Below are 60,948 nucleotides of genomic sequence, written 5' to 3' on the forward strand. Positions count from 1 at the left end.
TCTTAGAAGTCCATGCAATTGAGTCCCCGTTACGCCATGAGTCCACTCTAAGTCCTTCTAACACCTGAAAATGATAAATAATTAAATCAGCCGATAGCTCAGTAGATAGCAACATGTATAGTATATACAGTTTTGAAAACAATGATCAATTCCAAAAATAATATATATATATATATATATATATATCACAAAAACTAGATTGGCATACAGTTTTGACAAAGATAATCTGTTTCAAAAAGAATGTTCCACAGTTCAATAGTTAAAATACTCATGTCTCTCAAGAACATGATAACTGACATTTTTCACTTAAAATAGATTACAACGTAAACACTAATAATTTTCTGGATACCAAGAATAACAAGTAACATGCCACACAGTTCTTAAGGCAATAAGCCCGTTGGATCCAATACCGAACTAAGAGTCATCCTCAGGGTGGCAACCCGGGCCTTTTCTCTAAGACGATCCAATTGAAGGTCACGTAGCCTAACCCAGGTCTTTTCCTTACAATCATTGAGCACTAGAGTCATCACGGCCCAACCCAGATCTTTTCCCTAGTGGCCAGAGTCACAACACATAGTGGAATAATTTCCCTGGACTAAATATATATATGGTCCCGATAATCAATACAATTCAGTTTCGCAAAATATAGTGCCTGTTTGGCAGAACTTAAAAGCAGCTTATTTCAGCTTTCAGCTTAATTTAAGCTATTTTGATGTGTTTGGTTTAGCTTATAGCTTATAGCTTATAGCTTTTTGGAAGTCAGAAATCAACTTATTCTTTGAGTGGGGCAGGAGATGCTTAATTTATAAGTCGAAAATCAGCTTATGTTCATAGTTCTAAGCTAGAAGCTGTTTAGGAATAAGCTATAAGCACTTTCCCACAGCTCTACCAAACAGGGCCATAATAGTTCACCATTATAAACATGAGACCATAACATATAGTTGACAATATGCTAGGTCTACACATGTTTCAAAAATAATTTAATTCTATTGATACTATAATAATTTATCAAAACAGTTTAATCCTGAAATAACAATTCAATTTTCCAACAATTTAGGGTAGGAGAACATTTATAAAAATATATAGTATGCAACTGCTCACCTGAAAATGGAACAATGTAATCCTCGAATAGAGTATAAAAGTCCAACTAATGCCCTGAACAAAGTATGAAAACTATACGCCACTACTAATTTAAAAATACTAAAGAATAAGAACTAAGTAACCCCAACCTAAAGCGCACTAACACGACTCAACCCAACTCACCATTACTCTTAAATATTACCTAAGATCATGTTCTTCAAGGTCTAAAATTACCCAAGACGTGGGTTCAGAACGAAACTTAATTAATAGTAACTTTAAGATAAAACAGAGTTTTAAACAAGTTTTTCCAATCTATTCGCTAATTTTGAAAATTACAAAACCCACTCCACGCTGTTCAAAAAATTCCAAAACCCTCCAAATATTTAATTTGTACTTTAGGATTCACCATCAAAATATCTGAGATTGTAAAATTTATTATTATTTAATTATTTACTTGATTTGTATATTCGGGCTCTCATAGACCACCCCCCCCCTTTTGGATCCTTTTTGCAGGCACACTTTGTGGACATCAAGACCAATAGGTCCATTAGAAGCATGGATCAATCCGACCCGTCCTCCTTGGGAATAAACGCTTCATAAGTTGGCGTCGTCTCTGGAAAACGTCTCTAGTCAACAGTTGTGTTTATTGTCACCGGAAGGAATCCCATTATCACCCATCTCTTACGTCGGAGTGAATGGTCACGACCAGGTCCATGGCTTTCCAACACAATGCTGGTAACCCCAAAGCCGAGTCCTCTAACATATTTCACAAAACTCACCAACAGCATCAACCGTCTGACCGAATAAATCAAGCCCTGATCAACGTTTTGCTCTAGCGCGACTTACCTAGCCCTCCTCCACCACCACAAATAGTCCCCCCACACTTGGAACAAACCCACAATCATCACCAGTTCCCACCTCAGGTGTCCCACGGAGTATTTCCATCCTTAATCTCGCGGCCTCAACCGTCGAATCTTGACAGTCTGCACCCCCTTCTCCCAAGCTCACAGCTCCGCCAAGAGGGACAACTGCCTTTCCATAACCATCCTCCACCGCACCACACCACTACCCATGAAGGCAAGGCCAGTAGCATTCAACCCCTGATTCATGCTTACAGGGATAACACCACTGTTTGGGATGAAGAACTGCGGGCCATGAAGCTTCAGCTACAAGGGGTCATGCAAAACATGCAACACAAACCTTCCTCTACCGTCAACTCTCCTTTTACCGCTTCAATCAGAGATAAAGCTCTCCCTCCCAAGTTCAAAATGCCATCAATTGACACCTTTGATGGTACCACCGATCCGGTCGACCACATAGAAGCATATCGGACAGTCATGATTCTCCATGCCTTTCTAGACGAAATCCTGTGTCATGCCTTCCCCGTCACGCTGAAGGGGTCGGCACATCTTTGGTTTAGCCATCTTTTCCCAAATTCTATCACTTCCTTCCACCAGCTCAGCGAATCCTTCTTGAGCCATTTCATCGGTGCTCAGCAACAACGACATCTAGCGACTTAGCTGCTAAATATCCGACAGACAGAAGGGGAGTCGCTACGTAGTTTTTTTACCCATTTCAATGCCAAGGCCTTATAGGTAGACAAAAATAATGACAAAGTCATTCTCACAGCCTTCATGGCCGGCTTGCGCCCGTCAAATATCCTCTTCTCCCTCTCCAAGAACCCCCGTCCGCCATGGCCACCTTTCTCGCCAAAGCCCAAAAATATATAAATGCCAAAGACTCTCTAGTAGCCTACTATGACTCCACATCCAAAACTCCACCCTTCAAGGATAAAAGAAAAGAACCCGAGCCCAATCCCTCGCAATATATACACCGACCCCCTCCATATACAGACCGACCTGCATGGTTGGACCAACCAGCTCCTACCCGTCCACCTGGTCGGTTTGAACGATACACCCTTCTAAATTCACCTATGGAGCAGGTTTTGAACCAAATTCAACACTATTATAACCTAAAGTGGCCTCAACCATCAAGATCTCCCTTCAACCAGGGGTCAATCCAAGTATTGTCGTTTCCATTAAGACCACGACCATAACACTGAGAAGTGTGTCAACCTTAAAGATCAAGTCGAGGATCTGATCCGCTAGGGACGTCTCAGCCGATTCATGGCAACCTGTCCCCAGCAAAGGCCTAGGACTAACCCCCCAAGGCACAATCACCGACACACTCCTCCCAAGTAACCTGCACAACCTATATGGGATGATGACTGGGCTCCACAACAACCCCGAGCACCAGATGGCCCTGCCCTCCTGTTAGGCGAAATTAGGGTCATTGCCAAAGGGCTTACGTGCAGCGGACCATCTCGGTCGGCACATCGAGTTGAGCTTAGAAAAATTAGACAAGGCTATGATAAGAAAGTAACGATGATAGACCAGCTCCACAAGCAACCTAAGTAATGGTCTGAGCCGATCACGTTTACAGCAGTGAATTGCACAGGCGTTCGCTACCCTCATGACAACCCCTGGTTATCTCTTCTCTCTTATCAACTACAAAGTCAAGAGAGTTCTTGTCGACAATGGCAATTCCTCAAACATCGTCTTCCTCAGCCTTGGTCTGCCCTTCCACCAGCGAACTTACTGCCACGTTAGAAGGCCCCGCTCCATCTCCTTCCTCCCTAGCTAGACTGGTCGCTACAGCAGCATCCATAGCCATTTGGAATTCTGTCGACTGTTTGTATTGATCCACAGCTACGCTATAGAAGTCAGGGTAGGCAGCTCTCTCTGACCGCAAAGTCTTAGTCAGCTCTATCGTCTTCCCCCTCTCTTCTTCTAAAGCCTCTTTTGTCGTAGCAAGGCCCCTCTCTAATTCTGCGATTTGCACATCTACCTCCTCTTTCTCCTTCAAAGTTTGACCACGCAGTTCTTTGTTATTGGCGAGGGCCTCTTTTAACCTCTCATAAGTGGTGGCGCAGGTTTCTTGAACCTCACCAGTCCTTTTTTGTTCTGTCGCCAAGTTCAACTCCATGGTCGCTACCTCACGACGAGTCGCTTTCAACTTAAACTTAACTTGGCTCAGCTCAACATTTGCGCTCGCTAACACTGCAGCCACCACTGTCTGCCCCACCATGGCTTTTTTCGCCACAAACCCTTGCACCACAGCCAAAACCTCCATGTTTTTAGCCTGCTTCGCGTATATCAGGCCTCTGACATAGGCACTTCGTGCCATCTTTCGCCACCGCCCGCTTTTTGCCTTCACCGCCTCTAACTGCGCCTTGAGGGGCTCCGCGTCCACCCTTACGCTCATCTCTTTCCCTAAAAAAGCGACTGCCAATGTTAGGGATTCCATCTGCGATGGGCAAAAGGCCCTCATTAGCTCAGCCTCCCCAAACTTGGAGATGCCCCTCAAGGCGGCATCTTCTATGGTCCCCAATAGATGATCTGTCACCGCCGCTCGCGCTGTCCGTGTCACCTCGGTCGCCTCCCACCTTCAGCTAGCAACCGACCAACCACTACACTCAAGTGGCGAACGGCGGTTCCCTTGTTTCCCACCGTTGGGCTTACTTCAACGTTCCCCCCTAGCACCAAAGAAAGGTGTCTCTTTTCCACTCCCTACCCTGACAACCCTTCTCCTTCGGTCGTAAGGGCCCCTACCATTGGCTTAGTATCACCCATGCGTTCTCCTTGCTATAAGGAGCAATCAACCGTTTGCCCCACACTCCGAAACTGAAGTCGGGGTTTTTTGCAATAAGGTAAGTAAAGCGCACGATTCCGAATGCTTAGGGTTTACTTGTGTTCTAAGGATCGCAGTTAAACTTCGCTAATTCTAAAACTCACCACGTTCAAATACCCCACCTTTCTCAAATTCCTCCACTTTGTTTTACAGCCCCTTCACTTCCTACTACCACTTCGACACCCCTTATCAACGGTCTAGATTGTCTCACGTGTACAACCATTATCCTTTCTTCCTCTCACTCATTCTCTTTCCTCCCCCCCGGTCTATTCCACTTCACATCCCCACGTGCTTTCCCATACCTCAAGCCTCGTGCACCATGAATGCCCTTGTTGGTCAGTCACTTTCCTCAGCGGTCGGCAACCACCTCGGCCGGTCACCCTACTCGTCGATCAGCCACCACCCCGATTTGTCATCCTCCTCCATTGTCAGCTACCACCCCGGTCGGTCGCCCTACTCGCCATCGGCCACCACCCCAGTCGGTCATCCTTCCTCTACGGTCGGTCGCATCTTGGGGGATTGCTGTTTTCTTTCTTATTCCCTTCGTTGGACTAAAGCTGCACTCAGAAATGGGGGACTACTGATACTGATGGACACCCATGAAGGGCTAGCTCACGGCAGAGTCTAGCTTACAGCCCGGGTGCTAAAAGCCCAATAACTCTGAGAAGCCAGTGCTGGGCTAGAACCATTGGCGTTCAAACACCTGTCAGGCAAGGAATTAGCCACATAAGCAGATAAAGATCCTGTAAAGTTATTGCATCCACATCAGCCATTTAATAAGGCCAACATAGCATTAAATGCGGAGAAGACCCCTCACGCTAGAGAACGCAAAACCACCATAAACGATGTCAACTAGGCTATAGACTTTCGGCAACAAGACAACTGGGAATGGACAAAGAAATGATGAGCAAATGATATAAGGAAGCTCTCGAGATGTGATAAAGGTTAAGTTCTTCATCTCTTATTCTTTTTCTCTCTATAGTCAATCTACTCTACCCTAACTTGATTGTCGAAGTGTCCGCCGGAGGACTATCCCCCCTTTTGGACCCTTTTTGCAAGCACACTTCGTGGACATCAAGACCAACAGATCTGTTAGAAGCGTGGATTAGTCTGACCCGTCCTTCTTGAGAATAAACGCATCATCAATATTGATATTATAACGATGTAATTTTCTTTAGGTAAATAATAGCTATGTACAATAATAATTCAAACTTAACAAGTGTTTTAATTTTTATTAAGTATAATATTTTCTTTTAACAAGTTTTTTTTTTTTTTTATTAGATACAATGTTAACATTGTGGTCAAAGACAATACTGGTTCAATAAATCTCATTGTTCAAGATAAACAGGCAGAGTTGATCTTGCGATATCAACCATCATATTCGAAGAATATGAGATCAAAGGTGCAAAGCTGTATAATTTATTATAAATAACTTATTCCTATATTTTCAAACATAATGTTATAATTCCAAAATTTTACAGGATAATGGAGTTAAAATGATTAAAGATTATATTGCGCCATGCCAAGATCGTACCTATGCATTTATCATACATATACCAACAATGCAAAGTCAACTAGATTGTGCACCGTGCGTAACCTTTGTTTTAAATATAGATTGGTCTAAAGAATGCCTATACCTTTTAGAAGGTTAAAAAAAATGGTAAATTACAAACACCCCTTGAGGTTTTCTTGAATTACAAATTACCCCATGTGATTCTAAAAATTACATTATGCCCCATAAAGTTTTTAATTTCATAAATCATCAAGTTAATTAACAATTTTTAATAATGTTAAATTTTATTTCAATTAATAATTCAGATAATTTTATTATTGTATAGGTGAACAGTTAGAAATTTTACTTTTTCAATTAATTCTATTAAATAAAAAATTTTGACAGTGAAATATTTGTAATTTTTCAAACCACAGGGGACAATTCGTATTTTAAGCAAATCTCAAGGGGTGTATTTTTAATTTACCCCCCAAAAAATATGTAAGTATAACATTTTATAAATACATAATATGTGTTGTTTATCAATTATAATACTAACTATTATGTTGACAATCCAGGAATGCTAATGGAAAACCCACAACAATTTAGATTTTTTATACTTTGTTTTATTTATTTAGTGAATTCTGAACAAATGTAATGAATTCTTATTTTTATTACTTTAATTATGCAATGTCAATATTTTTTTTAAATTACATATATTTTATGCTAACAATTTAAAAATATATTTGACATAATCATAAATAGTTTTTAAATTCAACCACGTGCATAGTACGGGTGATGTGCTAATTTTTAAATATTTATAAGGAATAATTTTAGAAACTTATAAATTTAGAATTTTGACTTTTTAAAGTGGACAAATATTTTGAGAAAACAAGAAATAAAATAATAGACTAATAAAATGAGAGTAGATGAAACGAGTATAAATTAAGGGGAATTGACCCATAAATCCTAAAAGGTGGAATTGTAATCTAATAAGTCTCATATTTAATTTTGTACACCCAAAGGTCCCATTATTTGGGGGTGGACAGTTTTGCCCATGAATGAATTGTTTTTGGTTTAGTGATATTATGTTTGATTGATGTGGGTATATGTAACGTTTGGAAAAAGTTTACTATAGCTTTTTTAGGATTTAGTATTTGTTCACGTTTTTGATGACCCACACTGTGGTGGCCCACATAATTTCTTGAAGCCCACATTTGAAGACAACCCATTATTTTGCAGAAAACACAACTTCGTGGACCACATCATGTAGATCAAATAGAAGTTGATGTCTCACTTCAATTTCACGAACCACATCGGAACCAATCGCAACATTTCAACCTCCCAAAATTGAGGATTTCAACATGCGATATGGTAGCCCACATTCGGAACCAACCCAAACGTTTCAACCTCCCAAAATTGAGGATTTCGATCAAACCACGTTCGGATCCAACCCAATTGTTTGAACCCCCAAAATTTCAGATTCCGAGCACATACCACTAATTTTGTGCGTTTGTCGATTGGGTTTTCATCAGAGCAACGTTTTTGTCGATTGGGTTTTCATCGGAGCAACGTTTTTGTCATACTCATTTGGGGATTTTGTCAAACAGTTTAGCTTCGGCGTGGTTAAAGTTCATCGGAGTAGATTCTGTCAAAAAAACTCATTTTTGTCATTTTCATTGGAGTAGTGGTCTCTATCTTCAGCGTTGTTGAAGTTTGTCCACATTCCACGTTACGGCAAGGCATGTATTCCAATCGACGTGAGCGGCGCCATACGTCCAACCTAGTTATGGCAACCCAGTAGGTGTGGTTAATTTTTATTTGTGTGGCAAGTGTTGTGTGAATGGTTTGTGTAGATGGTTGGGGGTTGTGTGGTGTGGGGGTAATGAGTGTGGGATGGTTAATGTTGTTGATGTGGTTGATGTGGTGTTTCTGTTTTGTTACCAAACACGTTACATACAATACATGGGTAAAAAAATTAATAAAATCCACACGCCAACAATGCACGAGATTTGCTGGTAAATATTACCATACAAATAGGACTAGTGAGAGTATTAAAAAAAAAAAAAAGGGGATCTCTCAATCCAAAAGTCTCCCAAATGAGATTTCGTGATAATTTTCCCATAAATTATTATAATGAGTTATAGAATTATAAACGGTTAAAATTATGGAGATAGAAGAATACAAAGGGAGACAAGCCCATCCATTTTGTTTCCCGCGTGAAGATTGAAGTGTTTCGTGCGTTCAAAAAAATCACAATATTGGAATCAAATGGAGGACGAAGAACACGAACCCTGGGAAGAATCGCTAGACGTAGACGACTCTGATCTTCCCTCTCTCCTCCGCCTCCGCCCTTGCAAACGCCGCCACCAAACCGCCACCACCAACCACCACCGCAATCCCAATACCTCACCACCATCACATCACTCAATTCTCCAACCCAACTTCTCTGAAACCCTACTCACTCCAAATTCTCAACTACACTCACAAGCCCAATTAGACCCTCCGCCACCGCCTAAACCCTCCCGCTCTCCCCGGCTCATTCCGGGCCCCGCCGGTGCCGTTCTCTCCGCCATGGTCCTCCGCAATCGAAACCCTCTCTCCGACGAGTCTCCTATCCCTACTACCCAGGAATATATCAGGAGGGCCGTGGAAGATGGAGAAGAGGACGATGATTTCAAGCGCAACCCTTGGGTTTTTGCACTTCAATTTCTGGATCGCCAAGGTATAGCCAACCAACCCAATTGATGTTTTATTGTTATTTTAATTTAATTACTGCATAGGTTTTTTTGGATTGTCTGTTAATTGATTGTTGAATTTTGGGGATTTTTCAGGAATGGTGGATGGTTGGCCTCCTAGTACACCTTTGAGCTCTATCAAGAAATGCCTAAACATTGACCGTGTTGATCTGGTATTATATTATCAACCATCAATTTCGTGCTATTGTGAATATATATATATATATATATATATATGTATATACATAAATATTGTTCATATTTGTGATTGGTGTGTGATCAGGTTGTTGCAGTCATTAAATCATCCACACCAAATGGTTTTGGTGATCTGATGGTGGCTTTGAAGGTATAAATAAATGTATAGTTCTAAGGATATGACAATGTTAGGAACACATAGACCAAATACATAACCGGATGGACATAGAAAACATATGAATAGATAAGATTGGATAAGATTTTATGAGATTTATTAGTAAGACCCACTTCTCAGAAATCCTATCCATTCATCTAGTTTCTGTGTTCTGGACTTTTTGACAAGGATATGGTATGGTGTAATGTAGATGTTGTTCTAATTGTTATTAATTGGGATTGAGTTTGGCATTAGGACCCTACAGGATCAATTTGTGCTAACATTCATCGCAAAGTTATCGCTGAGGTTGAGTTTGGAAGGGAGATCTCTGTTGGCTCTGTCTTGATACTTCAGAAGGTCTGTCTCCCGAAATGTCTTGTGATGCTTCAGTTTATGACATCATTTTCTTCATTAGGTGATTAACATAAGCATGGTATGGTATTTTAGGTTGCTGTTTTTACCCCTTCGCGATCAGCACATTATCTCAACGTAACACCAAGTAATGTGGTCAAGGTAATTGTTCTTCCTAATTTTAGAATTACACAAATTCCTCAGTATTTCAGCATATTCTAACCATATTGCTTGCATCATTAAGGGAAGTGGCTAACCATGCTAACAAGAATTACCATTTCCTACATTTCTTGTGGGCTTTTTATATTAATAATAATCTTGCACCTATGTTCTTTTTAATAATATTTGATTGATGCAGATCAAAACTAAAAAAAAATAAAAAAGCCTTGTGCGAACCTAGATTATGTAATGCTTTTGAAGAAATTTTATCCACAGCCAGTTTGCTTGTATGTTTGAGATATAAAATGGAAAATACTTGAGATATGCCTCGGTTTTTTCCAGGCTCTTGAACTCTCAATTTGGGTAGACTTTTTGTCACTAAGCAAACATGATTAATTTGTTTGGATTGATAGGAGAGGTAGATTTTCAAATAGACAATTATTTGGTTTTATAAAATTTTAGAGCTTCAACTTCAGCTAAATCTGTTGACATTAGACATGTCTCTCACATGGTGGGAATTGAATTAAAGTCTCAAAAGTTAACTCCTTAATATTTCTTGGATGAAATTGATTCATAATGTTGTTTGACCCCTATTTTTAGAAGAGTTTAGCAAGCTTTGTCCAAGTGTGGTTTGGGAGAACTCAGAGCTCACATGCAAAAAAGTAGAGAGAGTGATGTGATTGGGTGTTTGGTTTTTTGGCTATTTTAGCCAAAAAGCCAACATCCCATTCAATTATTGCTTGGAAATGTTGGAAATGCTTTTAGATGAACTACTTTGTTGAGAAAAACTTTATATACTCTTCATCGAGGAGATTCAGAAACTTATAAAAAAAATTCTATCTATGGTGGAAAAGCAAGCAAAACAAGATCATCATATTCTTTGATGTTGTCTTCAAATATATGGCCAAAAATGTGTGGCAATTGAACAAGTTTACTAGGTGTGAAGTGGTGCCCTTAATTTTTGAGGTTTAGAGGAATGAAAATTTTAGGCCAAATTTGTCAAGTCCATAAAAAGTCAAAAAGTCAAAAAGCCAAAAAGTTACTCAAAAAGTTAAAAAGTTAACACTATTCACCAAAAGTCAACAATTACGATTGCACAACTCCCAATTCTAATTTTCTCCTACACACTAATTTATACAATTTTTTAATACACATTTTTTTATAAAAAGTCAAAAAGTTAACTCAAACATTCATATTTTTGTCCTTAATTTTTTAGTCTAAAAAGACAAAAAGTACACTTATTTAGGACACCCCAAACAACCCCTAAGTCTGTAGAGCCTTTTTTTTGGTATTTTATATTATTCAGTCATTTTCAGAGGTGATTAGGATCCTAATCCATAGTTCTTGTCTTTGAAAAAAGAACATTACTATAGCATAATTCACATTATTAGCCAGCCCACTAGCCAATACATTTCATATCTAATCATATATCTATCTCAGTATCGTCCTTTAGGCGGCCACCTCCACATCACTTGTCTTATCATTCAGTTCACATACTGAGACAGACATGCAAAAATATTCTACAAAATTTAACTTTCTATTGAAACACTCCATGATATTTCAACCCCATATGAAGTTTAGAACCTTAGCCTCAATCAATATTTGTGATTGAATAAAACAGACTTCAAATAAACTTTACAGTGGAATCGAAAAGGTCTTATTCTCCATGAAGGGGTCCAATTTCTGAGCAACCTTCACTTTAGAAATTACAGACAAGCAAAATGTGCAGGTGACTATTGTTGTGATAGCAGTTGTCTAGTTATTTTCTATTTTCAGATATGCCCTCAATAACTCCTTTGTGCCATGTCTGTTACAAATTTATTCTTATTATTACAGATAATTTCTAAGGACAGTGGACCTCTGCTACAGCAAAATTATCCTGTATCTGCAATCAAACCTACTGTTCTTGTTAATGGTTGGTGACGCTCTTTTCATTCTATGCAATCAAACGCATTATTCTGCACTAACATTTACAGCTTCTGATGCAATCGAATGATACGACTCTCCATATATTTTGTTGTTTTTATATTTTGTTTTTGAAGTGAATGTTTTGGATAACTAAACTCTTATCGATACCCTTTCACGTTATCAGAATGCAGTAGGGAACTGGGTAACAAGCAAAAGACCTTGCCTTTGGAGGTTTGTAGCAGCAGCACAAATAGAAGAGACCAAAATGATATGGTAGAGATTGAGCCCTTGGAGAGACAAGATGCAGAAAAAGAAATCATCAACTCAATCGGCATAGAGACAGTTGATGCAGACCAACTGGGTTCGAAGGATGCAAACACATTGCAAAATGGAGGGTTTTCACCGAGCAGACTCGAACACAATAGTATGGAAGCTAAGTTGATTGAGAAACAGAATGATCAAGAAATTAATGGAGGTGAGAAGCAAAGACAGCAACTAATGTCAAGAGCCTCACTTCCAGAATGGACAGATGAACAGCTAAATGAACTTTTTGCTGCTGACTCTCTGGAGGAAGGCTCTCTATTCTGATATGAAGCTTTTTCACAGTTGTCAAAATAAATAAATAAAATGTATAAGTTGGTTATTTTTCACTTTTTGCTAAAAATAGTCCTCCTGAGAGGAACATGTATAGATGCTTAAAAAGCGTTTTTGTAGCCTTCTGTCACCCTTCAAACCTATCATGAAATACAAGACAATTCGTAGAAAGATACGATATTCACTAATTTTCTTGGTTTTTTTCCTCATAATTTAAAAAACTTATTTGGAAGTTGTATAAAATTATGATGCACGTATATTCACTCATTTTTCAAAATTTAAAACCATTGGATGTTTTTATATAGGGGAAAGCATGGATGCCTCCTTGGATTTGACAGATTTTAAATTGATTAAACCGTACTAAACCAAACCATTTCAATTGGTGCAATTTGATAGGCGAAACGGTTTGTATCGGTACTCAAAATAATAGGACCGACAATATCATTTTGGTAAAAACTTTTACTTAAATACTAGCACTATCGAATAGATTACATCCCTACTACATTTGTTTAATTTGAGAGAGAGTATAAACATAAAGTGTGTTTGCTGGGCAATCAGTTTGTAATGTTGTTACTGTTTGTCGTGGATCGTATTATTCTAGGAGATAGACGTCCAAATTCCAATAGCACCACGAGGAGGACGAATCTGTCTTAGAAAAACAGCGTTAAACACTAGACTTGATCTTTTTAGAAAATTTATTTTTGTAAGTATTTTTCCTATTTTCTGATTTGTTTATTAAATCCATATTTCTACTTTTCCAGATTTTATTTTGTTTAGTAATAAAATAGAATCTGCTATTTTAATTTAATTGATAATTATTCTGTTTCGGTGTTTAGTACTCGAACAAAATTTCTTTTCCAAACTTTATTTTTCAAATATAGTGAAGATTCATTGACTTAACGTCAACCAACTCAGTGAACATTTTTTGTCAAAAAACCTAACAAATTTATCAATTAGATTAAATTGATACAAAATCTAAAATTAAGGATCAAAATTGACCCAATTAAACGTGTAGGGATTAAAATAACATAAACAACAAAATATAAGGACTATTGATATAATTTACCATTGATCTTAATATAATATACCTTAATCTAGCCAAGCTACATAAATCAATGAAAAATAAAAATAAAAAATAATTTTACACTTCTAAAGCTGAACCCTTAGTCTATCTGTTGAAAAAATAAATAAATAAAGGGGCAGAGCCCCCCAAAGTACACATGAGTGCCTTAAACACAAATTAGTCTATATGGTGTGGAAAATTATAAATGCCACTTGTCAAAAAATTTATTTGCACGTCTATAATTAAATTAGTACACACCACTTCTCAGTTTATACTACATATAATTTGAAATTTTTGAATTTTTTTTCTTAATGCATACCATTAATTTTTGGGTAAATTGTCAATTGATCTTACTTTTAAGATTTATTACCCATTAAATCTTATTTTCAGTCCAAAAACCTATTATGAAATACAAGACAAATATCGCAAAGGGATAGGGACATGCACTCATTTTTTGGAAATTTTGCCTCATAGATTAAAAAAAAAATTATATGGAAGTTGTTTAAAATTATGAAGTATGGATATTCACTCATTTTTTAAAATTCAAAATCAATGGATTTAACCATATGTTTTTATATGGGGAAATTACATATCAATGTAATTGTAAGAAAAATAATTATAAATTAATAATAAACTTTACATATTTTAATAATTAAAAATATAAGTTTTCTTATGTATTTGTAATTATTTTTTAAAAATTACTTTGAATTATAATTTTTTCCTTTTGAGGGGAAATTACAAATCAATGTAATTATAAAAAAATAAATACAAATTAATGGTAAACTTTATCAAAATTTTCTTATGCCCAATTTGCTCTTGTAAAAGATTGGAGTTTAACAATAAATAAATAAACAAAACAAAACTTTCTATTGAAACTCCCAAAACTCGTGTTAAAAACTCACTCTTGTATAAATACATGCATACGCCTGTTTGTTTTTTGATATCAAGGGCCAGATTGGACTATTAGTTTGTTGGGAGCACCAGTATCATGTTTGTTTGCAAAAGGAAGGTTCGGATTCAGAGTCCGTTCAAACTACGAAAGTCCTTGGAGAAGCAGACTAGCAGTAACCCAAAGGAAATGGTATTTGGAAATAATCCGTTGGGATTAAAGTGGAATTGGTTGACTGAGAGGTTGTTCGGAGGATCATTTAGGCAAATATCGGGGCAGACATAAGTGGTCATCTTGCCAAGTGCAAATTTTTTGCTTTTTATTTTTTGACCATAACATTAATTGAAGTTCAAAACTATGGTTTCTAGTGAAAAAACCATGCTGAGGCCCTAGTGACTAAGTGACATGTAGTCGCGCCTTAGGATGCAGTGAGTGGAAGGTTTGGGGTTCTAATTGATGGATCAACGACGGCCCCCTTTAAGTTGTAATCTAATTTTACTAACATATTAACATTCTATCTTTGACCCCCCCCTCCCCCCCAAAAAAAAAGTGAAAAAGCCATGGGTTGTTTTGAAAAACCTTGGTCTCTCATTATTTCATATTCATTTTATGTAAAATTAATTTAACAATCTCTACACTAATAACTATCATCAAACAAATATAATTTTACTTCATCTCTATACTAACAAATCTCATCTATCATACCTGCACAAGCACGAAATAATGTTCTCGTATAGTCCTGTTGATCAAGTCTGTGCTTCTTCAAACGTCGTCGCTTTATTCCTTGAAAACACAAACGTGAGGTAGCCGACGGGTGTGTGTCGGATACCTCTCCGATGCCTAAGTTAGCCAAATAGACAAATAGGTAAAAGCTCCGTGTATTCGAGAATCAAAGTTGTGATACTTGTACATAGGTTCTGTTATGAGCCTTTATAGGTTCCGCGTGGCACAATCCTAATAGGACTCTTACTCCTCAACGTAGAGTCCTTATAGGAATCACATTTATAAGAGACAATGCCTATCCCTTAACACCCTTATCACTGCTTTAACCAAGTGAAATGGTTTTAGCTCGGTAGTATGACAAAACAACCGGGCTAACATACGCTGACGTGGCAAGTTTCACCGAATTCTCCTTAGCTCGGTTCTACCTTGCTTTCCCTAGCTCGGTATCAACTTGTTTGCATAACACAACTCCTCGTACCCCAGTTTAGAATACTCGAACCGAGCTAACTTCAGTCACCCATGACCGGACTAACAGAGCCCAGTGGCAAAGCCCATTCTACTCAGTCCATAACTCGGCTCGCTTCTTTCCAGTTCTAGCTCGGCCCAAACTTACGCTTTTTACCCTCTCAATTGCCCGTTAATTCCATCTGTGTAGCATGTTTGGGATTATTTGTTACTAGCCGAGCTAAAAGTTTCTTCAATCGAGCTAAATTACTATCGGGCTACCGCCTTATCCGGTCAAAAAACGTCTCTTCAGTCACGCTGTACATCTGAATCGCTTTCTATTTCTATAGACATGTGGCTGGCCCCTATTGGTTGAATACAGCTGTCAACGCCGTCTTCGTATCTCGCGAATTTTGAACAATCCCGCCCAAATCTAGGTTTTATACAAAAACCCTATTTTTTCAAATCAAAACATTTCACTATTCATCTTCTTTCTCTTGCCTTCTAAGCCTCAATTTCTCAATCACAGCACCTGCAATGACTTGTGCTCCTGTCTGGCATCTTCACCGTTTAGAACTTCATTATCTTCTTTTAGACTGTAAGTGACTTAATCCCTCACTTTTTCCGTTTATTTCGTGAATATGTATAATAAAGATGTATATAAACATATATTTTCCAAAACACACTATGTAGTTTTGCTCAAATGGGTAGGAACCACGAAAACTCAAAAACCAGACCCCTAAACCATAACCACCTTGGTTGAATTTTCAATGAATTTGGAATGCGATCCTTCCAATCGAGAATAGCACCATGACCGAACTAGGAGCCAGTTTGTGATAGGCGCACACTCGACCGAACTAGCACACCTTACACAACAACCGAGCTAAGATCCCCAATGCTTGTTTAGCTGGATTAAAAACTCGTGTAATGACCGAGCTAAGCGTTTCAAACCGTTTTAGCCGTTCTAGAGTTTTTTATTTTTCCTTCTTTTTAAGCCTGGTTTAGTTATCTGGGCATAACACTTTTCATCTTCACTTTGTAGACTTTGACTAGGTTGGCCAGGCACACCTTTGCACGCTCAACCGAGATAATCAACATCATCTCAACACTGAACTAGGACTTCGGGCTAAGTTACACACAATTTTAAGCCATAAATGGGTAAATATCGATTTCTAGTAAACTCACCAAGGGCTATTGCCGAATTCCGCAAGGATTACCAAATTCCAGACGACGTCCATCTTTCCTTAGCTGAACCAGATACCACGTCCTGGGGAAATGTAACGCCCCAACCCTTCACATGTCATCGATATTGTCCGCTTTGGGCCACGCCCGCACGGATTTATTTTTCCCAGTGGGTCACCCATCCCAGAACTAATCCAGGTTAAGCACGCTTAACTGGGGAGTTCTAATAGGGATCTCATCACCCGGGAAAGGTCTTGATGCTATATAAGGGTCCAGGTTTTTACTTTTATAACCCAGGAACTCCTCATCCATTCCCGATGTGGGACACCGGGGCCTTACAATCCATCCCCCATAATGCTGCACATCCTCGTATAGTAGCCTGCCAGCTCGCAAGCCTGTCCACATGCACCGAGAGACAGCAGGGGCCCACACTCGGTACTCCGGAGAGTCGGCTCTGATACCATTTGTAACGCCCTAACCCTTCACATGTCATCGATATTGTCCGCTTTGAGCCACGCCCACACGGATTTGTTCTTCCCAGTGGGTCACCTGTAAGGCCCCAGTGTCCCACATCAGGAATAGATGAGGAGTTCCTAGGCTATAAAAGTAAAAACCTGAACCCTTATATAGCATCGAGGCATTTTCCCGGGTGGTGAGATCCCTATTAGAACTCCCCAGTTAAGCGTGCTTAAGTTGGAGTAGTTCTGGGATGGGTGATATGACGCCCCAATTTTTTTTTGGAACATTATAAAAATTAAATAAAAATAACTTGCTAGATAAAATTTTAACTACTTGTAGACGCGCCCTTGGGCCTTACTACAGTTCGGACTCAATTTGTGTCACGGTCCTGTATCTAATCTCGCGGAGTGCAATGCAAGACCGATGAATCATCAAAGAGTCCAAATCCGACAAATCGTTTTTGAAAACAGATTTTTTTGAAAGAAGTGTCAAACATGGACTGCTTTGCCAGATACAGAGTCACCACCTAAATATTTTATTTTGGGAATTTAGGAAACCATGACTCGTTGCCTAAGGCCACGTGTCCGTCATCACCAAAGTTGCCTCGGCTCGGGAACTTGGGTACGATTGGGAAAGGTCACTTCGTAAACACCCCCGCTCGCCCGATCAAAGATCGGCCTCTACTAACTATAATATCAAGTTTTTGAAAATATTATGCATTCTTATTCTGGTTATTAGCCTAGATTTACTATGTGATGCGCACAGCATACAAATATAGACTGGATCGCCTGAATTGGAACAAAACATCTCATGTTTGTTTTGAAAATGGTTTGCTACTCGCCAGTAGGCTTAAAATGCGGATTTACCACCTTCGGGTGGGCTTAAAACTCGCATTTAATGCATTATTCCAATTCAGATAATCCAACCTTCACCCACAGGCATTCAGGCAGGTATATCACATAAGCAGTTAGCCTCATGGTAAACATGCTATCATGGCAGTCACTCACACACATGCAAGGATTCTAAAGCATAAACACTCACCGAGTACTCCAAGCCAAAACAAAAGCTATGTTAGAAATTCATGCATAATCCTAACTATATAGAAATGCCTAATGCAACATATGCAGGAATGCAACTACAATAGGCTCGGCTATTCTAAGATGGCATATGATGATGCTACAGCTAACACGTATTTAATTTGGAATTGAAATACAAATGCAGTTAGTATGATGCGCCGAGCCTGGTGCATGCAAGACAGATGAATGATGCAATCATACAAGCATAAGTATGCTAATTGAAACATGCCCTAAACTAACCATCATAAGCTGGTAAGTAAAAAGGAGAAAGACGTGGGGTTGGAAGACATACATCACACATACGCACACTTATTACAATTGTGCCCTCACTCGGAGGGTCCGAATAAATAATATACAGTCCGAAAGTAACACAGTCTGAATGAATAACGAATTACAATTAATTATTACAAAACCACTAACTAATTAACAAATTAGCTAAGTAAGCAAATAAATTAAATGAATGTGACTGCCTCGGCTCTGTTTTGGATGATAATGGATGCATGCATGCTCGATGCGCTTTGTCGATAAATTCCATTGCGATGCCTCGTCTCGCCTTTGTTTGCAGCTGATTTCAGAAACTTACACAAAGCTCCAGAAGGCTGAAACTCCACCTTGGGAAAGCCACCGACTAGGTATTGGCTTGGAAAACCCTTACCGACCACCCCTTTATGGTGGAAACCAAAAAAGGTGGTCGGCTTACCAGGAAACCTGGTCGACCGACCACTTTCTGCCCCTGGACTCTGGTTTTTCTGCAACAAAGGCAAGAATGAGAGAAAACAAGGTATTTTCAACATATGTGTGCGCGATTACTCTTCCCCATCCTTGCACAAGCTCTAGGGAGTGTGGCCCTCCGTCCTCGGGCCATCAACCACGCATCTCAATGCATGATGGCCGAGGAGTCGAATTGCACGTTTTAATGTGACATGAATGCACAAATACACATTTAAGGCCTAAACTCCATCATGGGAAATCCGGAATGTTGGCGACCGAGAATCGAGGCATGTTTCGTCACGTGGAGTACGAAACATCCCTCGTTTTCCGTGCTTGGACTAAACCCTACTCCAAGCACAATGCAACAAGCAATGCATGGCACGTGCAAATGCAACTAGCATGCAATCCTAACTGTAATGCAACCAAGTGATGCAAGCATGCAAGGGATAAAATGCAAACATGCACCTAGCATAGACAATGCTAACACTACATGGCATGCGCAATGCTCGTGAACTAAGGCATACTCAATGCGACTATCAACCTAGCATACACAATGCGAGAAATGACATATCATGGCATGCACAATGCTCCTAACAACCTAGCATACGCAATGCAAAGGCTAAACATGCAACAACATGAACTGCATGGTATGCTCGATGCAAGATGGACTTATACCAATGTGAGTGGACCTCAGCCACACTCACATCAGTGGCCATGTGATGAAAATGAGAGAATCGAAATGCATGCACACATGCACGAATGCCAAGGACCGAACCTAAGGTATGAAATACCACTCTACCAAAGCATGGCAAGGATGAAAGATGGCATACAAACATGCAATTTACAGCTCTGAAATATGATGCTCAATGGTCCCGAATCATGCAAACATGGCACACAATGCAAGCTAGGGGGCCCGGGTACCGAAACTAGTGAAGTGCGTTGCACTAGAGGTACCCAAAGCAATGCACCAAAGGCAAAACCAACCCCAAACAGACCCTAGGCAGGTCTGAAACAGTGGAAAATTGGCCTAAAATGATGGCTCAACAAGCATGAAAATGAAGCTCATTCAATGGTCGGTAAACAAGGCATTCAAGCCCGACTCTCAAGCACACTTAAAGAGATGAAAACATGGCAATATGGAATTCATATAGGCTCTGAAATGTGATGTAAAATGGCCTCAAAACATGAACACACCTCAGCACATGCATGCAATGGACCTCAAATCTCAAAGTTAAGCATAGGTTTTGAACTACAAGCATGCAAAACAAACATCATTCAATCATGAGACCCAAAAACAGAGCTAGGGAAGTCCAAAATAAACACAATATCAGTTTATGATATGGCCAAAAAGTGCTAAAATTAAGGGCCCACAAAGCATGCAAAGAAAGTTAGTGAACCATGAGTTGTTCTACAACTATATGAAGCATATGAAAGCTCATTAAACCATCCAAAAACAGATGTATGCCATGCCAAAATATGCCCAAATAACCACTGAAACTCAGTCAATGCATGCAAAAATGATGAGCTCCTTTGGAAGGCCATGCAAGGGGTTACTCTACACCTATCTGATGGACACATAAAAGGTCAAAACCACCTCTGGAAATGAGTTATGACAACCTTAAAACTCACCAAAAAGGCCCTGGAATTGGTCTAGAAAGCATGCAATGAAAGGTCCCTTTGAAAGGCCTTGAATAGGATTGCTCTACACATGCATCATAGACATAAAATATGACAAAATGGGCTCCGGACAGAGCTAATGCAGACCATAAAACTCACAAAATAAGTCCTGGAATGTGACTTCACAACATGCAAAATGGAGCTCTTTTGGAAGGCCAACAAAGCTAGTAAAGAGAATGAGGGGTGAGAGGGACACCCCTCTATGATTTTGGGGCTCAAAGACACATCAAAGCCACTGAAAATCCACTGGATTTCAATGGCTAAGAGGCCAAAATAAGGCCAATGCAAATGCTCAAATGCATGGCTCAAAGCATGAGGAAATGAAGCATGCAAGGAAGAAGATGACTCCAAACAGAAAAGTGACCTAATCAAACTTAAAGAGGAGGTCAAAACAAGACTTTCTTCAGTTTAGGTCGAAGTCCAAAAATGCTCACAAATAGGGCTAAGATTTGAAGCAAAATAAGCCTTAAAAGAGAGATGGAGCAAACAAGGGGGTAGATGGCCTTAAACAGAAAAAGTGTCCTTAAACAAAGTTCAAGAAGGGCTCAAAATAAGACACTTTTCAATTCATGCCAAACCTCGAAAATGCTTGCAAATGGAGCTAAAGTATAGAGCAAAATATTGCAAAAAAGGGGTAAATGAAGACTTACCCTGTAGCACAGCAATGCAGCAATTTCTGGACCAAGAATGTGAGCTCTCAACCTCTGCAAATGACCTCCAAGGTGCTGGAATGGATGGAGGAGGTGGTAGGCTATGAGGTGTAGTGTAAAATGGCCAAGAATATTAAGGTTTGGAGGCTTGAAGTATAGAGATAAAGGGAGTTGTATGTATGCTCCAGCCAAAACTTTCTAACCCTGCAAAATGGAGTTGAGAGCTTGTCTTATAAAAGACAAAGGGCCATGGCTTCTCTAGGAAGCCTCAAGTAAAGGGTGCAAGCTTCTAAAGGAAGCTAACCAAAAGGGTCAAGCTTCTTGAGGAAGCTAGACCAAAAGGGTTAAGCTTCCTCAAAAAACTTGGCCAAAGGGTCAAGCTTCTCTTAGAAGCTAAGCAAAGGGACCAAAGCTTGCTTAAGAAGAGAAACAAAGGGCTCAAATCTCGGATAGTGGGTCAATTGCTTCACAGCTGGCACAGCTGGAACACACTCAGAGAGACAAAACAGAGGGTAGCTGGCCGACCAGTTCAAGTGGTCGGCCGACCACTTGCCCTGGTCGGTCGACCAGGGTTCAAAAGGTTCAAGGCCTAAAGTTGGTCAGCCATGAAGCCCTTGAAGTTAGCTTTCCAATGCCACAAACCTTGCATTAAAATTCCTCATGTGCAAAAAGTTATGCCTGTTTTGGTGAAGTCGCGCAGATTCGGTCCAATCGGACTTCAACCAACCATATGTCCCCCACCCAGACTTGGCTTTAGGAGATTTTTGAGTACAAAATGAAGCCCCGAAAGTCTCCTTTCCAATGGCAATGGCCTCACATCTAAATTCCTCCTGTGCAAAGAGTTATGCCCGTTTCGGTGAAGCCGCGCAGTTTTGGTCCTCCCGAATTAATGCCGAACCACTTTTGACCACCTGATTTTTCTGGTCTGCCATCAGATTTTCTGGTCGGCCATGTGGCCACATTGAAGCCCCAGAAGTTAGCTTTCCAATGGAACCAACCTTGCATCAAAATTCCTCATGTGCAAAGAGTTATGCCCGTTTTGGTGGAGTCGCACAGTTTTGGTCCTGCCCGGATTCATGCCGAACTTCTCCCAAACTAGTTTTCCTCTCTCTTCTCCTCTTTTCTTCAACTCCAAACCCCTGGACAAGGTGTTTTGAAAGTTTTTTCAAAGATTTCATCTCTCTTTCATTCATTTCCACTTTGTCCTTGCTCGGTTTACCGAAAAGCGCAACATTTGACAAAATGCGAGCCTCGGAATATCGTAAAAACTTTATTTCAAAAACGTTTTGAAAGAGAGGGTTTTAAGGTCTAAAATCTTTTGATTAAGAGTGTTTTGGTCCAAAAAGGGGTATAAAGTTGAGATTTGACTCTCTCTCCTTGCCGAAGAAACTGAACCTTTTCCCTACACAACTTCCAAAACCATCAGTCGCGTCCAAGTCTTAAAGCCGGTTAAAAATGGGATGTCTACACTACTAATTATGGAATTTTAAACTCTTACATAGTCAAAGTCTAACAACAAAATAAAATTACAAGTTCGCGTATAACGTCACAACATTGTTAAATACTAATACAAGAGATAATAAAATTTTATTTGGATAAAATCTTGACTCTAAGTTAGCCAAGGTTCAATATTAGCAGCAGCTCCAAATTCAGCCTCAGTCCTTTCTTCAACATAATCTGGCATGAAACGCTAGGGCAACAAAATATATGCCATGGGTTTTGCAACACAGTAAGAAAGCAAAACCAACCTACCATTCTTTTTGAAAGAAAATAATGAGATTATAAACACGAGATAATAATATAATTGTAAACATAAATTACAACTATTAAAATAATTCAAATAATTTTAATAAATTAGGTGACCCTTGAAATCTCACCAAAGAGGTTTAACTTACCAACTACTAAGTTATGGCCACGGTTAATTTGGAAACCCCCCCTTGGTCAAATATTCAAGAACTGCCAAAGATGTCCACGCCCGGAGTTATATACCCAAGCTGTGACATCCATGGTCTGTCCCAAGGGAACGGTCTGCCAGGGGTACATAACTTCCCTGCGTGCCACCTGCACATCCACCCTTATTCCAAAACAAAATACCGATAAGGGTTCAAACAAGCCCCGTGCCATCTTAGGGTTTCGCAACACAATTTACTTAAAAATTATTAAAAACCAGAGCTCATCCTGAATACCCGGTATTAACCCTCTATCAGTAACTTTATATACCATTAATCATTTCGGTTAACACAAATTATTCAAATCTCAATCACCAATAATGTTATACCAACTCAAAAAAAAAACTCCCAACATAAAACATTATACATGTCACGCAATAATAATTCAATATACAAAATTTAATAGATAATTAATTTAAACCATGGTATGAACATAATAACATAGATACAAGAAATAAACCATAATCACACACATGCACAAATTTTTTATTTACAAAAATAGACTAGCACAATATTAAATAAATCACAACACACCCATACATGGATTACTAATTTATAATAGTTGATGGATTAGACCAACACAATATTGAAGTGATGATTTTATCCTATCCAGAAAATTCCAGATTGTAACTTAGGTATTAAGAATTATAAACAAATTATTTACACAATTCTAAAATTCGTGAAATTGAATAGAATACTCAATAGGGATGTTTAGGTCATTTTTTAGAAAGAAATTCAAAAAAAGAAGATGTAAATAATCCTGTAAAATTTTCAGCAATTTTTATGACACAGATTTGTCACATTTCCTTACATTAATTCCATGCTTAAATTTATAGATCAAATCCATAATCTAAAAATTTATTATGAAACTAGACTTCTCAAATTTCATCTTTTAGTTAGAAATTACCAGATTTGGCTTAGTATAGAATTTTTAATTAATTTTCAAATACATAGTAAAATCTGCCTCACAGTTTCAGATTTAGTTAAAAATTTGTATAAATTCGTAGAAAGCTCAAAAATTGTTGCCAAAATTCCTGGATGAACTAGACATCATTATCAACAACTTTGTAGAAGAAATCATCTTGAAATTTTGAGTATAAAATTGTCTAAAAATTTGTGCAAACATTCTGGCAGATTCAAGGATAAACAAATTATTTTTCATCTTCTCTTTAAAGGTATAAACTACACATGCAAGCTTATTTTTACAATAATAAGATGATTTTAAGACTATCAATATCTTTAACATTTGATATACACATCACAAAATTCCTACACACACACACACACACACACATATATATATATATATATATATAATTTATATCTATGAGTAGTCATTTTAATCACATGAACATAATCTAAAAACTTCATTAATAAAAAGAAATGAGAGGGTTGAGAGGGTTTTCTTACTTAATAGTAGGATTGAAATAGGTGATGAAATGACAGAAAAATTTTGCTTCCTAAACCTTCTTCTCTTCTTCTCCTTCTGCTGAATTCTTTTTCCTTAGTTTCTCCTCACCCGTCCAAAGGAGCAGACATGCATGTGTATACTAAGCTAAGCCTTCTTTTTGTATATATATAAGATTATGCTCAGCTTTGAAAATATGAACCCTCTGTGTATGAAGACTAAGTATATGGATTATAGAACCTTCTCTGAGGCTCTCTCTCTCTCTTTCTCTCTGTCTCTCTCTCGTAATCATTCTATGTGGTCTAATCGTATCTCTTTATTCCAATGCATATAATCAGGGCCTGCCCTGAGTTATTAAGGGCCTAAGGCGAATTTTTTAAATTGGGCCCTTCATGTATCATTACCTTAAAAAAAAATATTTGGATAAAACAAAAAGGATAAAAATTTATTTTTATTGCATTACAATTTAACAAAATTTAGATAATAAATATACATATATATATATATATATAATAGTTGAATCGAATCTTTATTTTTTAGCTTACCAATGCTATAAGAACTAAAATTAATTGGGGTAAGGATGAGAATTTTCGACACAACTCAAGCAATATATATAAAATTAGTAAGTTAGGGTTGACTATTTTTTTAATATGAATCTAAGTATGACACGACTCAATAATATGAATTATTAGTTATATATTTTAATGCTCACTAAGAGATGCCATGATATTTTTTTAATCTTTTATTTAACTCTATGTAACTGAATAAAAAAGTATGTAAAATAATAATTAAGGTTAATATCTTTTTTTCATTTAAGATATTTATTTTTTTTGTTACCTATTTTAGAGTCAATCTAATAAAAAATATATAGTAATAAGGTACAATTTTTTTTAATTAGAAAAATGCAATTGAATTAAAATCAAATATTCTATGAATAATTTCATTTAGTAGAAATAAATTTTATAAAATTCAACTTTTGGGAAAAATTTTAATCTCTTCATACACTTGCTAAATTATTTTTAACTAAAAGTAAAAGCTTTCACATTAAATATCAATCGGACACGAACGAAAATAACACCACATAACCACATGAAAATAAATGAATTGAACTAACTGGGGGCCCTAAATTTTGTTCAAAATTGGGGGCCCGAGGCGACCGCCTAAATGGCCTCACCTCAGGGCCGGCCCTGTATATAATGAATATATTTGCATGCAATCCAAGTGTTGTTTATTTGCCACCACCAAATCTCTGCCGAAATTTGAATTATTATATATATATTTTTTATTATATATATATATATATATTTTTTTTTTTTTTTTGGTGTGTGTATTTGCATGGGTTTCTCAAAATTGATACACTAAGATTTTTAACAAAGGTATTTAGTAAGAATAATTATCATGTTAATCCTAATTAAAATAATTTATAAATAATAAATATTGAATACCCACAAAATTATTATTCTTAATAAGGTCTTTGTTAGTGATTGAATTGGGTTAATTTATAACTAATTTTTACACTATTATATATTTTAGGCAGATCCTGAATAAAATTAATTAATTAATTTATTTATTTATTTTCTTTTAAGAATAATTAAATATGGGTTTTCACAGAAAAACAAGGTTTCGTTCCATTTATCGTACTATCCATTGTTGAAGTCGGTCTCCGATTCCCAGTCCAGCCACTCCTTTGTGAATTCCTTAGGCAAACAAGACTCTGCCCCACTCAGCTCTCCACAAACTCATATAGAATAATAAATGGCATCGCCGAGCTAAACCACCAGCTTGGCCTCAACCTCGGTTTAGCCGAGCTATTTCATCAATACTCGCTTGGCCAAAATGAAGACAGCTGGGTATATTAGTTAAGAATAAGAAGACGCCGAGAGAAAATAATTAAAAACACACCAGACAAAGACGTGAATGACGACGACTTTTTCTGGATTTCTGGTAATTTTGAAGACCAGGAAGCCCTAATACCAGGATACGGAATAAACTGGAATAAAGGAGTAACCGGTATGAATACCTCGACTCAGATTGTGCGTTCTTTACTTTTACTATTTATAAGTTTTGCACCGTGCTAACTGTTGCCTGTTTCTTTATGCAGATTTGAACCAACTAAAGTCGCAGTACCAATACCCCAATTTAGACGCACTCCGCGCTGCGCTTCGGTACCGCGATCGAGGTTGGGCCGAGCTACTCAATTTTGAACCGACATACAGATATAGCAGTAAGAGGAATACCAGGGTGACAGATTTCCTTTTGGAACCTTCACCAGAACTAGATCCAACTCTTTCCCAAATCAACCTTATTCCCCTAACCGAAGAACAAGAGATGGCAAAGCGTCGAGCTGTGCAAGCCCTAATCACCGAGATAACTTCAATCCTAGACAGCGGGGTTCAGACCGAGACAACTCCAACTGGTCAAACAGTTGATGCAGTGGTGGCTCTCCCAATAGCCTAAGCCTCGTCATCCCGGTCGAGAAAACGCACTCGCACTCCCTCAACCAAGCCACAACACCTTGTGGATGACGACGACACCTTGCTTCCCCAGTTTACGCAACCAAGCCTAGAGCCCGTGGGTTCTGACCGGGCTAGCCTTTCTGAATGGGCACCAAAGATAACATACAAGGACCGACCTGTTTCCAGCACCGATTCAGTGGTAGTAGACAAGGACCACTCGCTCGCTTTCAATCTCGCCAAAAGCGTGTGTCTGTCCGCCGACATGGAGCACCACGATCATCTCACCGAGCTGAAGGCCATTCGTTCGGCTACTAAGTCGATGGTGCTGGTAAGTGTTCCCCTAACTGTCATCCATTAATCAACAACTATTTGCTCGGTTTTTGTTCATAACTGCCACCTCTTTTGTAGGCCATGCAAAAGAACCACATCGCTCACAAGCGAGTTTTGGAGCTTCGTAAGACTGCACGGCTGGCCGTGGCAGATGCCAATGCCCGGATAGCCGAGCTACAAGAAGTGAAGGAAAAAATGACCGGGCTCGAATCTGAACTCGCTCGACTTACTGGGCTGGTCAACTTGGCAAAGGCGAACAAGCAAAAGGCCTTGGCCGAGTGGAAGGACCGCTATCTGTGTGAGCTGGCTAAGCTCGAGAAGAAAAAAGACGCCGAGATAGCCGAGTTGAAGAAGAAGATAGAGGACGCGGAGGACCGCGGTTATAAGGAAGGTGAAGTCACATACGTCTTGCAGTGTGAAGCTGCCAAAGATATTTTCTTCAAGTGTGGGTGGAAGGCAGCCGCTTTAAAGCTCGGTCAAGGGGAAGAAACCGAGGTATTCCAAAATCCTCCTCCTCACTTCATCCCGAGCTATATGGCAGATTATGCCAACATCATCCAACAAAAGTTTCTGCAAGAGGGAGAGGAGGAGGAAGAGTCCTCAGAATCAAACAACGCCCCACCTCCTGCCAGAGATCAAGGTCACCATGCTCAATCAACTCAGGTGGAGCCACTGGTGCCAAGCATGGTTGAAAACGTGCCTATGACCGACCTTCTTTCTGGGACCGGGCTACGGGGTGATGAAACTCGAGTTGACCTGAACGCAGACCTGGATGATCTTTTTGCCTGATTTTGTATTTTTCTTCTTTTGATATCAATTTCTGAAAACTTTTTGTAACCGGGCTATAGCCCCTCCTTTTGTAATGCACTTTGGAATGAAATCTTCAATTTCTTCATCTTTTTGTTCGGTTATGCTTTGTCTTGTAATTTCTCTTCTTTTTGTGGCCGAGATAACCATCTCATATTAAGAGCTTTGTAAACTGTTTGCTGTGTTGGTTATACCTGCCTATTTTCTCCAGCTGAGATCCTTATCTTGGCTGAAGAGAACTAAGTGTTGGTTATTCCAGCCCACCTCTTCAGCCTAGATCTTGATCTCGGCTAAAGAGTACTCAAAGTTGGTTTTTCCAGCCAACCTCTCTTTAGCCCAGGTCCTTATCTCGGCTGAAGAGTACTCAAAGTTGGTTATTTCAGCCAACCACTCTTCAGCCTAGATCCTTATCTCAGTTGAAGAGTACTCAAAGTTGGTTATTCCTGTCAACCTCTCTTCAGCCTAGATCTTTATCCTGGCTGAAGAGTACTCAAAGTTGGTTATTCCTGCCAATCTCTCTTCAGCCTAGATCCTTATCTCGGCTGAACAGTACTCAAAGTTAGTTATTCCAGCCAACCTCTCTTCAGCCTAGATCCTTATCCTGGCTTATCTCGGCTGAAGAGTACTCAAAGTTGGTTATTTCAACCAACCTTTCTTCAGCCTAGATCTTTATCCTGGCTGAAGAGTACTCAAAGTTGGTTATTCCTACCAACCTCTCTTCAGCCTAGATCCTTATCTCGGCTGAAGAGTACTCAAAGTTGGTTATTCCTGCCAACCTCTCTTCAGCCTAGATCCTTATCTTTGCTGAAGAGTACTCAAAATTGGTTATTCCAACCAACCTCTCTTCAGCCTAGATCCTTATCCTGGCTGAAGAATACTCAAAGTTGGTTATTCCAGCCAACCACTCTTCAGCCTAGATTCTTATCTCGGCTGAAGAGTACTCAAAATTGGTTATTCCAGCCAACCTCTCTTCAGCCTAGATCTTTATCCTGGCTGAAGAGTACTCAAAGTTGGTTATTCCAGCCAACCACTTTTCAGCCTAGATCTTTATCTCGGCTGAAGAGTACTTAAAGTTGGTTATTCCAGCCAACCACTCTTCAGCCTAGATCCTTATCTCCGCTGAAGAGTAATCGAAGTTGGTTATTCCAGCCAACCTCTCTTTAGCCTAGATCCTTATCCTGGCTGAAAAGTACTCAAAGTTGGTTATTCCTGACCTCTCTTCAGCCTAGATCCTTATCTCGGCTGAAGAGTACTCAAAGTTGGTTATTCCAGCCAACCTCTCTTCAGCCTAGATCCTTATCCTGACTGAAGAGTACTCAAAATTGGTTATTCCAGCCAACCACTCTTCAGCCTAGATCCTTATCTTGGGTGAAGAGTACTCAAATTTGGTTATTCCAGCCAACCTCCCTTCAGCCTAGATCCTTATCCGGGCTAAAGAGTACTCAAAGTTGGTTATTCCGGCCAACCTCTTTTCTGTTGCCCCTAGCTAATACTGTCTAAGAACAACTTTACAATGAAAAGAGAAACTACTTGTTTTACAATGGGAAGATTTATGCTGAAAGAGAAACTACTTGTTTTATTAGAGAAAGAAAAATTACAAGTATTTAAAGGAAAACTAAAAATAAAATAGTTTGAGATTGACAGTGTTCCATGGCCTGGGTACAGACTTGATGTCTCTATCTTCCAAGAGATATGCCCCTTTTCCTGCTAAACCAACCATTTTGTATGGTCCTTCCCAATTAGGCCCTAACTTGCCATCTCTGGGTACCAGAGTGTTTCCTATTACTTTGCGCAGCACCCAATCTCCAATCTTGAATTGACTCGGATGTACCGTCTTGTTATATTTGCTGGATAACTCTTGCTGGTATGAGGCAATGTGAACCAATGCTCTTTCTCTTCTCTCTTCTGCTAGGTCAAGTTCCAAGGTTATGACTTCTCCATTCAAGTCTGGGTCAAAATTCTCACTTCTAATGGTGGGGAAGCCTACTTCCAGTGGGATTACTGCCTCCATGCTATAGGCCAAAGAAAAAGGCGTTTCACCAGTTGACCGCCGAGGTGTGGTACGGTAAGCCCATAGAACATGAGGAAGCTCTTCAGCCCACTTGCCTTTTGCTCTTTCCAACATTTTCTTCAAACCATCCAAGATGACTTTGTTTGATGCTTCTGCTTGGCCATTTGCTTGAGGGTATGCTGGTGTAGAGTTGTAGAATTCTATCTTGTATTCCTCGCAGAAGCCCTTGAAGATCTTGTCGTCGAACTAAGTGCCATTATCGGATATCAGAGCCTTTGGTATGCCGTATTGGGTTATGATATTCTGCCAGACGAACTTCTTAACATCTTTCTCCTTTATTGATGCGAGTGCTTCAGCCTCTACCCACTTCGTAAAGTAATCCGTTGCTGCGGGAAAGAACTTTATGTTGCCGGGTGCTGTTGGAAGTGGTCCTACAATGTCCAAGCCCCACATCGCAAAGGACCATGGGCTAGTTAATGGTACAAGCTCTCTGGCTGGTTGATCTATTTGGTGTGCGAACTTCTGACATTTCTCGCACTTCTTAACATATTTCTCTGAATCTGCTTGCATGTAAGGCCACCAATAGCCTTGTGAAATTGCTCTGTAGGCCAATAATCTTCCCCCTTAGTGGCTTCCACATACGCCTTCGTGTATCTCGAACAAGAATGCCTCGACCTTGCTAGGATGGACACATTTCAAGTAAGGTCCTGTGAAGGATTTTTTGTATAACACCAATGATTGAGAGAGCCAAAATCGCTACGACTTTGCTCTGATCTTGTTGGCCTCTTTCTTCTCTTCAGGTAAGATGCCGTCTTTTAAGAATACAATAATGGGATCCATCCATGAAGGGCCTAGTTCGGCACAACATACCTATGTTACTTCAGGTTCTTCAATACTTGGTCTGGGTAAGAAGTCAATCGGTAATGGATGTGGGATAGATGTGTCTGCCATGGAGGCAAAACCTGCTAGTTCGTCTGCTTTGTTGTTTTCGTCTCAGCCGATCTGCTCTATTCGCACTACTTCGAACTTCATGATCTCCTTTTTGACTAACTCTTGGTACTTAGCCATCCTCTCATCTTTTGCCTTGTAGTCGCCTGAAATCTGGTTTAATACCAGGTGGGAGTCACTGTAAACCATTAGCTCAGTGGCCTTCATGAACAGTGCTGATTTTAGGCCTGCTAGAAGTGCTTCGTACTCTGCTTCATTGTTTGATACTGGGAAGCCAAGGTTGACTGCTTGTTCCACTATCAGGCCATCTGGTGAGATGAGGATTATGTCAAGTCCTGCACCGTGCCTATTGGATGCTCCATCCATGAAGAGCTTCCACATCTCTCTAATGAATAGCTTCCGGCAAGTGGAGAGGTCGGATGATGTCTTGGGGTCATGAGTGTCGTTGATGTTTTCTTCCAAGTCCATGCCTACTAGTGGGGTTTGCTCTTCACTATCTGACTAAACCAAGTTTTTTCTTGTTGATAAGTCTTTGCCGAGTATAGCACGGTTTGCCTCTTCCTCCCTTTCTTCAATCCGGTATGACTTGGGATGTGGCTGGGCATCTTGTTTGGGGGGCTACGCAGTTCTTGTAGCACTTTCCATCCCCTTTTCGGTTGTATCAATTAAGTCAACTGGGCAGATGTGATGGCTTCCTGGTGTGAACTCAGCCACAAAGTCTGCCAGAGCTTGGGCTTTTATTGCGGTTCTGGGTTGAAACTTGATGTCGAACTGTCCCAACTCCACCGTTCATTTCAAGATTCATCCAGAAAAGTCCGCTCTCTCAAACAAAGCTTTTAAGGGAAAAGCTGTCAGGACGATTATGGTGTGGGCGTGGAAGTAATGTGATAACTTCCTTGAGGCCATCATCAAAGCTAAGGCCAGCTTTTCTAATGGTATGTACCTGGTTTCTACCCCCAGTAAGGTCTTGCTAACATAAAGATAGGCAAGTGTTGGATTCCTTCCGCTCTAACCAACACTGCACTGACTGCATGCTGTGAAACTGCTAAGTACAAAAAGAGTTCTTCTCCAAGTACTGGGTTTACTAGTAATGGAGGAGAAGTCATGTAGTCTTTCAGGCTCTCTAGGGCGCAATCACATTCTTCGTCCCACTCATATTTGGCTTTCAACGCTTGGAAGAATGGTCGACGTCTGTCTGATGATCGACTTATGAACCGGTTAAGGGAAAGCTATCCTTTGGGCATGCCTTGTTGACTGTTTTGTAGTCCACGCAAATGCGCCATTTTCCATTCTTCTTTGGCACTACTACAGTATTGGATATCTACCTGGGATAGTGCACTTCTCTGATGGCTCCTGCCTCCAGCAAGTTTCCCACTTCCTCCGCCACTATCTTCGCGTGGTGGAGTGCTGATCTGCGAGTGCGCTGTGTGATTGGTCTGGCGTTTGGGTGGACATTAAGTTGGCGACAGATGAAGTTAGGGTCTATGCCAGGCATGTCATATGGTGTCCAGGCGAACACTTCGATATTTGAGATTAAGAATTCCATTAACTCAGTTCTCTCAGTGCTGGACAAAGACGAACCTAGCAAAAAGAACATTTCTGGGTTCTTTTCATCTACCCTTACCTCAACCAAGTCCTCCACTACCTTCTGTTCTGCTGCCTTGCCAACATCCGCAAATAGTTCATTGCTCTCTGGCTCTTCTACCATCTGTACATATCCTTTTGCAGCCCGGCTGCCATTTACTGTCACGAAGCACTATTTTGACATGATTTTGTCTCCCAAGACCTCTTCAATTACTCCGGCTTTGTTGGGGAATCGCAGTGCTTGATGGTAGGTTGACGCTACCGATCGCATGGCATGCAGCCATGTTCTTCTCAGGATTATGTTGTAAGTGGAAGGGACCTTTAATACCCAGAATTCCACTTGTTTAGTCATGGTCCCAGCTTTGACTGGGAGGATTATCTTGTCTACTGGCCATTCTGGCATTGAGTTAGGGATGTTGCAGGGGCCAAGTCTTTGTCCTCTAGTTTCAGCTGTTTGAATGTTTCATAATACATTATCTCGCACGAACTTCCTTGGTCAATCAGGATTCGTTTGATATCGAAGTTCTTGGCGTGCAAAGTTACCACCAGTGCGTCATTGTGAGGGCAATGTAGTCTTGCTAGGTTCTTGTCTGAAAAGGATATGACGTTCGTAGCCTCTGTTTTGCCCTTTTTGATGGCGGGTTGTGCACTTAGTACCTCCTTCAGGTGCTCTGCCTTCTTTATCATCTCCCTGAGTTCACATACCCGCTCAGGTTCAATGATCCCATGAATAACATTGATTACGCCTTGGGGTGGTCCGTCCACCGGCATCTCGTTTGGCCCGTCGAGGTCCTGGGGGGCTGGCTGTGTTCCCCCTTCAATATATTGGTCTAGGTGACCAGCAGCTACTAATTCTTCCAGATGTTGCCTCAGGGGTGTGCAGTTTTCAGTTAAGTGCCCTTTCTCATCATGGAAGGTGCAACAGGACCTCTCGTCATAGCCCCTTTGTACTACTTCCAACTTGACTGGCCGCCGAATGAAGGGTTCATTCTTTATCTCGCTGAGAATTCGGTAGATGGGTTTATTGAACACAGTGGTGATGGCAGTGCGAACTCTAACCTCCTTTTTTCTGGGTCCTCCCTGTTGGCTCGCCTGCCTCACCCATTCCTGTTTGGCTGTTCTACTGTGTTGACTTTTACTGTAGTCTTTTTGTCCGGCATTACTGTTGAGCCAGATTTTGCTTTAACTCGGGCGCTATCTTCCTCCACGCGGATATGTTAGTGCACTCTCTCCATTAGGGCCTCCATTGTGAGGGGTGGCATCATAGTAATTGAGTCCCTCAACTTGTTTCCGACTGGTAGACCCCTTTTGTATTGCGTGATGGCGAGATTTGTGGGGCTATCTCCTATCTGGTTGAAAGTTTTCCAATATCGACTGTTGTAGGATCTCAACGTCTCCTTGTTGCCCATGTCAATGATGATCTCCATTGGTGTCTTGGTGTTCGTTCTGAACCTAGTCACGAACGCCTCTGCTAATTGTGCCTAGGAGGCGATGCTGCCTTCTGGTAGCCTTTCGAACCAGGTTAGACCTAGGTCGCCAAGGCTGGATGGGAACAGGATACACATCAGGGCCTCATTCCGCCGGTACACTGCCATAACCTGGCTCAAGTGGCTCAAGTGCATGTAGGGATCTGTCTTCCCCTCATAAGTGGTGAATTTGGGCTGGTGGAAGCCCGAAAGTAGTGGTGCGTTCTCTATTGCCGAAATGAACGGTGAGCTCTGTAACCTTGCTAATACCTTATCCGCTGGTTCGTAAGCAAGGCGAGGCATTGGCATACCTACCTTGACACTCCCATGTGTCCCGGGAGCCAATCGTTGTAGTGCTGAAACTCTACGTGGGCCGCGAGCCCTGTTGTCCTCTTTCCATCAGGCCCTTTCGTCAAGCACTGTTCGCAAGTCAAATGATCTAGGCAACTCCGTGTGCCTAGATGTCGTCTGGTGCGTGTGCGAGGGCCAATAGGTGCTTCCCTCAGTACACGACCTCTCAATTCTCGTTCTCTCAGACCTGGAGTAACGAGTCCTGGTAGTCCTCGATTAAGTGTCGCCTGTTCTAAGGCTCCTGCTTTCTGCTTGTGATGGTGTGGTATGCCTGTCACGATCCTCCGAGTGACGAAGGGTGTCACGACCCGAACCCGCCCCTATAGGTTAAGGCCATAACCGGCCAGTAATCACGAGATTACCTACGGCCTCAAACCAAATAAGACAAAACTCGTCAGAGTAAAGGGGCCGAACGGAAGCAAATTTAAAACCTTGTCCATATAGCCGTGCTTATATGCACATCATAACATTTCACATTTACATATGTTAATAACTCACAACATAAAGTATAGTAGCATAAGGTTCTATACAGACAGGATCATTCAAATTTAAGTCAGCCAAACAAAACTATACATAGACGTATACCAAAGTCCTCGCCAACATGACGAAATACACAGAATGGCAAAAAGGCGAAGACGTGTCTCGTGCGTGAGACGCAAGGGCTGACTCTTTAAAACTTTGGTTGTTTCATACAGACTTCACTGAGGCTGGGTCTGGACCTCTCTAGGCTCACCTACAAACACATGAATGAGCGTGAGCGAAAGCCCAGTGAATAATATCAAACAAAGAATATACATTGGAACAATATACCCCAAACGGCCTTGGGCCCAGTTTATATTTCTAACTAATACACACATACATAGACATATGTAGGTTAAGTAACTGCGGTTCAAAACACATCTTATGGCCTCGGGCCCAATTCATTCATATCATTTAGGTCAAACTGGCCTTTGGCCCATTCATACTTTCATGTCAAACTGTTATTCATGTCAAACTATCATTCATGTCAAACTGTTATTCGTATCAAACTATCCTTTGGCCCATTCATTTATTCATGTCGAAACGGCCTATGGCCCATTCATTCATGTCAAAACGGCCTCTGGCCCATTCATTCATGTCAAACGGCCTCTGGCCCATCCATTCATTATTGTCAAAACGGCCTCTGGCCCATTCCTTCATTCTCGTCAAAACGGCCTCTGGCCCATTCCTTCATTCTTGTCAAAACGGCCTCTGGCCCATTTATTCATTCTTGTCAGAACGGTCTCCGGCCCATTTATTCATTCTTGTCAAAACGGCCTCCGACCCATTCATTCATTCTTGTCAGAACGGCCACCGGCCCATTCATTCATTCTTGTCAGAACGGCCTCCGGCCCATTCATTCATTCTTGTCAAAACGGCCTCCGGCCCATTCATTTGGTATAGCAAATATTGTCCATCAATCAAATCAACGAATCTTATAAAACTTACATAGACGTAAGCAATTGGACAATAACATATTTCAAATATCTTTGTTAAGATATTACTCACAGTGATCGGCTGACTGATTTGCCCTGAAGCTTGACTCTACACATCACATAACACATATGGGTCACAACCGATTCAATTCGTTCTTAATTCACATATTCTTCTTTAGGCTTAATTCTTATTCTTCTAACTCATTTACAATGTTCAATGTATGCCTAAGAGTACTTAGAAGTGAAAGGGAACGGAAAACGGAACACATAATGCATTTTCAAAATTTCAGAAAATAGGGGGGTCCCCGCTCGAGCGTGGACTTTCCCGCTCGAGCGGACCCACGAGGCCTGCAAAAGTACTAGATATGTCAAATTTATGCTCGATCGCGAACTCTGGCGCTCGAGCGGAAGGCCTCTCTACATGCCTCCCCGCTCGAGCGTGAACTTACTCGCTCGAGCGTACACCATGTCTGCAGAAAATACTGGGAACACGATTTTCACGCTCGAGCAGCGGTTTCCCCACTCGAGCGGACATCAAAATTCTGGAAAATCCATAACATGTTCTTGACCTTCAATTTGATATTCAAAGGTTCCAAATGCATGATTTTAGCTCAAACTTCACATATACATATTCTAACATGGTATAAACACCAAATTACAACACAATGAAACTCAATTTCACAAACCATTTACATGCATGTTCCAATTTACCCCAAACTTGCTACCATGACAACAATTCCATGTATTTCAAACTCATTCCTCATAAATTGTACATGCATGTGGGATATCACTCCCATTTCAACTTACATGGTGCAATTGGTGATTACAAACATGAGCTTCAACCAAAATTCTTCATGGATCATGTATTTTAAACTTAAACATGCAAATTCAAGTAATTACATACATGCATGCACATATTGGCTTTCAATACAACAAAAATCAACTCAAATTCCTCATAATCAAACCAATCCATGTCCTTGACCATTATTCAAACTTGAATTCACAAGATGATAACTCAAAATTCATGTATTACTCACCTAGAGGCTTAATTCTTCCAATCTATAGCAAATTCTTGAGTTTAATCCTCTAATTCTTCACAAACTTGAGCCAAACCTTCAATTCCCTACACCATCTCCCTCTAATTCGGCTCTCTCACACTCAAGAGCCCAAAATCAGCCAAAATGAATCCAAAAGAGAGAGATTGAGTGCATATGGCCCTTTATATAGCCCCACTAGTCAAAATTATTAATATTAAATAATTGAGCACTTAATTAATCATTCTGAATCTAATTATTTTGATCCGAATCAATTTTCAATTAAATTTCACCGTAGGCTCTAAAAATTATGCCAATCACGATGGCGCAATCAATTTCAGGTTTTGTGGCCGATAAGGCCTTCAATTTAAATTCCAAAGCAGATAATCAAGCAGATATTCCTACGGTGAACAGATAGAAATTCAAAACCACATATGTTCATATAAATGGCACTCAAAATCATATCAAACACATAATCATATGCATAAAGAGGATCAATTAGCATAATACGGAACAGGGGTATCACAGGGGCGTGTTGCCTTTGCGCCCCTCTCCTGTCGCCACCCATTTCCCTTTTATCTGGCGCTTCATTGACTCCATGTCTGCCGTCATCCTCCTTATTACCTCGTCCTGCTCTCTCACACAATCCTCCAGAACTTGAGAATCCAGCCTTCGCCTTTGTTTATCAGGACTTTGAGAGCGAGGGGGGCTAGTGCCCCGTCTCTCCCTTGCGTCCTTCCGGGAGTTCCGTCGCTGGGGCTCTAAATCTGCCATGGGAGGGATAGAAGGCAAACCTTCGCGCCTCTCACCCCCCTCCGGGGTTTGCCTATCAATAGCCGATTGCGGCAAGTCTTCATTGTGCGCCGTTACTTCCAACTTGGGAGGAAAGCTTGATCAAGAGATTTTGTTCTTTATGGTGTTCCCACAAACGGCGCCAATTGTACGAGCACAAAATAATGTTCTCGTATAGTCTTGTTGATCAAGTCTGCGCTCCTCCAAACGTCGTCGCTTTATTCCCTAAAAACACAAACGTGAGGTAGCCGACAGGTGTGTGTCGGATACCTCTCCGATGCCTAAGTTAGCCAAATAGACAAATAGGTAAAAGCTCCGTGTATTCGATAATCAAAGTTGTGATACTTGTACATAGGTTCTGTTATGAGCTTTTATAGGTTCCGCGTGGCACAATCCTAGTAAGACTCTTACTCCTCAACGTAGAGTCCTTATAGGAATCACATTTATAAGAGACAATGCATATCCCTTAACACCCTTATCACTGCTTTAACCAAGTGAAATAGTTTTAGCTCGGTAGTATGACAAAATAATCGGGCTAACATATGCTGACGTGGCAAGTTTCACCGAACTCTCCTTAGCTCGGTTCTACCTTGCTTTCCCTAGCTCAGTATCAACTTGTTTGCATAACGCAACTCTTTGTACCCCAGTTCAAAATACTCAAACCGAGCTAACTTCAGTCATCCTTGACCGGACTAACAGAGCCCAGTGGCAAAGCCCATTCTACTCAGCCCATAACTCGGCTCGCTTCTTCCCAGTTCTAGCTCGGCCCAGACTTACGCTTTTTACCCTCTCTACACCTCTAAAAACAAACAGAGCCTATAGATAGATATAGACATGGATGACTTTTTTTTTCAACATATATATATATATATATGAAAAAAGTCTATGGTGTACACTCTGTTAGGAGACTCGGCGTCGTGCTGTGACAAGTAACGGTACCGTTAACTTCTTGTTGTTGTTGTTTTATTTTATTTTGTTTTTTGTTTTTGTTTTTGTTTTTTTTTAAAGTTTGTGTAATAGGGTTTCATTTCCCTTTTTCAATTTTCAAAATTCATTTTCAAATCAAGATGGTGAACCCCTCAAAAATTAAGATTTTGTTAATAAAATAAATAAAATAATCATATCTACTCAAAAACTAAATGAATTTGATTAGTTGAAAAAAAATAAAAGTAAAAATTTGTATGAAAATTGAATTCTACAATATTTGTGTGTCTTGAATAAATAAATTATATATATATATTTGTATGTCTCAAAATCACATGGTTTCATCTTCTCTCAAACCCTGATTTCGACATAATTTTTTAAATTTTCGACACTCACAATGATTTCCTCTTCTCTTAAGCCTTCTCCTCATATCATTGTCAGTGTTCTCCCTCTTCAACTCTAGCTTTTGGTTGTATTCGAAATACGACGATGATGGTAGCAAAGTTGAGCAGTGACAACGAAAATAACATCAATGATGAATTTTGATACAAATCTTGCTTAGCTTGATATAGATCTAACTTTTCAAACCACATCTATGAAAAAATTGATAATTTTTTTTGGAACATAATTAATTTCTTTGGTGAATTTGTTATTTTTGTTGTTTGTTTAGCCCTTCTATATGTTGTTTACTTTTTTAATATAACGATTTTTTATATTCTCGAAAAAAATAAAAATAAAAACATCTTCATGGGTGTTTTTTTAAAATGAAAAATACATATTAAATTACATCATTTTATACATAAATTACACATGAATTTTTTTATATCAATATTCAAAGAAAAAATGATATCATGATATTTATTGTCACTAAGGCTACACTCACCATATTTTTACCAGCATTGCTAATAACCCCTACCTTTCTTTTTAAAACCCTCACCTCATTCATTTTTTTTTTAATTCTAATTTTGTCCCAATCTAAAATTCCACTTTTACCCTCATTCCTAATCTTCTAAACCTAATTTTCCAAACTCTAACCTAACCCTAATCACCTCCGGCAACACCACCATCTCCGACCACCTCTCATCGCCGCAACCACCACTATCTCCGACCACCCCTCATCACTGCAACCTCTACCATCTCTGACCACTTCTTACCATCACAACCACCACTCCCTCCATCACAATCAACCATCACCTCTACCGACAAGCACCCACATCCCTTATTGTAGATCTAAATCAAAAAAGAGAGATCAACCCATTCAGCATTGTGTTTCCCAGCATTCAGGATTCGTTTAATACTGTGTTATCGAACATTCAAGATTTGTTCAGCACTATGTTATCGAACCCATTTCGCCATCGTGACCTCCCTATCTACTGCGAGAGAGAACGAGCGAGAGAGAGAGAGATGAAAACCTAAGGTTTTCAAAAGAAGATAAAGAAGAAAATAAAGAAGGAAAAGGAATGCAAGAAATCACTCACCATAGCCAGTGATAGAGGTTTTAATGGTGGCTATTGTTGATGGACTTTTTCTCTTGCTCTAATTCTCACTCCTACTTGATTTGAATGCAAGAAAACAAAAAGAGAATCCAAATTAGAGAGAGAATTGAAAGGGGTTAAGGTTTGAGTTTTATTTTGAGATTTGGGGTATAGTTGGTATTAAGGTGAAAGGGTTTAATTTTGCTTTGTGGGGATTTAAAGAAGTGGGTGGGCCAAAGTAATTAGATAGGAGTAAATATCAACCCTCTATTTTTAAGTGACATCTAATATGTAACATACACAATGATCGTTGTAATAATATCCATATAAGTTTCATTCAATTTATCCAAAAAAAAAAATTTCATTCATATTCATATTCAACCATAATAGTTATGCGTACTAAACAAAAAATGATATAAAAATAAGATAAACATGGAATTAATTATTTTTTTAAAACATTTTTTTTTATCAAAACAAAATTTTTTTGTTGATAAATCTATTTTTTAGAACTATTTTAATGGTGACAATTTATAAAAATCTCTCAAAAATTTTATATAATACTACATAATTCTAAAAACAAAAATTCAAAGTTAAGTGGGTTCAATTGAACCCACTACCTCATGCATAGCTCGACCCACGGACGTGTCCCAAAAGCTTTTTAGGGGTGTGAACCCACTACTTCATGCATAGCTCTGCCCATGGACACATCCCAAAAGCGTTTTAGGGGTGTGAAGCCTCCACAGCTCGCTTCCATGCTTCGATCGCTTACAAAAACAACTTCTTTAACCTGTCAGCAGAAAGAGTTGCTCTTTTGTTGGTTGGCTCGAGAACAAGTGCATAACTGAAATCTGCATGGCGAATAATGGGCCAATGTGAGACCAAATTACAAAGAAAAAAAAAAAGAAAAGGGACATAGAGAGAAGGGGTTCGTTCTCACCTTCAATCGCCTCTTTATAATAGCCTAGCATCTCCCGAGCTGTGCCTCTTCTCAAATAGGCCTTTACATTCTGAAGAAATATAAAGCCAGAATTAAAGCCAGAATCAATGCTATGGGCACAGCAAACAAGGTTCCAGATAGAGTTTATAATTTTACGTGAGATGACCTAAATAAGTGTACCTTTTGTCTTTTTATGAAAAGATGTGCAGAAAAGTAAAGGTGATGTGATGAAAAAAAGAGAAAAAGATGGATTATTTCTGAGTTGCCAAACTTGGCCTGCATCTATATAATTGACATGATCTTAATAATTATGAAGTATGAGAAGATTGAAAAAAGGACCACAGCATATCACCAAAGTACTTGGAAAACACATGTTACGCATTTACATGATCAATCCCAATAAAATAATTATTTGAAAGTAACTAGAGAATCTTGGTAGTTTGACAATGTTATGTTCTATTAATAACTAATTGCTTTAAAGGAAATCACTCTTATATCTAAGAAATACTTAAAGCATTCAAACTATGTGGTATATATGATCATTGCCGGAGTGTACCCTATACAAAATACCCTCCCCAATGAAAATTGAAATTGTACCGTAAATCAACTTTATGACTATACAGTAGCATCCTACCCTGACTATACGAGACCCTAGAAAAATTAGGTCTGTAGATAATACCATGCTTACATGATTAATTAACTGCTCAATGCTGTTTAACCCCAGGTTTTACAACACATCCAATTTTGGTAATTAAGCAGGATCAAATTTCACCATACACGCATGTAACAAAACAGGTCATTGAGATAAACTTGCATAAAGAAGTCAGGCCTGAAGACATCACTGCAGAAATAATTCATAAATTGCTTATATTTCAACATTCTACATCTTGGAAAGAAAGCAATCAAAGTTATCTCTAACCCAGCAAAAATAGTGTCACACCACAAGAACAGTAGTATAATGCTTATCCCAAGAAAATCAGTAAGATAGAAGAGGATCTTCATGGGGCCTAACATAAGCACAAAAAATAGCAAGATATTATATAGGAAGTTGATCACTGAAAATAGCACTCACCTTTTTATCAAGATTGATAGCTGCAGAACAATCTGCTTCAGCTTGGAGGAAGCTAGATGAACAAAAACTAACCTTATCACACACATATAATACATTAGCCAAGGCGGTAAACAATCAAGAAAGTAACAGTACCTTCCCAATTCCAGATAAGCTGCAGCCCTATTACTATAATATGTTGCATTATTGCCGTAGAGTTTGATAGCTTCTGTATAAAAGCTGATTGCCTTCTGCCATTGTTTATCTTTGAATGCTTGGTTGCCCTGGAAAAAAAGAATATGTAAAAAAACGGTTACTGATGAAGGGTTAACAGAGAAGAAAATGGAATACATTTAGAAATAAAGCATGAAATGCTGATATCTCACTTGGTGCAATAAAAAGTCCATTTTGCAACTTTGGCAGATAATTTTCTCCCAGCCCAGTCACAGCTCCCTTTCTGCTCCCCCACCCCGTTGCAACTCATCTCACCTGCCAAATCTCCTGTCACCGCAATCCCTTTCCCCACCCCCTTTCCCCACCCCTAGAGCCACAACCCCTCCCCCACAGTGAGATTCATTCTTGTTGAGACTCACAATTCTGTTTTCACATTTGCATTTGAATTGGGTCACAATATGGTGTAATAGGGGGTGTTTTTTAAGGTGGGTTGCTGTAGCAGGTTGAGATGGAGGTGATTTGCATTGCAGCGAGGAAGGTATGGAAGTGAGCAAAAAGGGAAAAAGTACACCCAGTTTAGTCCTTACTAGATGAGAGAGAGAGAGAGAGAGAGAGAGAGATCTAAATCTCTTTACCAAAATGCACTTAAAGCATTCAATAGTTCTATCAAATCCTATCACAGGTATGGTCCAAATAAGCTCTTAAATAATAAAAACTTGGGCAAATTACATATACACCCCTCCAGGTTTGACAAAATTACAGATACCCCCCTGAGGTTTGAGAAATTACGAATTCCCCCCTGAATGCTATATTTGCATAAGAAATTAGGGGGTAATTTGTTATGAAATATAAACCTCAGGGGGTAAATTGTTATGAAAATACAAACCTCAGGGGGCGGGATGTAATTTCTGAAACCTCAGGGGGGTATCTGTAATTTAACCAAACCTGGAGGGGTGTATATGTAATTTGCCCTAAAAAGTTGTAGGCTTAAATGCTTAATGTCTTCAAAAAAAAAAAATAATGATAAAGATATAGTCCACCTTTTCTTTAGCAATCTCAGCAGATGTTTCCCGACTGACAACATTAGCAGTTAATTTGGACTCCGCAGCTTTATCACCCTGCTCCTGCAAAGAAGCATACATTGTCTGCACAGTATCTAGCAAAAACCGATCACCTCCATGCCTAGCTACGAAGGACACGGAAACCGGACATTTGCCATGGAAACCAAGTGGTACAGTAACCTACAAAGAAGATGACAAAAGAACATGACAGAATGAAGTAGCATGAGCAAACATAGAATAATGGAGCATGAGAGCATAGTTACACGAGTGTAAAAAACTAAGCCCCGGACTTAAATTACAACAATCTCAAGAAACTATTACACCACGGAGTTTGTTTTTTTATTAAATGAAGTTTTATTGGATTCGCTGAATAGATAGACAGATAGAAAAAGAGAGGAAACGGCAGAGAATATAGAGAGGATTTCACCTGGCAGCAACCTGACACGCTAGCTAAACTCAACAGACTATATGCACGACTCAAGTAGTCCTCTGACAAAATCTCCTTCCCACCAAGTTTTGGCGGAGGGTCAGCAATTGTAGGGATCACCAGTATTCCATCATCCTGTCCAAATCATACAGAATATCAAGAACCATAGCAGCTATGGATTAACAAATTGAAAAGACACAAATAGAGGTGACAGTCTGGATCTACAGATACTAAAAGCACTGTCACATCAAGACTTAGGCATGAAGTTTGAGACACAACCCCAAATCCAGAGAAAATGATGCCATGTGTTTAAATGTAATTTACCACATTAAAGAAGCCTGTTTGTGTGTGTATGCATGTATTGAAAGAATCATTGAGAGTAAACCAGTCAATAAAACATTGGCAGTGTGGGAAACCTGGCTAAAAAATGACAGTGCAACCCTTATCTGCATTTCTATAGTATAGAGGTGGACATGTTTTTAACTTCCCAAATCAGGTGTGAGAAAAATCCCTACAAGGGCAATTGTAATTTCAAAGAAATGTTCTACATCCTTGACGGTATATTTCGGGCTGTTATCTGAAATAACCTCAACAGATAAAAAAAGCTCAAATCTTGGAAAAGGTAAAATGAAAGCAGTAGAAGTGCATGTTACAAATATGATGTTAGTTTCAAGAAACATGCCATCATAAAGTGGAAGTACAAAATATAAATATGATTTTGCAAGAAACATTTCATTGTAAAATTAACAAACGGATTAAGGTTTAAAAAATAAGCAAAAGTGAAAATGGAACATAAAGCAAGCAACTTAATCAAAAGGTGGCAAGCAAGGACTAGGACTGGCATGATGGTCCTATGAGTATCAATAAACATGTTAAACAAACAATAGTGCAAACTCAGGAGTTAAGACTTAGATGCATAACCAAAGAATACTGACATTAGCAAGCAAAAGTAGAATGACAGGGCACATTAGTGCTGGCATGGCGCAGCAGAACGGGAGAAGTGGTTGCAAGAGTTGAATTTCTAATTACCTTTAGAAGGGAGTTCAAAGCTACACGCATTTCATTCCTAATTGAATTGCAGTTCTCCATCTCCTTATCTGACATCTCCAAAGTTTTAAGTATCTGTGCTGCAATAACAGGATTTAAAGTAGACTTCACTGAGCTGATCCACTCTTCATGAATATGTTTGAACTCATGCCTGTGTTAAAGGTGATTAAAACAAACATCAGACATCATTAAAAATTTATCAAGATCATGAAATAATGTTCAGTGTTTTCCACATTTAAAAAGGATCATGCACTACAAAATGCAAAGATGATAGAATAAACCAACTTCTACACAAGATCAAACACCAAATCCAAACAACATATATTAGGGATTCAGGCCACAATCTTTGAAGAACTTTTATGATTAGGAACAAGAAGAAAATTTTGGTTAGTTGATTCTCATGTCAACAAATTTTTCATTAAAAAATAAGCAAATAAGAACCCTGACAGCAATATAGTTAAATAACGTCCTTTGAATTCAAACAAATTTCATCAAGCCTGGTCCTTTAAAAGCGAAGAACAGAAATTCAGCCAACAACCAATTAGCTAGAGCACTTGCTTCACATTCTGCCACTGCTTTGAAAATGGTGTGACAAAGGTGGCCCCAACAAATGAAAACAATAAAATGGATTTCCTACCAACAAAAGAACTAGTCCAAAGCAGGATTTGCACTAGATTCTCACCATTTTCACCATGATTATTAATCCCAGATTTTTCTCTCTCTCTCCGGATGTTGCATATAATTAGATTGAGTTGTTTGGCCTTCCAAAGCAGTGATTACAGCTATTAAGTTGCTCGAAAATTTTAAAAAGGATCACATCACGCTGTTTGTCAGACAATCTCCCTCTAAAAGGTCTTCCTAAAAGTGTCAACATGTTTGAAACCTCATTCTGATACCAAAACTGATGCAGGACGGTACTTTAAAGGGCTTTAAAGCTGGAATTTGTAGGTTTATGTCGGGTTTTAAAGCTGAATTCCATTTATTTTCTTCTCTTTTTTTTTCTGTCAGGTCACTTTGATATTTTTTCGTATTCTATTTATATGCCAATGCCCTTAATGAAATATATAATCCATTGTAGCCTTATCTTCAGATTATATAGGATTATTAATTGCATGTCATTTGAAGCACCCCAATAAGAATTATAATATTTTGGTCCTTTCAATTTCCATGATAAAACACTCACATGTGTGATAACTGTGTAATCAATTATGGCCTTGTATGGGAAGTTGGCTATTTTAGTTTTTGGCTATTTTAATAGACTAAAATTTTTGTGTTTGGGAAGATGGTTGGAATTTTTGTAGTTAGATGCAATGTTTGTGAGAAAAAATGTGAAATGATTACGAGTTTGATGTGACATTTTGTCTTATTGACTATTTTAGCCTATTTTGTCTTTTTGCGATTTTTAGCCAAAAAATCCTCCAAACCCAACTTGCCAAACACCGCCTATATTTCTTCTTTCTTTCTTCCAATTTTCTTCCAGATTTGCAGTTACTTATAAAAGCTTCTGACTTCTTGTGTTTGCTTCTGCTTTGCTTAGAAGCTCACCACAAACTTCCCATCACCACATCCCCCTTTTCCAGAAAGCAAGTATAGTGTTAGAATGAAAACAATCCCAGCAACATGCCAACCCAAGGGGAAAAAATCACTAAAAAAAGGAGAAACTCTCAATTAAACAAAACAATCCACAAATCAAAGAAAAACTAATAAAATATAAAAGACTGCATTAAAATGACACTCAAGCAGCAGAGCCTCAAAAGTAATCAAAGATCAGTGGTGATTAAAGAGAAATGCATTAATGAATTTAAGGATCCAGAAGTTGCAATGATTTCCCAATATTATCAATTAACAGTCTCACCTTTTAACTAATTGCATGACATTTGTTAGTGATCGTATTGAGGACGATTTTACTTCCCCATTTAACTTCTTGCTTTGGAATGCTTTCAAGCTTGGAACTTTAGAATCCAAATAGTCTCCAAGATTCTCATGCTTCAAAGCTTGTCCTGAAAAAGTCCTATTAAAAATTTATGCAGCGGGACTCCTTGATGGAAAAGTTAAAAATTCTGATGAAAATCCATTGTAACTTGTAGCAAATAGAAACAAATAAAAAGAACATACTTCCAAATATCTTTTCGGTGGATTTAATCACCACCTGAGCAACCCTATCAACAGGAATCTTTAGTAATTGAAAACAGTCATCAGCTATTATAATATTCCTGGGGTTGCGTTGAAGTGAAAATGGGACTTGCAGCAGCACATGCCCAACACGACGTAGTATATTGGGATCCTTTGCAAACCATCCTGCAAGAGTCATGTTAAAGATCATATGTAGAAAGAGAAATAAATGGAACAAGGTGCAAAGAACAAACAGAAGAAGCGCACATACACAAATGTAACAGGGAAACAAATGTACAATAGAAAGATATAATGTAAGCTCACAGCATTTTTTTTGTTAAAAAAAAAAAAAAATCATATGTTAAACATAATGTTTTTTGATTTGATCCATTTTCTCACCTAGTAAACATGTTTTATTTTTCCTTTTTTTGTTTTTTTTTTATCAACAACAAAAAGAAATTTGTTAATAAAAAAGAGGAAAATTACAAAAAAGTACAAGGGTGACACAAAGTCCGCCAAAAGCAAAAGGAAAATAAAATAAACATTACGAACTACATATTCCTTTCCAATCTCTAGAAATAAAAATTAAAGGAATCCCCTTAAAAGTGAGTGACACCGAAACCCAAAATGAAGCCAGATAACAAACTTTGTCCCGCATACCCTCTATATCTTCAAATTTCTCCTCAACAACTCTTGTTAAAACCTACTCCACCTACTCCACTTCACCTACTCCACTACACAACTCCACCTACTCCACCTACTCCACTACACCTACTCTCCACCCACATCTCCTATATAAAGGAGACCAACCATGTACATAATACATAACATTCAATAACATTAATATACATTATTATCTTTCTCTATACATTATTTAACATGGTATCAGAGCAAGGTTGAGAACCTAGCATTTTTGCTTCACCGGCGGGCGGCAGCCTCGCTTTGGCCACCCGCCGGACCTCTCACCTCTCAACTGTTTCTGCATGACTTCCATCACAGTGCTCAAGCACTGTTCCATTCGCTCCGTTCTGCTTATGCAGGCCGCAATCCTAGCTTTGGGAGATTCACTAGCAGGGACGCGGGGTAAGCCTCTGATTCGAAGGACACTGTCCCTTACAAAACTTTTCACACCCAGTTCTCTCCCTCCAGCTTGGGTGTCAACAATTTGATGTACTTTTTGATGAATGCAACAAACTGCTTCTTATCAAAAGCAGGTTGCTCCTGAAGCCTGAATGTATCGACAATGTCAACTACCTTGACAGCTTGATCATTGACACCCTCGTCTTCATCACCACCTTCTGCGGAAGGATTTGCACCAATGTCAACATCAACTGCTCCTTGCACAACCCACTTCCCATTGACCTCCCACAACACTCCATTATGGATTTCCCTGTATGGAAACGAGTCCGAGAGAAGCTCATCACCGGTAAGTAAGTCCTGATAGACCAACATGATTAGCAAGCTCTCGGATCGTCCAAACAAACGGAGAAGAGATCGGAGAGAGAAACACTGCGAGACAGAGCGAGCAACAGAGTCCGGTAGAAATGGAAGCACTCTTTCAGATCTGAGCAAGAGAGATACACACACAAACTCAAAACCCTAACTCTCCCCCGTCATTCTCTCTCCAATTCAAGCCCCAATTCGGTGATTTCTCTCTCTCCAAAACCACCCATTCCTCAAACCCTAATTCCAAATTCAATTTCGACGCCACTTCAATGGGGTTTGTCCCGCTCGAGTGACCTCTGGCCTGGAAGGACTTGACTCTGGAGTCTAAAGACTCACTCTTGTCCGGAATTGCTGTCACGGCGAGGACCGCATTGCCGGTGACGAAGCGGGTTGCGATGAATTTCCGTTGGGGGGTCAATTTTCCTTCTGATATCAGGAAACAATTGCCTTTCCTAACTGTGAATAAGATTGGTATAGAGAGGGTTGATGAGGTAAAGGAAACGAAGGAAGTGAAGGTGAAGAATAGTGAGAGCAATTTAGGTGATTTGGAGCTATTGAAGGGCTTGTGTCTTTCGGTGACCCGAGAATTGGAGGTTTTGCAGGTGGGGGCTGAGAATGAGTATATCCAGGCTGAACATAGCCTCCTTTCCGGACTCACAGAGACCAACCTTCATATCTCTCTCTCTCTCTAATCAAGGACACCAACCACTATGTCTACTTTTCAACCCATCATCCACCACCTTTTGCACACCCATACCCCTTTTTTTATTTTTAAACCAATCTCCACCAACACAAAACATGCTCATATGCATCCCAGCTCTCTCTCCACTCTATCACATGGACTTGTCCCCTCTCTCTCCTCCTATCACGTTTGATTTTAAAATCCATTATTTTTATTTATTTTCTCCAAACTATTTTTCCACTCTTTTAAATATCCACATTTATTTTTCTTTCCCATCATTTCTTTTAAATTTTTCTTTCCACCACTCTCTTTTAATATTTCTCTTTAGCAACTGCATTACTGAATGATGGTTGATTTTATTCTCAAAAAACAAAAAAAAACAAAAAAAAAAAAATCCATTCACAACCAACTCGGTTTTCATTCCACAAACTTGTCATTTCTTCATGCCGAGATCAACCCCGATCACAATTTTACACCACAACCGAAAAACAACAAAAACAAAAACAAAACAAAAACAAAAACAAAACAATCCCATCCTAAACACCGGCCTTACTTTTTTGCCTCTTCCACTACTCTCTTCCTCTTACCTCGGTCTTGGGCGTCCCTTGCCAGCGCTGCCTCCGTGTTTCTCACGCCGCCGAGCCCGTTCACTCCCCCCTGCTCCTCCACTGCAGCATCTGGCGGACCTCCAAATCGGAACATAACGGTGGCCTTCTGCTTCAGCTCCTTGTTTTTCGCTTTTAGCACACATATCTCTGCTCGCGCATCCTTATACATGCACTGGAGCAGAGCCAGTTGGGCGTTTAACTGCTGCACCTCATTTGTCCTACTCTGAAGCCGGTGCGACAAGTTTGTGACCGCAGTCATGGTCTCCACACATGACTTCAATGTATACTGATTGGCCTCAATATCCGATTGCACTGCCATTCTTTGCTCCACAGACCGCATCGGAAAGTTCAACGGAGCAAACCCAGAGGCGCTTGGTTGAGGTTCAAGGGCCACCGCATCAGTTATTTCTCTTGTGGACTCGTTGAGGTCTGGAAAGAGAGTGAGCAGACCACGGGAAGAAGAGGCCATGTTTTGGGTTGCTGAGTGTTTCAGAGGAGCAGCGATTTCCGACTGGTAATGTCAGAAAGGGTTGGTTCCAGAGCGTTTCAGAATGAAAATGTTCAGAGGTTTCAGACTGGTTTGGTTTACACAGCCTCCGCATTGGTTTATATAGACCCTGACGACGTGGACGACACGACGCTCTGTCGATCACGTGCCTCGCCGCGTGTCCGGCACAACTTTTGATGGCTCGCCGCTCGATGATTTCTGTCGGGCACGACTTTTGATGAAGTGGGCGCGACTTTTAAGGGCTCGATATATATCTACATGTATATCTTTTGGACAGCCTATATACACACGCATACAGTTAGCTTTTACAACGGTCCGACATGACCCCATAAACTGTCCCGACATTGATTCCGGTTAGCTTCTCCAACGGTCCGACATGACCCCATAAACTGTCCCGACATTGATTCCGATTAGCTTCTCCAACGGTCCGGCATGACCCCATAAACTGTCCCGACATTGATTCCGGTTAGCTTCTACAACGGTCCGACATGACCCCATAAACTGTCCTGACATTGATTCCGGTTCGCTCCTACAACGGTCTGACACAACCATACAGTGTCTTCACCAACGGTCTGACACGACCATACAGTGTCTCCTATCCACTTTTATTTTATGTATTAGTCTATTTTCTTATTTTGTTACTCTTTCCAAACTCAAGTTGATTTGTGTCTCTCCTCCTTGAGTTTGCGGGGGGGTTGTTAAAACCTACTCCACCTACTCCACTACACCTACTCTCCACCCACATCTCCTATATAAAGGCGACCAACCATGTACATAATACATAACATTCAATAACATTAATATACATTATTATCTTTCTCTATACATTATTTAACAACTCTCACATTCCATTCCAACCAAATAGCCCAAAAAACCACATGCACTACACATTTCCAAAGCCTTTAAAATCAAAACATAGCATATGAACAAAAGAAGAAGATCCCAATCAAACTCCACCATACAAGTCACCCTCCATCATAATGATAGAACTATGGGACAATGCACGAATAAATGATCGACACTTTCTTCGGCCCCCCATCCCCTTACACACAAGAAACTTGACCTTCTTTTTGGAACCAAACGTAATAAATCACAAAATGGATTCTCACATTTTATTTATTTAGTTATTTATTTATTTGACAAATAAATAAATCCATTAAAGATACACAAAAGGGGAGTGCAACCTCTTTACACAGTATGCAGAAAGCAAATAACAAGCCACCTTAAAATAACTTTTTCTCTAAAATCAACAGGATCCATGCCATAATATACTTCACTACAATGTGTAGAAGCTAGCAAGCCAGAATTTTATGTACCCTCTCTAGAAAAATATAATTTAATAGTCTTGATTAGCAGTTAGTACTGCACCATATCATATTAAGATTAAAACATGTTACAGGATAAGCAATACGATTTACTTGAGCTGTTAAAGTGATATTGATGAATAAAATAAATCGAAAAATAAAGAATGAGAAGTGTCATGCAACATAGTATAAGCATCGTGTTAATATTAACATAAAAAGTTTAAACAACACATACCGACAGTGTCAAAACTTGATGAAACAGGAATAATCCCCATGTGAGAGACAGACCCGTACGAGGGTCGAAACCCTATCACACCACAATATCCAGCAGGTACTCTCACGCCACCATCAGTATCAATACCTGTCATAGACTGATAATACTGAAATGCATTTTCCAAATTAAATAACAGAAGCCATTACATGAACAAGATGCCAAAATAACATAACAGTCACCAGCTCATATAAGATGGTTTCAACAATAATGATGAAAAGATACACTGTTAAGTCACCAATTTTTCCAAAAGCCTAAGTTTTTACGAAATGGACCCAACAATATATATCAAGCTATCTAACACCCTCCCTCACGTGCAACCCCGTCTCGCACATGAAAAGATAAACAGAGAATCAAACAGAAGGAGAGGCAAACAACCAAACAAAGAGGAAGAAACCAAATGGGGATAGAATACCAAATGCTAACGGAGAGACTCGAACCCAAGACCTCTCTCCTATGAGGCACCAACACGTCCCAAGGGCCTGCGTACAAGTGTCAGACACGCGTCGGACACGGACACACGTCGAACACGCAGTGGACGTGTCCGACACTCTCTCTAACATGTCCTCTTTTTTTTTCAATTTTTCCAATCGAACACACTGTGACACTTTCCGGACACGCATGAGGTGGTTCAAAGCCCTAACTGTTGGAGAGAGAGAGAGAGAGAGAGATTGAGGGAGGAGAGGAGACAAAGAGAGAGAGACAGCGAAAGAGATTGAGGGAGGAGAGGAGAGGAGCCCTAACCTATTCATATCAATTGAAGAAGTTGAGGTATTCTTCGTCTGCTCTCTTCTTCTTCTCCTCCTCCTCCTCTTCGTCTTTTGTCTCCTTCTTCTCCTCCTATTCTCTCTCTCTCTCTCTGATTTCACTTTCCCCTCTTTTGTTTCTCTTTTTTATTTTTTTTCCCCCTTTTGCTGATTCACCCGTTTCTCTCTCTCTCTCTCTCTCTCTCTCTCTCCTTTATTTTCTTCCCTTTCTTTTTTTTTTTCTTTTTTCTTTTTTTTATCCTTATTTTCGTTAAACCTAAAATTCATAAAATAAATTATTTTTATTTCAAAAAACTCATTTTATTTCTCTCTCCTCCTTTATTTTCCTCCCTCTCATTTTTTTTTTCTTTTTTCTTTTTTTTTATCCTTATTTTCGTTAAACCTAAAATTCATAAAATAAATTATTTTTATTTCAAAAAACTCATTTTTTATTAAAAAAATTAAAAAAATATGTTTATTAATTTTATTATTATTGAAATTGTATAAAAATTAATGATTTTCTTTTTATTTTAGACATATAATAAATAAATAAAATTATATATATTAAATGAGTCCCCAGCGTGTCGTATCTCCTATTTTTTAAAAATTTGTGTCCTTGTGTCTGTGTCCGTGTCCGTGTCCGTGTCGTGTACCGTATCTGTATCCGTGCATCATAGCCTTTCTCCTATGAAGCACCGACACGTGTCCTCTCTTTTTTTTTGAATTTTTCCAATCGGACATGCCATTGACACGCTGTGACACTTTCGGACACGCATGAGGTGGATCGAAGCCCTAATTGTTGGAGAGAAAGAGATCGAGGGACAAGAGGAGACAGAGAGAGAAATAGAGACAGAAAAAGAGATCGAGGGAAGAGAGAAGACAGAGATCGAGGAAGGAGAGAAGACAGAGAAAGAGATCGAGACAGAAGAGGAGCCCTAACCTATTCATATCAATTGAAGAAGTTTCGATATTCTTCGTCTGCTCTCTGTTTCTTCTTCTCCTCCTCCTCTTCGTCTTCTGTCTCCTTCGTCTTCTTCTCCTCCATTTTCTTCTTCTCCTATTCTCTCTCTCTGTCTCTCTCTCTCTCTCTCTCATATTTCACTTGCCCCTCTTTTGTTTCTTTTTTTTTTATTTTTTTCCCCTTTTGCTGATTCACCCGTTTCTCTCTCTTTCTCTCTCTCCTCCTTTATTTTCTTCCCTCTCTTTTTTTTTCTTTTTTCTTTTTTTTTATCCTTACTTTTGTTAAACCTAAAATTCATAAAATAAATTATTTTTATTTAAAAAAACTCATTTTTTATTAAAAAAAAATTTAAAATATGTTTATTAATTTTATTATTATTATAATTGTATAAAAATTAATGATTTTCTTTTTATTTTAGACATATAATAAATAAAATTATATCTATTAAGCATGTTCCCAGTTGTCGTATCCTCTATTTTTTAAAAATTTGCATGTCTCCGTGTCCGTGTCGTGTCTCGTGTCCGTATCCGTGCATCATAGCCTCTCTCAATCAGAGCTCCGATACCATGTTAAGTCACCAATTTTCCAAAAGCCTAAGCTGTTAGGAAATGGGACCAACAATGGCTACTATCAATTTTCCTAATCACCAATCTTGAACGATTACTCTATTAATGGCTGCTACCAAATCTATGTATTGATGATGAGATCTTACTAATATGTATATAGAACAGGCAGGAATTTATTGTAATATATTGAAAACATAAGTCAATTTATGGAATTGATGTTTATTGTGTAGAACAACTAAAAAGAAGAAACTCAGTAAAATGTTTCATCACACAAGTAAATATGTATCAACGTAGTAATCCCAGAGAAAAGGACATGTCTTCAAGATCATAAGAAGCTTACCCAAGGAGAAGTCAACCAGATTAGCAGCCACAGCTACAGCAGCTCCACTAGAGGATCCTCCTGTTATTCGTACAGGAGCAGCAGGATTGGTGGGTGTACCATAATGCCTATTTTCTCCGTTGATGCTGAAAATGAAATATGCAGAATCAGCTGAACAATAAGCATATCTAAACAGAAACTAACCTAAACTCATATATGATACCACTAAGACCTAGAAAACACACGTTGCATTTATCGTGACAACCTGCATATATCTCTCTTGTATCAAAAGAATTACATTATGCTATTAAAAACCAAGATAGGCATTCCTCATTTGTCCATCGTGTGAAACATGCAATCCATATTTATTAGTGAGTAAAAAGACCAAATAGACGACAAGGCTCCCGTTTCCAGCAAAGTCTTCAAGAGGTAGTAAATAGGCAGCCTTAACCCAATTTTTTTGTGGGAAGGCTGATTTCCGTGACTTGAATCTGCGCCAAAGCGCTGGTGCAGACAAGCATTTGTCATCATGCCAAGTCACAAACTATATTTCTTAACTATTAGAGATTAAAATTAAATACTTAAAAGAGTCAAGTACAAACCTATAAGCCATTTCATCCACAACTGTTTTCCCAACACATGTGGCACCTCCTTCAACAAGAGCTGAAACCACAAAAGATGTTCGAGAAGCAGCTTCGTGTGTCCGTACCCAGTCTAGGTTGCCAAACCCAGTTACAAATCCATCTATATCAAATCTGGTGATCAAAATTAGGAACTTTTTTACTTCAGCAGTCATAGAGAAGGCTTAGAAATTAGAACTTATAGAGATATATGAACTGAAATTCTATATTTTGATTACAAAAATCATCCAACCAAATCATCATTTTTTTTTCCTTGGAGATCAGAAAGTACAATACTATGTATTCAACTACTGCAAAAGAGCATTACATGTTGCCCAAAAGAATTTTCAGCACTTTTGAGATATTTCCTCTCTTGGAAGGAACCCCTCTAAAGGAATCCTGAAGCGCTCTATATAGCAAATTGTGATCCAAACTACTCCACCTGCATCCACTTTCTAAGTATTACTGTAATACTGCACTCTCTCTAAATATTTTCCTCATATATAGTACTTCAAAACTTTTGCAGAACTCAAATTATCAAAATTGGAACTCACTAATCACACAACAGAGCAAAACCCACCTCCCTCAACCACCCAACAACCGAAAACAAAATAAAAAATGAAAATCCATCCAAAAACATACACTTTCAGGGTTAACCAGTAACTATTTCATACGAATTAATGATATTGAAATTCTCTCAATCCAGATACCCACAAAATGCTCAGTCAAGTGGAGGTTTAAAGAAAAACCCAAGATCAAAAATGTCATTTTTTTTTTCTCAGAAACCAATCGGAGCACAAAGAAAGGGAAATTGGGTTGACTTACACATCTGAGACGGCGAAAGTGAGGCCAGTCAAAGGGTGAGGAGCTTTGGGAGGAGCAGGCTGAGGCGGTGGAAGCAACTGAAACCTATCCACAAATGCCCCAAAGTCTTCTTTAACCACTTTCTTGAGCTTTCTCGTCATTATCAGAATTCCGGCAAAGCCCAATCCCAGCAACACCCACAGATTAGCAGACGAAGACGCCATTATTGAATTTCTCTGTTTCACTGTGATCAAAGAAAAAAGAGTGGTCTGTATTGAAACCCTAGAATCCAATCAAGGATTCTAGAGAGACAATTAGAGAACCGTGTGTGTGTGTATATATATATATACTAGTGGTGTGGCACATGCGATGCATGTGCAATTCAGATAAATAAGCATAAAAACAAATAATAAAGAAATTAATGCAATAATATGTATATTGTCTAAATGGTAAGAGTGTTCTTAATGAAACCCAAGGTCTTGGGTTCAAATCTTACTCATGCCTTTGAATAACATTTTTTTATTTTAGGATAGAAAAATTTGCCACGTGGCAGAAGGAGAAGCTACCACACTATTAGACACCAAGTCATGTGCTCACATATATAATAGTATAGATATATATATATAGAGAGAGAGAGAGAGAGAGAGAGAGAGAGAGTGGATAACAGAGTATCGAGCAGCCCAGCCTAGGGCAAAGAGGACTGAAAATTGGGTTAAAAAAGAATGAAATTTGAAACTTCGCGCAAGTCTATCATATGAAGAATTTATACCGAACAGTCTCTCGGATAGGAGTCAAAAATCGAAAAAATGGATTTTGAAGTACTTTGATTTTCGATTCGGTATGAGTTTAATTATTTTATGCATCGAATTAATATTATGGTGGAAAACTTTGGAGGGGAAAGAAATTAAATGATTAGTTAAGTTATAAGAAGAAAAAAAAGAAATTAAGTAATTTTGATTTTCCTTCATCTTATTTGGATAAATAAAAAATAAAATAAAATAAATGATTGTGATTTCTCTTCTTCTTGTTTGATTAGGTTTCATAAGAAAAAAGAAAAAAAAAATTATATTATATTATCAAAATAACATTTTTATATTTTGTCACTATATAAGAGCATCTCTAATACTCACTTCTTTTTTTCTATTCAATTTTGAGAAAAATTTTAGTTAAAAGTTTAATCTAATATGAAACAGTTTAGTCATTGCTCTTTATTTTTCATCCAATATATTTCAAAAATTTCAAAGTTCACCTATCATTAGGGTGTCCGCAGTTCGGATTTAGACGGTTTACGGATCAGTTTGAACCCGCTTGCATCTATGCGGTTTGGAAAAAAGTCAACCTGCAACCACCCGCAATACGATTTGCGGTTTGTACGGATAGGATTCGCAAATGTGCGGGCGGTTTGTGGATTGAACTTTTTTCTTCAAAAATTTATTTTTGAGCTTTTTTTTTCCATTTTGTAAATATTTATTTTGGGTCATTTTCTCTCCATTTTCTAAAATGCTCCAACATTAATTATTAATGAATTAAAACTTATAAAATTAAAAATACAACAAAATTAATTCGTAACACAAACAAATCATTCAAAATTCTAAATCAAATCATAAACTAACACAAGCGCATATTTCAAAATCCTAAACTAGAACTCCATATTCAATAAGAAATTTAGAATTCCAAATCACACTTCATCCGAGACAAGTACAGTTATGAAACAATAATAATATGATCAGTATTTAATTCAGTTTCAGTTGATATAATACTATTAGCAAATGTAATGCTGGGGTAAGTTCAAAGAATAAAGGGTGTTTTGTTTTTGGCAGAAATATCTAGGTATGATATAGGAATGAAATCAACGATTAAGATTTTTTTTTTTTTTTTAAATGCAAACGGGTTCTTGCGGGTGTGGGTTAAACCCGCAACCAGCAAACATGCCATATTTCAAACTGCATCCGTCCGCATTATACCTGCGAAACTGCCCATTTGTATACGGGTTGGGCGAGTTTTGCGAAACGGATAAACCGTTGCCCACCCCAACTGTCATGACTAATATATTTTTCATAGATTCATGACCCTAATGATTCAAAACTTCTGATATTATGACCAATCAGTGTGTTTGGTTTAAGTTTTTTGAAAATTGAGTTTTTTTGTTTTCGTATTCTTTTGTTTTTAGTAAATATTTTTTAAATTTTAAACATTTTTTTTACTTTTTTAGATGCACCTTAGTTAGATCTATCTAAAAAGTAAAAAAATTTGTGAAAAAATATTTTAAAAAATTAATAAATACATAAAAATATAAAAAATATACTGAATTCTTATTTTTTTTGTATTTTTGGTATTTAGTGAATTTTTAAAAGATTTTTTTTACATTTTTTTTACTTTTTAGGTGTATTTATGTTAGGTGTGTCTAAAAAGTAAAAAAATTGCTTAAAATATTAAAAAAAATTAGTAAAAACAAAAAAACACGGAAAATAAGAAAGTAGAATTTTCTGAAAAGTGTTTTCTGAAAAGAGAAAACAAGACCTCTAGTGCAAAGTGACTCAATACATTTGTAGGGGAATAAAAAGTCCACAACATCCTAAGACCAATCAAGCAAATAGGACAAAATTGAATCAAGAAAAATGGGTGTTAAAGCAAGGAATTCATCATCCACAAAAGATCCAAAAAGAGTTAAAATCATCCACAAAAGATCCAAAATAAGTTCAAAGTCATCCACAAAAAACACCATATCTTAAACAGAGTCAAATACAAAATACGATAGACATCTCTAATGTCCTCTTCAAAGAAAGTATGATCACATCTATAGAAGAGTTACCAACGATTCTCAAGATCATACATCATGCTCTCTAAAGTTTCCTTGCAATACTCCACTGGGCAACCAAAGAATTGCATCATCCTCTCAAATTTCTTGGTAAGAAAAAGGTATGCCTTAGGGGTTGTTTGGGATGTTCTAAATAAGTGTACTTTTTGACTTTTTATGAAATATGGGTTGGGTTTGAAGTGATGTGGTAGAGGGGTGATGTGACTTATATAAGATGATGTGACTTAAATAGGATAGTGACTTTTTGACTTTTTGGCTTTTTTTGAACATCCCAAACTTAGCCTTAGTAAATAAGTTGTAACAACCCCGACCCATGATTAGCACTAACCCATGATTAATTATGCTCAATAAGTAATTAAGACGAAATTCTGAATTAAATTGCTTGTGTGTGTTGCATTATTTGTGTCCATATCTGTTGTCGTAGGAAGATTTGTTCATATTTATGCTTTGTTCTGTGAATTGAAAGCCTTATCGGCATCTGATTCAGAAATTGACTTGACTTACGTGTTAATTGGGATTTTTAGAATTTTATGGTAAATTTAATTGAAATTCGATTTGGAACGATTTAAACAGATTAAGTTGAAGCCCATGTTTTTGACATTAATTACCTATCTTTAGGCAAGCCTACATAAGGCACCTTTTTGGCCTCCACTCATCAATTTTTCTACTTCATTCAACACACACTCTTGGGCTCACACACACATAAACGTGAGAGAGGGTGAAGCTAAGGAATTGAGATCAAACTTGAGGGAGAGAAGGCCATTGCTTGGAGATTCAAGAAATTGCTCAAGATTTTGCTTAAGTGAAGCTCAATTGAGTAGCCTAGGTAAGAGCCCAACCTTTCAATCTTGGAATTGAGTCATTTAGTATTTGAATACTAATGAAATAGGTGAATTCATGAGGGTTTTGGGCTAGAATTTAACGAAGCTAAGTCAATTCATGCATGCATGTCCATATCGTGGAGTTTGAAGTTGTTTCCATAAGAATTCTCACATGTATGTTCATTTCTTCCCAAATTGAGCATGATTTCAAAGGATTCTTTCATGCATGTATTCATCTCACTTACATTTTGGGAATTCATCATGTTTTCTATCAATTTGCCAAATTTGATCATGTTTTGAAGTGAGTGAGTACAAGAGAATTCATGCATGTTATGTTCTTGAACATTCATAAAGTTTAAGTTGAAATTTTATACAATTGACATGCCCTTTGTTAGACTTATTTATTTTGATGATTTATTTAATTATGTTTTAATTTATTTGAAAGAGAAAAATAGAATCCAAAATTTATTTTGATGATTTATTTAATTATATTTTAATTAAAATTTATTTGGATGATTTATTTGAAAAAGAAAAATATAATCAAAATTTATTTTGATGATTTATTTGAAAGAGAAAAATATAATCAAAATTTATTTTGTCCCATTATTTCTCACCTAAACCTTTATCCTAAATGTTGTTAGAATGTATTTAATATTTGATTAAATCAAGAGTTCAAATAGCCCAAAACAAAGGTTCAAACAGCCTAGCACAGTAGCAGGCCAAAAGGTTTAAAAGGTTCAAGTGGAAGATATTCAAATTAGTAATGATGGAAGTAAAACGGCTTTAAACGACTATAAAGGTTCAAAAGGCCAAAAGGTTCAAAAGGTTAAAGTGGAAGATATTCAAATTTGTAATGATGAAGTGGAACATATTCAAATTGGTAATGATAGAAGTACAACGGCTATAAATTCAAATGACTACAATAGCTATAAACGGCTATAAATTCAAATGAATACAACAGCTATAAATTCAAATGAATACAACAGCTATAAATTCAAATGAATACAACAGCTATAAACGACTATAATTTTTATTATATATACCAAATCCTCTAATGTAAACAAGTTACAAAAAACCTAAAAATATTCTTTGATCTATAATCACTCACATCTATTCTTAGAAATTATACACTGAGCCTTATAGCTTTAAGCCATCTTTCCTGTGTGAGATTTACAGAAAAATCAAAGTTTCATTTTATATATCTATCTTTAAGAGATATTTATTATAAACTTTCTTTGAAAGTAAAAATACCATTTCATCTTGTAAAACTGTTGCAAACACTGTGTTCTTGAAATCTTGAGAGTGATTGTGAATCACCTAAGATTTGCAAGGGTTTGGACTTGTGAAGTCTGTGTAAAATCCGTGGAGGATTGCTCTATTTGTAAAGAGGTTGCTAGCACCCCTGTGAAGCTAGAAGATAGTGAAAAATCTCAAGTGAAGCTTGAGG

General features: G+C 38.6%; 2 protein-coding genes across 5 annotated transcripts; one reads left to right on the forward strand and one right to left on the reverse strand.

The window, feature by feature from the left end:
• Positions 1-8,312: 8,312 nt before the first annotated feature.
• On the forward strand, positions 8,313-12,546 carry LOC114258578 (nuclear localized protein). The gene is made up of 7 exons (XM_028198546.2): positions 8,313-8,984; positions 9,094-9,170; positions 9,281-9,343; positions 9,602-9,703; positions 9,794-9,859; positions 11,693-11,771; positions 11,949-12,546. The coding sequence occupies exons 1-7, from the start codon at positions 8,531-8,533 to the stop codon at positions 12,350-12,352; spliced, it is 1,245 nt and encodes a 414-aa protein (XP_028054347.2). The 5' UTR covers positions 8,313-8,530; the 3' UTR covers positions 12,353-12,546.
• Positions 12,547-40,562: 28,016 nt separating this feature from the next.
• Positions 40,563-56,211, reverse strand: LOC145812720 (translocon at the outer membrane of chloroplasts 64-like). 4 transcript variants are annotated; one of them, XR_014356213.1, is made up of 15 exons: positions 55,884-56,205; positions 55,387-55,500; positions 55,041-55,193; positions 54,460-54,584; positions 51,811-51,936; positions 47,031-47,213; positions 46,771-46,915; positions 44,898-45,066; positions 43,869-44,003; positions 43,421-43,621; positions 42,593-42,873; positions 42,363-42,490; positions 42,231-42,282; positions 41,159-41,228; positions 40,563-41,069 (listed from the first exon to the last, which is right to left on the reverse strand). XR_014356213.1 is itself a non-coding variant. In XM_082907781.1 (14 exons), exons 1-14 carry the CDS (start codon positions 56,084-56,086, stop codon positions 40,987-40,989), a joined length of 1,887 nt encoding a protein of 628 aa, XP_082763907.1. In that variant the 5' UTR covers positions 56,087-56,205; the 3' UTR covers positions 40,563-40,986. The 4 variants fall into 4 exon arrangements, 2 of the variants coding, with proteins under 2 accessions (XP_082763907.1, XP_082763908.1); XR_014356214.1 differs by lacking the exon at positions 55,387-55,500 and having other exon boundaries at positions 55,884-56,211; XM_082907781.1 differs by lacking the exon at positions 42,593-42,873.
• Positions 56,212-60,948: the final 4,737 nt, after the last annotated feature.

The sequence above is a fragment of the Camellia sinensis genome, chromosome 15 (genome assembly GCF_055761805.1).
Source record: "Camellia sinensis isolate YWXY chromosome 15, ASM5576180v1, whole genome shotgun sequence".
Classification (NCBI taxonomy): Eukaryota; Viridiplantae; Streptophyta; class Magnoliopsida; order Ericales; family Theaceae; genus Camellia; species Camellia sinensis.

Excerpts from the sequence above, each read along its gene's own strand:
- LOC145812720 (XM_082907781.1), bottom strand. The coding sequence starts at position 56,086 with ATGGCGTCTTCGTCTGCTAATCTGTGGGTGTTGCTGGGATTGGGCTTT. Across the intron at positions 45,067-46,770 it reads GTCATGCAATTAGTTAAAAG|GCATGAGTTCAAACATATTC; the intron begins GTGAGACTGTTA and ends CCTTTAACACAG. Across the intron at positions 43,622-43,868 it reads GCGTGTCAGGTTGCTGCCAG|GTTACTGTACCACTTGGTTT; the intron begins GTGAAATCCTCT and ends TCTTCTTTGTAG.
- LOC114258578 (XM_028198546.2), top strand. The coding sequence starts at position 8,531 with ATGGAGGACGAAGAACACGAACCCTGGGAAGAATCGCTAGACGTAGAC. Across the intron at positions 8,985-9,093 it reads TCAATTTCTGGATCGCCAAG|GAATGGTGGATGGTTGGCCT; the intron begins GTATAGCCAACC and ends GGGATTTTTCAG. Across the intron at positions 9,704-9,793 it reads CTGTCTTGATACTTCAGAAG|GTTGCTGTTTTTACCCCTTC; the intron begins GTCTGTCTCCCG and ends ATGGTATTTTAG.